General features: G+C 37.8%; 8 protein-coding genes across 15 annotated transcripts; 4 read left to right on the top strand and 4 right to left on the bottom strand.

Annotated features, from left to right (window-relative positions):
• Nucleotides 1-2,034: 2,034 nt before the first annotated feature.
• LOC135936633 (NFX1-type zinc finger-containing protein 1-like) lies at nt 2,035-7,901 on the top strand. Of its 2 annotated transcripts, none has more exons than XM_065479514.1 (8): nt 2,035-2,172; nt 3,904-3,984; nt 4,247-4,792; nt 4,856-5,447; nt 5,630-5,713; nt 5,783-6,240; nt 6,304-6,634; nt 6,705-6,899. In XM_065479514.1, exons 2-8 carry the CDS (start codon nt 3,982-3,984, stop codon nt 6,752-6,754), a joined length of 2,064 nt encoding a protein of 687 aa, XP_065335586.1. In that variant the 5' UTR covers nt 2,035-2,172; nt 3,904-3,981; the 3' UTR covers nt 6,755-6,899. The 2 variants fall into 2 exon arrangements, with proteins under 2 accessions (XP_065335586.1, XP_065335585.1); XM_065479513.1 differs by having other exon boundaries at nt 2,039-2,172; nt 6,304-6,608; nt 6,705-7,901.
• Nucleotides 7,902-9,392: 1,491 nt separating this feature from the next.
• Nucleotides 9,393-13,314, bottom strand: LOC135937712 (uncharacterized). 4 transcript variants are annotated; one of them, XM_065480898.1, is made up of 10 exons: nt 12,817-13,314; nt 12,640-12,740; nt 12,449-12,520; nt 12,008-12,151; nt 11,671-11,814; nt 10,742-11,477; nt 10,544-10,686; nt 10,259-10,416; nt 10,065-10,199; nt 9,865-10,007 (listed from the first exon to the last, which is right to left on the bottom strand). In XM_065480898.1, exons 2-9 carry the CDS (start codon nt 12,728-12,730, stop codon nt 10,065-10,067), a joined length of 1,623 nt encoding a protein of 540 aa, XP_065336970.1. In that variant the 5' UTR covers nt 12,731-12,740; nt 12,817-13,314; the 3' UTR covers nt 9,865-10,007. The 4 variants fall into 4 exon arrangements, with proteins under 4 accessions (XP_065336968.1, XP_065336967.1, XP_065336969.1 ...); XM_065480896.1 differs by having other exon boundaries at nt 9,393-10,007; nt 10,065-10,416; XM_065480897.1 differs by adding an exon at nt 9,461-9,713 and having other exon boundaries at nt 9,779-10,416.
• A 2,167-nt stretch (nt 13,315-15,481) lies between these two features.
• Nucleotides 15,482-18,268, top strand: LOC135937219 (NFX1-type zinc finger-containing protein 1-like). The gene is made up of 7 exons (XM_065480331.1): nt 15,482-15,499; nt 15,618-16,160; nt 16,223-16,814; nt 16,974-17,057; nt 17,120-17,580; nt 17,641-17,939; nt 18,038-18,268. The coding sequence occupies exons 1-5, from the start codon at nt 15,497-15,499 to the stop codon at nt 17,233-17,235; spliced, it is 1,338 nt and encodes a 445-aa protein (XP_065336403.1). The 5' UTR covers nt 15,482-15,496; the 3' UTR covers nt 17,236-17,580; nt 17,641-17,939; nt 18,038-18,268.
• A 2,565-nt stretch (nt 18,269-20,833) lies between these two features.
• On the top strand, nt 20,834-23,838 carry LOC135937211 (NFX1-type zinc finger-containing protein 1-like). Its single transcript, XM_065480313.1, has 6 exons — nt 20,834-21,391; nt 21,453-22,044; nt 22,168-22,251; nt 22,307-22,761; nt 22,825-23,123; nt 23,211-23,838. The coding sequence occupies exons 1-6, from the start codon at nt 20,993-20,995 to the stop codon at nt 23,758-23,760; spliced, it is 2,379 nt and encodes a 792-aa protein (XP_065336385.1). The 5' UTR covers nt 20,834-20,992; the 3' UTR covers nt 23,761-23,838.
• A 958-nt stretch (nt 23,839-24,796) lies between these two features.
• On the top strand, nt 24,797-31,101 carry LOC135936462 (probable ATP-dependent DNA helicase HFM1). 2 transcript variants are annotated; one of them, XM_065479277.1, is made up of 22 exons: nt 24,797-25,038; nt 25,236-25,558; nt 25,613-25,716; nt 25,768-25,851; nt 25,909-26,037; nt 26,100-26,332; nt 26,467-26,681; nt 26,733-26,883; nt 26,942-27,077; nt 27,148-27,267; nt 27,719-27,894; nt 27,945-28,164; nt 28,224-28,363; nt 28,419-28,689; nt 28,959-29,179; nt 29,229-29,470; nt 29,524-29,633; nt 29,685-29,768; nt 29,821-29,864; nt 29,923-30,054; nt 30,285-30,547; nt 30,596-31,101. In XM_065479277.1, the coding sequence occupies exons 1-22, from the start codon at nt 25,036-25,038 to the stop codon at nt 30,855-30,857; spliced, it is 3,663 nt and encodes a 1,220-aa protein (XP_065335349.1). In that variant the 5' UTR covers nt 24,797-25,035; the 3' UTR covers nt 30,858-31,101. The 2 variants fall into 2 exon arrangements, with proteins under 2 accessions (XP_065335349.1, XP_065335350.1); XM_065479278.1 differs by having other exon boundaries at nt 24,798-25,038; nt 29,685-29,761; nt 29,820-29,864.
• LOC135936463 (solute carrier family 35 member G1-like) lies at nt 30,986-38,949 on the bottom strand. Its single transcript, XM_065479279.1, has 6 exons — nt 38,622-38,949; nt 35,213-35,626; nt 32,626-32,862; nt 32,360-32,578; nt 31,772-32,128; nt 30,986-31,264 (listed from the first exon to the last, which is right to left on the bottom strand). The coding sequence occupies exons 2-6, from the start codon at nt 35,420-35,422 to the stop codon at nt 31,142-31,144; spliced, it is 1,146 nt and encodes a 381-aa protein (XP_065335351.1). The 5' UTR covers nt 35,423-35,626; nt 38,622-38,949; the 3' UTR covers nt 30,986-31,141.
• Nucleotides 38,950-39,050: 101 nt separating this feature from the next.
• Nucleotides 39,051-44,855, bottom strand: LOC135937125 (solute carrier family 35 member G1-like). 2 transcript variants are annotated; one of them, XM_065480214.1, is made up of 6 exons: nt 44,704-44,855; nt 43,147-43,265; nt 42,853-43,089; nt 42,017-42,235; nt 41,099-41,467; nt 39,051-39,381 (listed from the first exon to the last, which is right to left on the bottom strand). In XM_065480214.1, the coding sequence occupies exons 1-6, from the start codon at nt 44,717-44,719 to the stop codon at nt 39,238-39,240; spliced, it is 1,104 nt and encodes a 367-aa protein (XP_065336286.1). In that variant the 5' UTR covers nt 44,720-44,855; the 3' UTR covers nt 39,051-39,237. The 2 variants fall into 2 exon arrangements, with proteins under 2 accessions (XP_065336286.1, XP_065336285.1); XM_065480213.1 differs by lacking the exon at nt 44,704-44,855 and adding an exon at nt 43,776-43,903.
• A 621-nt stretch (nt 44,856-45,476) lies between these two features.
• LOC135937037 (solute carrier family 35 member G1-like) lies at nt 45,477-50,032 on the bottom strand. Of its 2 annotated transcripts, none has more exons than XM_065480100.1 (6): nt 49,714-50,032; nt 49,303-49,430; nt 48,604-48,846; nt 48,335-48,553; nt 46,657-47,010; nt 45,477-45,692 (listed from the first exon to the last, which is right to left on the bottom strand). In XM_065480100.1, the coding sequence occupies exons 2-6, from the start codon at nt 49,414-49,416 to the stop codon at nt 45,570-45,572; spliced, it is 1,053 nt and encodes a 350-aa protein (XP_065336172.1). In that variant the 5' UTR covers nt 49,417-49,430; nt 49,714-50,032; the 3' UTR covers nt 45,477-45,569. The 2 variants fall into 2 exon arrangements, with proteins under 2 accessions (XP_065336172.1, XP_065336171.1); XM_065480099.1 differs by having other exon boundaries at nt 49,688-50,024.
• Between the last annotated feature and the right edge of the window lie 6,350 nt (nt 50,033-56,382).

Here is a 56,382-nt window from a genome sequence, read left to right on the forward strand (position 1 = left end):
CGAGTGTCGAGTTGAGTCACTAAAGCAGGAACAGAGCGCGATGCGCGATTGTGTAGTGAAAAATTACAGTTTTCGCCGACAAGACCGACAAGTTACAGCTTTCGCCACCCCTACTTTTATCATTATAAGAACTGGCGAGATGTGTAACCCTGTAGAAACTGTAACTTTACCATAGCATTCAAACTCTTAGCCAGCGAATGCCGATTTGCCGAATGATTGAGGCGGATGCTTAGGTAGGCTATATTATGTTATGCTGCGTTATGCAGATGAAAATTTTGCGACTTACAATTATTGTATGACCACGACGGAGAACAGAGCTTCGAAAAGCTAGGAAACAGGAAAAGGTAGATAATATATTATATAATATATATGTATACAAAAATCTCATAATGTAATACGACAATAAATAATCGTTCACTCACACTTATTCCGTTCTTCCCGTTTTCCTCCATAAGATTAACAAGGCGGAGCATGGCCTCTCCTTTGGTGCGCCCTTTTCCTTATCGGCCGACACCGAGAAGCGTGTGTGTGTCGTGTGAACTTGAGTTGTGATTTGTCCTTTTTCCTGATTTTCTAAACCCTGACTCTACCCTTACCAATCTAATATAAACCTACCTACTGTTACAATATTACTATCCTCGCCCCCATGAACAATTTTCGGCATTTTTTAGACATAAAGAGAATCTGAATATTTATCTGTTTATTTGAGGCCCAATTTTTTTTTTCTGCAAAACGGCCAAAGGTTTTCAAATAAATTCACAAAGAAACCCCGTGGTCCTTGTGCTCCTAAAATTTTGCTTCAAACTTGTATAATGTATAAACTTTAGTGTTGGTGACATGAATAATTTCTGAACCGCCAAAATTTTTCTATCTAGCAATTTATTGCTTTTAAGTTACGGAGTGGAGAAAGGTTTTTGGAAATCCAATTTTAGTTCAATCACGATGGTGTTTTGTTTCATAGTTTCTATTTGACAAGACAAATTAATTGAATGGTAGGTATTTGAAATTCTATAAAAAAAAAACACTTATATTTTTAAATTATTGAGGTTTGAGGTCACTTTGGGACAGTGAAACGTCAAAAATATCAATAATTATAATTATGCTAGAGACATTCAAAATATATTCCGAGCTGGTAAAAGTTGCTCTAATTTTTAAATCTCAATATTTTTCAACTTTTATACACCATATTGAATTTTAAATCTAGGAAAATAAAAAAAAATTTGAAATAAGAAATTTAAATATTTTGATTATTTTAACTATTAAAACATTTTAATCCGTTGGCAAGACACAAGCTTTTTACTGCGCAAACGAAATAATATATCGTTAAAAATAAAAATAAAAAAGCCACAATTACATTTCGATTTACCAGCCCTTTGGCTCGCATTGAAGGCAATCTCATTGTCAGCGTGGTCAAAGCAATGGAAGATATTTGAGGCATTTGAGCAATTCGAAGATCTAATACAAGCAGCTATCCATTGTCAGAGATGGCAAAAAGGGGTTAGTTTAATAATTGTGACTCAAAATACTCGATTCGCCTAACGGGCCGGGAGGCGCCGACTCGCCACTTGCTGGTTTTCGCACATTTCCAGCGGCTTTTAGGGACAATGAAAGACACGGGGAGGCGAAAAGATGGCCACCAGCAATTTTTTAATGATTAGAAAAAATGGAAAAAATAACCAATTTTTCACAAATTGACATGTAAATCCCTATTAGACCCCATAGCACAACTTAGTTGCTAGATATAAACTTTTCATAAGTAATTTTCTGTTAATTTCATGAAGGGACGTCTCACAAAATAATACTTTTAATTTTGGCAGGTATGCGGGGCCTCCTTGTCAGTTCAGAGTTAGTCAGTAATGTCAGTAAGATGAGTAAGATGAGGAAAACGTTTTTATATTATCACTCGTCATGCAAGGCCTTGAGAGCGGCGCGCGCAGCTTTATTCGCACACATATGTACATCATTGTGGGTGCGTAATGAGAGAGCCGCGCTAAAGCAACTGACTGGGAGCTGGGAGCAGTGGGAGCAGTGGGGTGGGAGCAGCCAGCTCTGCAGCTCACACGCTCACAGTCAGTTCGTCAGTTGAATGTCTATGTTATTGTCATTGGTGCTATATCAGCACCGTCTGCATAACACCCGTCGTCTGCAGTCGCAAAAATATTTTTAACAGTGGTAAGATGACGACAACCTTATTTTTATCGCAAGCACTAATTTTTTGCTAGAGATCTAACCGCAATTAAATTTAATTTAAAATTTGTACCGTTCTGTAAGTTCTGTTTCCCTTTTTTGGTCGATTGTATTTTCAAAAAACAATAGTACCGCTAAGCGCTAATGCATGTTTTCATGTTCATTGTTACGATTATTACTCTTCCAACCAAGGGAAAATCATGAAGCACATGGTGTGCTCGTGCTGTTGAGAGACTGAGTTTGGGGAAGCACCAAATTTTACTTCGCATTAAGTTACATACTTTTTATTAGTGCATGATTTAAACCCAGTTATGTTTATTTTTCGTAAAGAGTGGAAAAGTACTAGACCTACGGTATATCATGAACAATTAATTTTTACACAGGTTAAAGATACGGGCTACCCTGCAAAGAACAAGGAACTGAGGCTAATTTGGATTTTACGGATTTTACCATGCGATATTTTGGCATCATTACAAAACAAAAATTACTTCAAAATCTGAATTGATTGAAATGATCATTCATATATCGATAATTGTGAATGAGAAATATTAAAATTCATGATCGGAAAAGGTATCTGGCCTGATCCTGCGCATCTCGGTATTTTTCTTAGTACATTTTAGTTTTGATAATTCTAATGAATGAAAACAGCAGAAGTGCATTTATCGCATTTATAATTTTTATGTCATAGTTATGGGGTGATAATGTATTAATTTATTTGTTTATTATCTGCAACCTGCAAATTTAAAACATGCGATTCACTATTCATATAAAGTATTTTAATTAATAGCTTAATAAATATTTAAATTAAAAATCTTAAGAAAGATACATCGTCTCAACTGAATGACAGTAAGAATTAATTAATTTATAAAATAAAAAACTTAATTACAGAAATTTTGGAGCGAAACAATTACGAAATTAAATAAGAAGTGTCAATTCGTATGTAATTTATTTGTTTTATAGCGTATTGTTGATTTGATTGTTGTATTTGGTCTGTATTATTTCATTGTTGCCGTGTAAGAATTGCAAAGTGTCATTGTTGTTTTCTAATTGTTAACGCGAATATTCAAATTGTATCATTCTTCATTTGGCAGTTCAGTGTAACGGACGTTTAGTAATTCGCGGACCCAAGATTTTGGGGTAAGTGCCGTTAGTGATAAAATATTATTGTAATTGTAATTGATTGAATGTATTACAGTCCTGTTAATGATTAAACAAGTCTTGTGTTTAAAAGAAGAATTATTATGGTCACGTCGGGGTCACCAAATTTGGTCGCAAGGAAGAGTTGACCAAATAATAATTCTTCTTTTAAACACAGACTTGTTTAATCACCAACAGGACTGTAATACATTCAATCAATTACAATTACAATAATATTTTATCACTAACAGCACTTACCCCAAAATCTTGGGTCCGCGAATTACTAAACGTCCGTTACACTGAACTGCCAAATGAAGAATGATACAATTTGAATATTCGCGTTAACAGTTAGAAAACAACAATGACACTTTGCAATTCTTACACGGCAACAATGAAATAATACAGACCAAATACAACAATCAAATCAACAATACGCTATAGTTTCATAACATAACTTACGAGTCTAATTTATTATTTTACTAAATTAACTTATATGCTATCAAAAACGTAAGTTTCATCTGCCTTAAATAATTCCTGGAAATGTGTGGTTAGAAAATAAAATTTATTTTTATGTTCCAGCTGGCATGTGCAGCATATCAATGAAATAGATGCAGACCGCAGACTGACAGCTCTACCTCATCACATATAATTGAAACCATGGTAGGTTAAAAAATTGTAATTCATATTTACTTCAAGCAATCTGATCTTGCTGGTCTCAGATAGCAATTTTTAATTTTCTTCGATATTTTATTACTATTCAGACAAGTGCGATTTTTTGAATCTATTAAAATCATTTCTGTCATGTTTTTTACTTGAAATTTTTCAAGTCTGATAATATGCAACCTTTGGTGCATTTTGGAGGTCAATGACCTGAATAATAACTTAGAAATTAAGAAATTATTAAGCTGTAATGCTTTTGCAGGAGCCGAATTGGGACTTCCGAACTTGGAGCATTTACCCGACCTATGATGAAGTTGTCGGTGACGTTAAAGCACCTATAAAAGCGAACATCGTTGACGGACCATTTAAGAGCGTCGAACAATACTTGGAAACTCACTTCTGGCTGATGCGAGAGGAGGTCGTTGGTCCATTGCGCCAAAAAGTGGACCAAATAAAACGCAACAGGGGAAACGTGGAATGTCCTCCCTACATGACTGCGCAATTCCTGCGGTCGAACGGTGGACATGAAAAATCAAAGGGCTATAAACTCAAGTTCACTAATGTCCAAGCAAGTTCTGACAAAGACACTGCTGAGCTGCAATCGCAAAGCCTGATGCATGGCTCACTGGTTTGCTTCACGTGCAACTCATTTGAAACGCTTCTTTTCGCCACGATTAGCTACCAAGATAAAAATTTCATGGAAAAGTCGCAGGTTTTTGTGAAATTCCACTCAGAATTCAAGGAAGACATTTTTAGAAAAGAATATATTATGATTGAGAGCGAAACCTTCTTTTGGCCATATGCACAAGTGAGCAAATACAATTTATGAAAGAAAATCTATTCTATTAATGAAAGTGTTCTGCACTTTAAGGTTCTTCAAGTCATTCAACGCACCGAAGAAAACGACTTCCCCTTCCCTCAATATTTCATTGAAGTGTCAAAAAGCGATGCACTCCCTAAATACATGAGGAACAGCAGTACAACCATTTCCATCGAAGGAGTAGATCAAGATTTCACTTCAGTGCGGCTTTTGGAACCAAATTCGTGGCCTACAGCCGCTGAAATCGGACTGGACGAGTCGCAGCTGATTAGCCTACAGGCCGCCCTGACGAGGGAACTGACATTCATCCTGGGGCCACCTGGAACGGGAAAAACCTACGTTGGCCTCACAGTGGCGCAAATCTTGATCGAAAACAAGGCAGCTCTGAACCTGAAAAAGCCTATTCTGGTCGTCAGCGACACCAATCATTCGCTCGATCGCTTCCTTATTGAATTATTAAATTTAACCAACAATTTTGTGCGGATCGGCCAGCAGTCCAAGTTTCCAAAGCTGAACACCTACAACTACAATAAACTGGAAGGAACATGGTCTGAGCGCCTCGCATGCCAGGATGTAATTGGGATGACTGTTTCAAAAGCATCTGAGTGGCGACCAAAGCTCACCGCGCTTGGCTGTGAAGTTGGTTAGTTTCTTTTCAATATTATTATTTATTGATTAAAAATTAAAAATCAACAAACGAGGAAGGCCAAACATTCAAACATTGCCAAGCTTCACAAAGTTTAAATTGACCATCTAATTTTTTGATTTTTTAATATTTTGTCTATTTGCTTAAATTTAAAAAAAAATTCTTCACCCATTTTTTAGTCATCGTCGAAGATGCTTCTGTCATATTTGATGCTCAGCTGTTCGCATGCTTGCCCAAGAACTGCCAGCACCTCGTTATGATCGGTAATTATTTTTTGAATGGAAATAGTTTACAAATATGACAGAACCATAAATAATTCATTTAAATTTTAGGTGGAGAAAAGCTGCTGCAACCAAAATTGAAAAATCCTGATTTAGCATCATTTCAATTAAACGTCTCATTTTTCAAGAGGATGATTGACAACAGAGAGAGCCAGAAACCGCTTCGATTTCAGTACAGGATGCCACCTGAGATGACAAAGCTAATTTCGCCATTGATTTACCCTGAGATGAAGCACAACGCAAAAGTGCTGAGCTTACCTGTACTTGAATTACTCCCTAACCGAGTTTCTTTCGTCACTCACAATTATCCTGAGAGTGGGGAAGAAATTGAAGTGCGCACTCCAGAGCAAATTATGAAAAAACAGTGGAAGACTGGAAACAGCAAGAAGAATGACCAGGAGGCGTCTTTTGCGGTTGCTCTCTGCAAGTATTTGCTCTTGCAAAAAGTGGCACCGCTCGACGTAACTATTTTGACCACTTACTCGTGTCAGTCGGAACTGATTAAAAAGGTACAATAAAACTTTTTGTTTCAAAACTCAAGTAGTTAAATTATAAATGCACATTTTTTATAGCTTATAAAGGGAGAAAAGTCAAAGGTCGGAGGATTGGCAAGCGTCCATATCGCAACAGTAGACAATTTCCAAGGCGGCGAAAACAAATTCATCATTCTGTCTCTTGTGAGGAGCAACTCCTGTGGGGCTTTGGGATATCTAGAGGAGGAGCACAGAATCGGCGTGGCTTTAAGTAAAGCCCAAAACGCCCTCATCATCGTTGGAAACATGGCAACCCTAACCCTCTCGTCCAAAAGCAGCATTTGGCGGTCAATTAGACAAACGCTTGATGAACAAGATTGCTTTGGCAGTAGACTGGAACTTAGGTTGGAATTCATCTTTTATATTTTATGTTCGTATACTCAAAAGTGGCCTTATGTGAAAATGATAATGACCTTACGAAAATATTTTCTTTATTTTAGATGCACGGCCAACCCATCAGGGAAGCACCTGGTCTCTTTGGAGGAGCTGAACAAATTTGAACGGGTTTGCAGTGAGAATGGCTGCAGAGGTGGCTCACATCAAAATGCAATACAGTCACAGTACTTCTTCAAAAAGGAAGCTCCTAAATATACTGGCCTGCTTTCGTCTAAGGAGAGCGAAATTATACTTGAACGCCGTGCCATGTACAGTCCATTCAGTGTAAAGGATTTTTCAGCTCTAGGCTCCACCTTCCCAGAGGCTGCCTCAGGAAATGGCCAGGTTTCCAGAACAGTCAAGCAAACACCGCAAGATGCGACTGCAAACCCGGTTCCCTCTGTTAAAAACAAAAATTTGTATGTTTTGACCAGAAAACGCTGCTTGGTGCTGAAAAGCTGCGGCCACAAATGCAGCTTTGTTTGCACTACTGGCGAGGCTCACAGTTCAATGCATGAAAGAAGGGATATATGCAATGAGCCGTGCCCTCGAAGGTGTAAGGCCGGTCTTCACCGGTGCAAACAGCTGTGCCACATGTATTGCGGGCCTTGCTTGGAAACACGCACTGTGACCAATACCTGCGGCAGGCACCACAAAGATGTGCTCTGCAAAGACTGGAAACCCGCCAGTGGCGTTTGCGAGGCTGTCTGCAACAGGACTATGCGTTGCGGACATAAATGTACAAAGACTTGTCACCTCAACAACTGTAGCAAGTCGTGCTGGAGGTGCATATTTACCCGCGTATTTCTCTTTGGTTGTGTTTCAAGAAGGAGAGCTAACAGAAGATGATTCCTAAATTGTTCTGCAGTAGTTGTTATTTGAATCAGATCTGCTTTTAGCTAAAGATAGGTCCTTATCATGGCTTGAATCCTGAATCAGTAGATCTATTTCAGTGTTAAGTTCTGTTATTATTGCATATGCTCACTTTATTTAAGGTCACAGCTGCAAATGGTTATACATAAGGAAATCCATTGGATCTGTCGCAAATAATATTTTAATTTGTAATCGAGATTACAAAGGTGCTGATTGTAAAATTGCTTGTAATTTGAAATAAGTTATTATTGTGGAGAGGTGACAGCACGGTCAAAGTTGCGACGGATTAATTTAACGACAGTTAAAAATAAGACAATTTCTTCTGTGTGCCTGCCCTTTTGTCAGATCTGGACTAAGACAACAATATAAATAAAAAAATGTTAATTTGATGTATTCTGTTTTAATTGCTACTTAAACCCACAACCAACCTAAAAATAAATTAGCTGACAGGTCAATTAGAACAAGCCATTGCTGAAATAGGCATGATGATCACCTGGCCAATATTATTAAAAGATGTAGTTGTTAAATGTTAAGCGACGGGCTTACTTACAAGTGGATTGCGATTTAATGGCGGTTTACGCAACCTAGTGCGTGATACAGCAAATTTAATAGAGTCCCTATTAAAGAGAATCGTAATAAATGAGCGATTGACGTAGTATCAAATGATAAGTTTAAGTACAATAATTTTAGCATGGATATTAACGATATTAAGGACTTGTTAAAATACCATTATTCTTTTAGAATAATATATTTATGAGTTTTCCAAGGTGCAAAAAGGGGATGAATGAGAAAACGACTTCTGAAATTCTAGAACTTGATCAAAATCTTAAGCAGAGATATTTCACATGAATTTAGCAAAATATGAAAATAAATGCCAACAATCTACTATACAAGCTAAATGCAAACTTTTCAAACAATTTTAGCTACAAGCACTCTGAAAAGAATACGCAAATAATAAAGAACAATTCAAGAGGCGCGTATATGCGGCGGCGACCCGTTGCTGCCGCCGGCGTGCGTAGCGTACGCTTTGACATTCTCTTTTATTGTTCCCTGCGAGAGTGCGGTGTGATGCCACCCGCACTGAATGACTGTTTGGCGGCACAGCTTACCTTCCTCTTCAAGGCGTATGCGACAGCTATAGTATTAAGTTGACGTGATATATCGTTCGTGCCGCGGCGAATTGGCCCAACTATCATTGTTGCTGTTGTAGCGAATGGCCCAAAACATTTTTTACCAACAGTAAAATTGGCCCATCTTCAGATAACTCTATTTTTCAGGAGGAACAAATAACTGATTTTCTCTACTTGTATTGAAGGAATTTGTTCAAAAAGTGTTTTTTATGAATCCAAAACATAAATGAATCATAAAATTTGGTGCATGCATGCCATATAAGTTACCCATGTAATTTAAATAATTAACAACTAGGCTGTATTCAAAAGATTTGGATTAAAAAAATTGTCAAAATGCAATAAGGAAAGTTTCAACGTATCCTTAAGACCTGCCAAACTATGAGTCTTAAAAATGAAAAATCGCAGTGCCTATTGTAAAAAGGTTACACTGAAATTACATTTTGCTAATTTTACAAAAATTTAGATAAACCATAAAATTTGGGTGCATGTGAAAAATGTTATAAACCACTAAAAGTTTAATTTATTGATTTATAGAAGGCCCCAATTATTAATTTATTGGTACTTGTTCATGAATTGCCATTATTAATTTAAATCTCACGTGTTCCCAATTATTAGATTTTCTATAAATATTAGCTATCTAGTTCTTACTTGATTACAGTCCTGAAAATAAAAGCATGATGCAAAAACTGTCAATTGACATTTTATTAAAATTTTGGAATTTGAGGGAAACTAGAAGAAAAATGTATTATATCTATATTTTTATTTAAACTGGTGTTTGTCTCGTACAGTAAACATTTAACAATACGTTAATCATGGGGCAAATTTGCATAGAAGCGCCAAAATCTCTGAGGCATGATCACCTTTTTGATGTCTTGAAGATGATTGTATTTGGCGCGCTTAATGGGAATTCTGTCTTGGTAAAGGTTTCCTAACTGCTGGTCATTGATCGTGAAAGCTTTCCGCTTTCTACGCAACTCTTTCCACTCTTCGTTGAGGGTTTTTTTGTATAACACCTGTCCATTGGGTGCATATCGCAGGGCTCGGATGTCCGTTACAACACCATCTGAAGGTCTGATGGTTGTGAAGTGTTTGAGCTTGGTGAAATCCTTAAAGAAACAATACTTCAATCTATGTACCACAAAGGCGTCGTTTGGATTCTTCTTAGCCAAAACGATGCCCTTGACCAAGTCACGTGGAACAAACAATGAATGTTGCCTTCGTAGGCGCCTCTCGATCATGCTGTGAGCAGAGTCCACGCTCATCTGTGTGTGCCCTGGCTCTAGATAGTAATGTTGAATCTCAATTTTGTTCAACACAGCCCATTCGAGGAGCATGTTTGAGAGCACAAAATTTCGATTTTGGGCGCTGCAACCATCAGAGAAAATTACTACAAGTTCTAGTGATGGGTACTTCTCCTTCAACTTATTGAGGTATTCTTGCAAGATTGACGCAAACACGCTTGCCGTCAGGCCCCCATCCGTTTCCGACCAAAAGAAGCAGTCCACGCTTCCATCGACCAAATTTTTTGCCGTGTAGTTGTGATTGGCGAGTCTTGTCCTGTAGTAAAGGATGTTTGCGTTGTGCTTTGGCAGCGTCATGCAAGCCTCTAAATCTACCTGCACAACAATCAGCTTGCCTTGTCTCTCATCTGTCTTGGCCTCACTCAGGAGGCGCTTCAAATTTTCTCTGGCGGCACTCTTCCTTTCCAGATGTTCTTCAAACAGTTTGTCTTCTTCAATGGGTAGTTCCTTTCCCTGAGTCTTAGCAGCTTGAACTAAAAAGACATATTATTGTAAAATTAATAAATTCTTCAAAAAATTAATACTGAAGAATACACAAATATCTGAGATTGCCTAATAAATTGACTGATTTGAAAATATAATAATAAATGTGCATTTCACCTCTTGACTTGTGCTTTTCACAGGTGTTGCAAAGATCCTTTTTGGGCCTCCACAATTTGACCTTCTTTCGGTCCATCTCTTCTGTAAATGCAGTACGACCAAACGGTGTAAAGCCATTCTCCTGGCAAAATTTGAGGTAGACCCTTAAAGTTAAAACAGAATTTACTTGCTATTAATGTTTAAATGAATTTTATGTACTTATGCAACTGATATTTGGTATCAATCCAAGCATCCAAGGTGATGTAGCCATTCACACCATTGTCATTCAAATCCTCTGAGTTGCAGATATAAGTGTTTCCCTCGTGTGCGGCGCGGGCGTAGTGGCTTTCCATTCTTGGAAGCTTCTCAAAAAAGGAATCCAAGCCTTCCTTGTCCGGTTTCTTCCTTGACACAGCTTGTTGTGGCACTTGCACACTTGGCTTTTCATTGGTCAAGGTCCATCTCCTCACTGTTCTAACGGGCACCCCAACGCAGGATGAAAAAAGATCCTTGCAAATTCTCAAAGTTTTGTTTGTTTGTGGGTGGCGTAAATAATAAGCTCGCTCTTGACCCCGTTCAGACTTTGTGATGTGGATAGAAGACTTCACAAAAATTTGTTGAGCTTCTTTGGTAGGGTGATTTTGTCTGTGATCTGCATGGAACTGTGTGATGTAGAGGTCGTTGAACTCCGAACATTTCATGATTTGTGGATGCTTCTGAAAGTTGCACATCTTGCCTGCAGAGATTTTCTTCACAATAGTTTGCTTCCTTCCATCTGGGGTTTTCGTTGTGGTTCCTTCATAGGCTTTTCCAGCATGCCTATTAGCTTTGTTGAGCGTCTTCTTAAAAGACTGCTTCCATGCACGTCTTTTTACTTCACAAAACGTGATTTTCTCACATTCTAAGTTATCTTGCGCACTGGTGTCCAGGCCAGCATCATTCTCCTCGCCAACAACTGGAATTTGAAAAATTGTATTTTAGTTTTTACCACAGGAAAATCACAACGTAAGAGAGATGAGTAAAAATTCATTTCTAAATCTAGTGCTAGCAACCGACAGTAAAAACGTCTTGCTGCCAACAAGATACATAAAATTTCAAGGAATTTAATAATATTTGCAGCCATAATCTATAAAAATATTTTTGCAAACCTTGCTCGTGGAGTGCGTGGGCTTCGGTAAAAGCAACATTTTGATTTTCAAACAGAGGGGTGCCTGGGCCAAGGTAATTTGAGAGCATGCTGCTGTCCTGGCCACCATCATTGTCGCTCCTTGAACTTGACTCGCTAACTTGCACTGCAATTTGAAAAATTGTATTTTAGTTTTTACCACAGGAAAATCACAACGTAAGAGAGATGAGTAAAAATTCATTTCTAAATCTAGTGCTAGCAACCGACAGTAAAAACGTCTTGCTGCCAACAAGATACATAAAATTTCAAGGAATTTAATAATATTTGCAGCCATAATCTATAAAAATATTTTTGCAAACCTTGCTCGTGGAGTGCGTGGGCTTCGGTAAAAGCAACATTTTGATTTTCAAACAGAGGGGTGCCTGGGCCAAGGTAATTTGAGAGCATGCTGCTGTCCTGGCCACCATCATTGTCGCTCCTTGAACTTGACTCGCTAACTTGCACTGCAATTTGAAAAATTGTATTTTAGTTTTTACCACAGGAAAATCACAACGTAAGAGAGATGAGTAAAAATTCATTTCTAAATCTAGTGCTAGCAACCGACAGTAAAAACGTCTTGCTACCAAAAAGATACATTAAATTGCAAGGAATTTAATTATATTTGCAGCCATAATCTATAAAAATATTTGCACACAACTCTGTATTATATATTATAGCTGTGAAAACTAGGTAAATTCAATGTTCTAACACTGCGGTAATTAAGATATTATTACAGTATTTATGTATTGTTATTATTATACCTGATAATGATTCCTTGGCACTAGAACTGATGCTGGCGGCCAGAAGGAGCAGTTCAAAGTTTCCGTTCAGTGCTACAAATTAAATATTTAAACATCCCATAATTATAGAATTCTGGCTTTCACAGTTAAATAATAAGTCATTTTAACAAAAAGTATGCATTGTCACATAATATATTGTTAAGCGTGCTTACCGGTGTCCTCAGAGTCTCCAAACAATAACTGCATGGTATTTTCCGCGTATTGTTGTTCCTCTAGGGACACCGCCTCATCTACGTTCGTCATTTTTTCCTAGCTGCAATACAGGTACAATGACAAGTCAATTATTAGATAAAAAAGCTTAAAACGATCTAGCGTGTCATGATTTTTACCTTTTGGATCCAGGACGACGCATTCTGGGATACACTTTTGATGCCTCCAGCTAGGCTTCTGCTGCAAAGGCGCCAAAATGATGTAGTTTTGGAAGGCGTGGGCGCGCTTTTCTGGTATTATCAAACCCATTCTAATCGATTTGTGTTTTAACCTGTTTAAAAACACATCGGTGTGGTGCACAGTCCTTAACTTCATGACTTGGTAGACAAATAAACAATGAAGCGTGCGCATCTGGTGCGCATTGTTTGACGGAACAGTATCCTTACAGGGGGCAGAGCTGGCGCGTTATTTTCTTACTTTTGATTGGCCTACCGGGTCAACTTTAGACCAATTGTAATGTGTCAAATGATAGATAGGCGTGTCGGGAGCAATATTTTACAACAAAAAAATTTCTGTCGGAAACGAAGTTGGGCCAATTTTACTGTTGGTAAAAAATGTTTTGGGCCATTCGCTACAACAGCAACAATGATAGTTGGGCCAATTCGCCGCGGCACGAACGATATTATGAAATTGTAATAGTTTTTTCCTCACTTTAGATTTGTCTTTGGGAGGGTATTTCAATTGGAAAATTACTAGTATATATAGTATATTTCGTGACGCCCTTACTCACGTGCTTTGCTTTTTTGACTAATCATTTATTAGTGAATTTTGTTTCATTTTGAGACTAAAAATGTTTGAAAATACGGACACGTAAAGCGTAAAACACGTTCAAAATTAAAGACTTCTTGTGGTCACTGTCATCAATTTTTTTTCGTGAGAGCAAAAATTGTAGTAAAAGGAAAATCAATTATTTCTAAAGAGATATTTAAAAGAAAATAATAACAACCCTTTGTGAATTCCTTAAAACCTTGAATAAATTGGAAAGGAGCCAAATGTAAAATATGAAAAGATTATTGTTAAAATTGAGAAATGAGACGACAAAATTAAATAACTTTACTATTGTAATTGTAGTTCTCCTTGCTTGGAAGTAATGGATAAAATTTGAAAAGATCTTTGAAAAAATTTATCTAACAATAAGTTGTTCCAAACATTATTATACAAATAAAAAAAATGAATGCGTCAAAGATTCAAACTTTATGTAGCATCTACGTTTCATGCGTAATTTAAACTTAATGAACAGGATAACAGTAAAGCAATAAAAATGGCTCCAATCAAAGGACAACAATATAAAAATAATTTGTCACGCTATTTCTGCGGAAGAGTCTTCATGATAAAGTAGTGTACTTTAATTGTTGTAATTTTAAGTCACATCTTTTCATAATTAAATTTAAAAATGCTGCTAGCTTGTTACCCTATAATTTCATGATTATTGGTTCCGTTCTAAAATAAAAATAACAAATGTCTTAGACACGATGAGTTACACGTATTTCTCACTCTTGTGACATTATCTGCTGGTTCAATTATCCTCAAGTGAGGTGCGCATGTCGCGCGTTGGATCCTCTGATTCACACGGAAACGCTAAACGGCTGCGAGGAGTAATTGCAAGTACAACAATTCAGCGCGACCTCATCGGTGAGTCTTGTCTAAAAAAAGCTCTGTGGCGTCATTGATTCAGTTCGTTTCACTTGCCAAATTCTTTAAAAAAGCTTGCTGCTTTAAATTAATCATGCGCTTTTATCAATATAAAAAGCTCTTGAGTGTTATTAGTTATAATATGAATATTTAAAATGGCGAGCACATTCTACGATAACAAATTAATAAAATTATTAAATTTAATGCTGCCGCAAAACATAATTTACTGTTTCACGTATTAAATATAAAGTTTTGAATTTAACAGTACTTTTTAATTTTATATTCTTTTACTGTGCTCTGGTTAGTGAGTGGTTTTTTTTAAAAAAATTGGTTCATTACAATATTCGTCGAAGTGAGTACGGATAAGACTAAGACTTTTCGTATTTAGAGAGAGCGTAATGCGGCGCGCGCAGCTGTATTCGCACACAAAGCACTGACTATAAGAGGGATTCACGCCAAAGTAAGTCTATCAGTTGAATGCTTTTCATGTACTTACAGCACCATTTGCATAGCATCCGTTATCTGTCCTTGAGTCATTGCAGTTCACATCAGAGATCTCAATTGCGGTAAGCTGTCAAAATTATTTTCTTCATTCGCAAAAACTTATTTTTTCAAGATAATCCAAGCAGGATTTTTTTATTTTAATGAGTTAAGAGTGACAAGAATTGCTGGTTTTATTTTCTCAATCAAATATACTAAGGAATATTTATTTAAACACTTCAACCTTAACGATAAAAAAAACTTCAGTGGTTTACTCGGGCTGCTGTACGTGATCTATTGTTAGAGCGGGGAAGCACTACTCTATTTTTCTCACACACGGTGTCTTACTGGGGGCTTTAAACCTAGACGATTATAATGTATTATTTTTCATTGGTGTGGGGATGTACCAGAGACCTACGCCAGATTATCAAGATTTCTTTTATTAAATACAGACGCCAAAACTTTTGAGGAGCTGTTCTTAATCTGATTTTATCACGCGCGCTATCAATTGCATTCAACAAATAACAGTTACAACTATTGACGGTAATTTCCTTTTTTTAAACCCGTAAAATAAAAAATATGATTTTTTGATTGAATGTAATGATGGTTTCATTTTACCTTTAATGTTTCAGGAGACGCAGAAATCAAAGATAAAAACTGACGGACAAATTTTTACAAATTTAAATTATGGTAAGTTTCTAACTTTTATTTTCAAACGTTGACGAAAATATTGAGGCGCATCGTCGCCCAGCCATTATTGAAGCTCGCTCTCAAGTCAAGATCAAATTTGTTTATTTTTTAATTTCAGCAGCCAAATGAGAACTTCAGAGCTTGCAGCATTTACCCGACGTACGCTGAAATTATCGGGAATGTTAGAGCACCGTTAAAAGAAAACGTCGTCGACGGACCTTTTGAGAGTGTCGAACAATACTTGGAAACGCACTTTTGGCTGATGCGAGAGGAAGTCGTTGGTCCACTGCGGAAAAAAGTGAACCAAATAAAATACAACAGAGGAAACGTGGAATGTCCTCCATACATGAAAGCTAAATTCCTGAGGCCGAAAGAAGAAAGAAAAAATGTAAAAGGAGTAAGGGTTTGCTTCACTGAAAATGGAGTTTCAAACAAAGACACCGACGAGGAAAAATCGAAAATTCTGAAACTTGGATCACTGGTCTGCTTCACGTGCAACTCTTTTAAAACGCTTCTCTTCGCCAAAATTAGCTACAGAGACGAAAAGCATATCAAGAAGTCGCAGGTGTTTGTTGAGTTCACCAAAAAACTCAAGGAAGACATTTTTAAAAAAGAATATATAATGATTGAAAGCGAAACCTTCTTTTGGCCTTATGAACATGTAAGCAAAAAAATTATTGCGATAATATCTAATAAAATTAATTAATTGTAAATTACTTTCAGGTGCTTAAAGCCCTTCAACGCACCGAAGACTGCGACTTTCCTTTTCCTCAATATTTCATTGGAGTGTCAAAAAGCGATGAACTTCCAAAATACATGAGGGACAGCAGCAAAACCATTTCCATCGAAGGAGTAGATCAAGATTTTAATTCAGTGCGGCTTTTGGAACCGAATTCGTGGCCTACGGCCGCTGAAATCGGACTGGACGAGTCGCAGCTGATTAGCCTACAGGCCGCCCTGACGAGGGAACTGACATTCATCCTGGGGCCACCTGGAACGGGAAAAACCTACGTTGGCCTGACAGTGGCGCAAATCTTGATCGAAAACAAGGCAGCTCTGAACCTGAAAAAGCCTATTCTGGTCATCAGCAGCACCAATCACTCGCTCGATCGCTTCCTTATTGAATTATTAAATTTAACCGACAATTTTGTGCGGATCGGCCAGCAGTCCAAGTTTCCGCAGCTGAACCCTTACAACTACAGCAAACTGAAAGGAACATGGTCTGAGCGCCTCGCATGCCAGGATGTAATTGGAATGACTGTTTCAAAAGCTTCCGAGTGGCGACCAAAGCTCAACGCGCTTGGCTGTGAAGTTGGTTAGTTTTTTTGTATATATTTGAAATAAAATAAAAAAGAGTAAGGCCAACTGTGAAATATAGCCAAGCTTTTTAAAGCGTAAATTAACCATCTCTTTTATATTTTAATATTTTGCTACTTTGCTTAAATTTAAATAAAATTCTCTACCCCATTTTTAGTCATCGTCGAAGATGCCTCTGTCTTATTTGATGCTCAGCTGTTCGCATGCTTGCCCAAGAACTGCCAGCACCTTGTTATGATCGGTAATAATTATTTTTTGAATGGAAATAGTTTACAAATATGACAGAATCCATTTAAATTTTAGGTGGAGAAAAGCTTCTGCAACCAAAATTGAAAAATCCTGATTTAGCATCGTTTAATTTAAACGTCTCATTTTTCAAGAGGATGTTGGACAACAGGGAGAGCCAGAAGCCGCTTTGATTTCAGTACAGGATGCCACCTGAGATGACAAAGTTAATTGCGCCATTGATTTACCCCAAGATGGAGCACGATGCGAGTGCGATGAGCTTGCCCGCGCTGAAATTGCTTACAAAGCGAGTTTCTTTCGTCACTCACAATCATCTAGAGAGTCCAGAGGAAATTGAGGAGCGCACTGCACCAGAGCAAAATATGAAAAAACAGTGGAAGACTGGAAAGAGCAAGAAGAATGACCAGGAGGCGTCTTTTACGGTTGCTCTCTGCAAGTATTTGCTCTTGCAAAAAGTGGCACCGCTCGACGTAACTATTTTGACCACTTACTCGTGTCAGTCGGAACTGATTAAAAAGGTACAACAATTTTTTGGAAACCCTTTTTCAGTTTTAATTATGAATGCGTATTTTTTATAGCTTATAAAGGAAGACAAATCAAAGGCCGCCGGGTTGGCGAGCGTCCAAATCGCAACAGTAGACAATTTCCAAGGCGGCGAAAATAAATTCATCATTTTGTCTCTTGTGAGGAGCAACTCCAGTGGATCTTTGGGATTTCTGGAGGAAGAGCACAGAATCGGTGTGGCTTTGAGCAAAGCTCAAAACGCCCTCATCATCGTTGGAAACATGGCAACCCTATCGTCCAGAAGCAGTATTTGGCGGTCAATTAGACAAATGCTCGATGACCAAGATTCCTTTGGCAGTAGACTGGAACTCAGGTTGGAATATTTTTTTTTTGTATTTTTAAAGTTCATGCTTTAATAGACCCATTTATGTAAAAATGATATGACCTGATGAAAATATTTTCTTTTTTTAGATGCACGGCCTACCCAACGGGCAAGCACTTAGTCACTTTGGAGGAGCTGGACAAATTTGAGCGGATTTGCAGTGAGAGTAGCTGCACAAATCCACGTCAACCTGAACAGCCGAGTGTGCTTCATAATTCCCCCGCACCCACCGGGGACAAGTAATGCAGAAGCACCTGTGTAGCAAGAAGTACCACAGACCTAATATACGACTTTATGTGGCCAGAATGGCTGGATTTGTACAGCTATATATTGTAGTCGAATCTTTTTTATTGTGATTATTTTTAAATACTCTTTTTTGTTAGATTAAGCAGATAAAAATACATGGTTATACGTTCAAATCAAATGTTTAATTATCAAAGTTCCAATTGAGAGTACACTGAATTTAAAATAGCATATATAGCGAGATACAATTTTTAAGCAGAAAAGTAAGGGGTAGCATACGGCTGAAGTTATGAGGGTTAAATGCAATCACATTTATTATTAATAAGTACATTTATTATTTAACTATATATGCTTAATACACCTCCAACCTCCAACAGGGAAGATTTTCGTGGTAGTGTAAAGTAGGCTCTCGCGAGATTTTTTAATTAAAGCTCTCCAACTAGGTAACGATTTCGGAAGAAAACACGGCGTTATGACTAGGTGCGTGGGTCAATTTTTGAATTCCCAGCCTAAAAATCCTCCCCAAGCTTCCCTTTCAGGCCTGAACTTTGATGACAGTAAAAATGAAAAATAAGATATAACAATTATTACATCTCCCGTTTTAATCACTACTAACACCCGCATATAATGTATAATTAAAAATTGTGCTGAAAGGCCGGTTACGAAAAGATGAAAAGAGTCAGAAACGCAATACTGCATGGGTGCGGAGGGGGAGGAACAGAATAGAGATATTAGAGCTGCACCCGGCGCTCGCGTGTCAAATTATGTTTCGTCCAGCAAGCCAAACGAATAGCCCATTTGACCTGCGAAAGTGAAATATGTGAGGAAGAGAAAGAATACGAGTAGATTTTGTGGATAAAATTCATTTTGAGTCGAGTCACGCAGACCAGGCAGTTAAGGATCATTTTAGATTAACTCGCAAGTACGATTCCGTTTAAGTCAATCAGTATATCAGCGTGAGAAAAATATATGCAAACTCTTAAAACTGAGTGAAAAAGGCAGTAAAACAGTGCAACCCAAAGTCAGTGAAAGCTAGCATAGCCCGTGAAAGATTTCATCGTCCCATTCAATTGATTTGTGCTTAAAATTGTGGGAAAAAAGAAGTCATTCCATGACTAAACAATTAAGAAATAAGCAGCTTCACTTGTATTATTGTTTAATTTGTCAAGTTTTATTGGTAAAAATATAAAATAATCTACCTCAAATTTTATGTTCAAATACTTTATTCATTTTTGGGTTTTGGAGGCAGGGAGGTTTCTGAAAAATTAGGTTCATTACAAAATTTGCAGTAAAGAGTACGTATGGCCAATGATTTTTTATATTTAATTTAGAGTAGGCGTCACACGGCGCGCGCAGCTGTACTCGCTCTCGCTCAGACTATAAGATAGATCCACGCCAACACAGCTCAATCAGTTCCTTGCAATTATTTGTACTTGCAGCACCCATCTGCGAAGCATCCGCGACTGTCCATCATTGTGTCGTTGCATTTCACGTAAGAGTTTAATCTCAATTTTTCTTATTCATTATATTACCCTATTATTTTTTGCAAGATAGTCAAAAAGCAGCTAATTTTAATTTAATCTGCAGACACTTTTGGGTTAAAACTGATCAGAATTGCTGGTATTATTTCCACAGCAAAGTTTTGGACGGCAGATGTGTACGATTATTTTAGCACTTTAAACAAATCAAGAGAACTTGAAAACTTGAAAAGTGCGCGTCAGAGACTGCTCTGTTTTTGTTCGAATGCGAGAGTGGGGAAACACCAGTTTTACCTCAAGGTCTTAGACTCTACTTACTACGTGCTTTAAACCTCCGCATAGACGATTCTTTGGGTTATTTTTCATCAGAGTGGAAAAGTACCAGATTTACGCCTTATTATCTTAATGTCTTTTATTAGATAAAGAGACCCACTTATAAGGAACTGTTTTTAATTTAATTTTTATCGCGCGCTATCTATTACTTTCAACAAACCCTTGAAAATCAGATATGATTATTCAGACTATTGATGTTTCAGAAATTTTCAAGTGATGAAGGCGTCACTGTCTCGATCCGTATCTGTGCATTTATATTTTTAATGTTTTCCCAGCACAGCAGGATTGATGTTTATTGATGTTAAAGTGCGCTTATCTAATCGCATCAATGAGGTGAACGACTGATAGATTATAGCGAATTATATTCACGAATCAAATACAAACAATAATTATTATAGCTTTTTGGCAGCTCAATATGGCTTTGTGTCTTCTTGCACACCGGCTCTTATTTGCTACTGCCATGGAGTGCACCAGCAAATTAAGCGCATTGTGTAAATATAAAATATTTAAAGATAATAGGATTTCGAAAATATATTCATTTATTACTTATTAATTCCAATCTAAAACTTTTTAAATAACTGGATTTCCTTTTATTTACCCGTAGAATATAAAATTTCCCTGTCTCGTTTTCTGTTGAATTGATTATAAAGTATTTTAAATATCCCTCGTGTTTCAGCTATCATAGCAGGCTAACATAGATATCAACGACATTAACTGACTGACAGCAGATTTTCATAAAAAAACATGGCAAGTTTATTTTATTTACTTGAATTATTTGGTGTTTTTTCAAGGCCGAAGTATTACTTGAAGCTTATACAAAATTCATTCTTTTTTGCTTAATTATAGGAGCCAAATCAGGACTTCGGAGCTTGTAGCATTTACCCGACGTACGCAGAAGTTGTCGGTGACGTTAAAGCACCATTAAAAGCAAACGTCGTTGACGGACCTTTCGAGAATGTCGAACAATTCTTGGAAACGCACTTTTGGCTGATGAGAGAGGAGGTCGTTGGTCCACTGCGGAAAAAAGTGAACCAAATAAAACGCAACAGGGGAAACGTGGAATGTCCTCCCTACATGAAAGCCAAATTCCTCAGGCCGAATGCAAAAAATGAAAAATTAAAAGGAGTGAAGGTTTCCTTTACTGAAAACGGAGTATCGAACGAAGATTCCACAGGGGAAAAATCGCAAAGTCTAAAACATGGCTCACTAGTCTGCTTCACTTGCAACTCTTTTGAAACACTGCTTTTTGCCACAATCAGCAATAGAGACGAAAAGTACATCAAGAAGTCGCAGGTGTTTGTCGAGTTCACCAAAAAGTCCAAGGAAGACATTTTTAATAATGAATATATCATGATTGAAAGCGAAACCTTCTTTGGTCCATATGAACATGTAAGCAGAAAAATTATTGAGATAATAAAATAAATATTCAATGAATTTAAATTACTTTCAGGTACTTAAAGCCCTTCAACATACCGAAAACTGCGACTTTCCTTTTCCTCAATATTTCATTGAAGTGTCAAAAAGCGATGCACTCCCTAAATACATGAGGAACAGCATCAAAACCATTTCCATCGAAGGAGTAGATCAAGATTTTAATTCAGTGCGGCTTTTGGAACCGAATTCGTGGCCTACGGCCGCTGAAATCGGACTGGACGAGTCGCAGCTGATTAGCCTACAGGCCGCCCTGACGAGGGAACTGGCATTCATCCTTGGGCCACCTGGAACGGGAAAAACCTACGTAGGCCTCACAGTGGCGCAAATCTTGATCGAAAACAAGGCAGCTCTGAACCTGAAAAAGCCTATTCTGGTCATCAGCAGCACCAATCACTCGCTCGATCGCTTCCTTATTGAATTATTAAATTTAACCGACAATTTTGTGCGGATCGGCCAGCAGTCCAAGTTTCCACAGCTGAACCCCTACAATTACAATAAACTGGAAGGAACATGGTTTGAGCGCCTCGCATACCAGGACGTAATTGGGATGACTGCTACTAAAGCGTCCGAGTGGCGTCCAAAGCTCAACGCGCTTGGCTGTGAAGTCGGTTAGTAATCAATTTGTATAATTATAATAATTCACAAAAACATTTTGCGACATTAAAAAAAATTCGACATCCTCAAAATTTTGTCTTTGTGCCTAAATTAAAACATCTTTCAACCTTTTGCAGTTATTGTCGAAGATTCGACCGTCTTATTTGATGCTCAGCTAGTTGCATGCTTGTCAAAGAACTGTCAGCACCTCATTATGATCGGTAATTATTTTGAAACACAAAAAGATTCAAAAATTAGTACATATATTTTTTTAAGGTGGAGAAAAGCAGCTGCAACCAAAACTGGAGGACCCTGATTTAGCATCATTAAATCTGAACGTTTCGTTTTTCAAGAGGATGTTGGACAACAGGGAGAGCCAGAAGCCGCTTCGATTTCAGTACAGGATGCCACCTGAGATGACAAAGCTAATTTCTCCATTGATTTATCCTGAAATGAAGCATGACTCGAGCATGTTGAGCTTGCATGCGCCAGAATTACTCACCAAGCGAGTATCTTTCGTCACCCACAATTATCCTGAGAGTCCGGAGGAAATTGAAGTGCGCACACCAGAGCAAAATATAAAACAGTGGAAGACGGGAAACAGCAAGAAGAATGACCAGGAGGCGTCTTTCGTGGTGGCTCTCTGCAAGTATTTGCTCTTACAGAAAGTGGCACCGCTCGACATTACTATTTTGACTACTTACTCGTGTCAGTCGGCCACGATTAAAAAGGTAAAGTAAAGCTATTTTTTGGAAACCCTTTTCAGTTAAATTATGAACGCACATTTTTTACAGCTTATAAAGGAAGAAAAGTCAAAGGCCGCAGGTTTGGCGACCGTCGAAGTCGCAACAGTGGACAATTTCCAAGGAGGCGAAAATAAATTCATCATTCTGTCTCTTGTGAGGAGCAACTCCTGTGGGGCTTTGGGATTTCTGGATGAGGAGCACAGAATCGGCGTGGCTTTAAGTAAAGCCCAAAACACCCTTATTATCGTTGGAAACATGGCAACCCTATCGTCCAAAAGCAGCATTTGGCGGTCAATTAGACAAACGCTTGATGAACAAGATGCCCTTAACAGTTGGCTGGAAATCAGGTTGGAATTCATTTAGATTTTTTTATCACGGGCAATTTATCTAGAAATAATATGACCTTGATAAAACAATTACCTTTTTTATTTTAGATGCACGACCTACCCAACGGGCAAGCACCTGGTCTTTTTGGAGGAGCTGGACAAATTTGAGCGGATTTGCAGTGAGAGTGGCTGCACAGATCCTCATCGACCTCCGCAACCTAGCGTGCTTCCTAATTTGCCTGCAGCCACTGTGGACAATTATTCATATGCAAGACGATTGATCAGCACGCACTGCGGAAAGCGTAAAAGCTGTGGGCACATCTGCAGAGTCGTTTGCCCTCCTGATGATGATCACACCTTGCATAGAGAAATATGTTTTGAGCAGTGCCTACGATTGTGCAGGGCTGGTCTTCATCAGTGTCAACGTCAGTGCAACGTGCCATGCAATCCTTGCCTTAAAACACGACAGGTGACATTTTCCTGCAGAAGACACAGCAAAACAGTTGTCTGCAAAGACTGGAATCCTCAATCTCTTTGTGAGGCGCCTTGTAACAGGCGGATGCAATGCGGACACCAATGCAGCAAGAAGTGCCACGAACCATGTGACGCTGTGTGCCAAGCTTGGTTTATTTGTATAATCAGAAAATTGTTCACCTGAATATCGTTTTAAACGTCAGTAGAAAAAACTTTTTATGAAAAAATGTGTAGAAAAAATGTGTATAATATTATGGCTATATAGGCGTTTTAATGTAAATGTTTAACATTAAATTTGTTGGTTTTATTTCTCTAATTTCCATTTCAGAAATTTTTAATGATTCACCACAAGAGACATTGTTGCTTTTGCAAGAAGGCAGTGACAAATAAGAAGTGTTATTTCCAATCAGACTGGAAAGCTTGACAAAAGCATATCAAAAGTTTACCATATTTGCAAAATCCCTTTGTGTTCGAAGCTGACAGCATATAGTTACCATTCAAAGACACTCACGCTGCGATTCAAGACTCAATCTTGCCGCTGTTCATTCTTAGCTTAAATTGATTTCTCAGACTAAAGAAGCAGGAAACAAAAATTAGCTCAGGCAATAGCCGCAGATACATGAAAAACAATTTTTATGAAAGAAAAAACAATCTTTAAATTTGGTGGTGTTTCTAGGCTGGACTGATATTATTTGTTTTCAGTACACCGAAAGAAATAATATTAAGAGCTGACTAGCAGGGTTAAGTCTTTAATCGCAGTAGAAAAAGCGTCTTTAAAATGAAAGAATGTACTGCTATGGCGCAATCTATTGGGGGCTTTGAACGACTGAATTGCTGTCGATTGCCGAAATTGAAAAGGGTAGAAACTGTGTAACATATGTACATCATTTATTCGATTTTTAATGAAGAGGAAAAAAATGAAAATTGGGAAAAAACTAACTATGGAGATGAACTCACGTGAAGATACACGTCAAGCGGATGCTGCGACAGCTGCGTGTTTGTTTTGTGTTTTGCTAAAATACAAAATATGATACTGGCATTGTTACTGACTGCGGTTTTACCCCTTACCTTCTGGTTTTCTCCTGCACCTGCATGTGTGTGATGATATTGGGACAACATTAACATTGTTACATCAAACTCGCCGCTCCGCTTCGCATGTACTGGCATGTACCAACTTGTTAGCTTTCAGCTTCCACTATTACTCAACTCACCCCTCCCTCAACCCACATACCCACAATCAGCAATCAGAATTCGGTTGCGTTCAAGGTCAATGACCGAAGACCGAGTTAGGATGTAGGCAACAATATAAAGGGGAGTTTATTGTTATTGCGAAATAACGAAACATTATCTTATGTAGCAACCTACTGGTGTGAGAGTGCAAAATACATTTTTTAGGAATTGTGGTCTCGCAAAATATAATACATTTCTATGATTGGTCATCAGTCAGTCGGATTATGAAATGGTTTGTTGAATCAAATATTTTATCTATTTTAAAATTGAATTATTATGTTAATTCATAATAATTACACAATATGTATATATTATGAACGTATCTACATTTTCTCGCAATCCATATTGAATCGGATGAAATTTTTCCTATCGCTGCTGAATTATGTATGATATATCATAATGTATACATTATGATTTTTTTCTCCGCAGGAGAATTTTCGCGAATTCTTATCAAGCTTAGGAATCTTTGTTGAGGACGAGCTTGAAACCGATTACTCTGAAGATTACGATCACCCCGATCCCCCTAAAAACTATCTCAGCTCTTTTGATTTTCAAGAGGAAGCACTCCGTCAACTACAGTCCAGTCCCCTGAATGAGCCTGATGACTTCGAAGACGATTCTGGGGGCGACGAGGGACTTTTATTCAATGGAACTGGTTTGGCGCTGTTCCAAAGCCAACCTCAGCAGCATCAAGAGGTCGAGCAAAACTTTTCTCAGGGTTCTGCTGGAAGCTTCTTTGATGTGCAACCAGAGTATGCAGTATTTAAAGGGAATTAACAAAAATTCTGAACTTCTTTTAATTTCAGTGAGCTTTTAGGCGTTGAAAATGAGAGAGTCAATAATGCCAGTCTACAAAGTGTTCCTAATTCGATGTATCCCGTTGACAATCTTTGCAGAATTAGCATTATTGGTATTTTTATTTTAATTTTATCAAATTGAGTTTTATTATTCAAATTTCCAGCTCCAAAGTACAGATCAATCTTCAAAAATATTCCATTCTTCAATGTGATCCAATCTAAAGTTTTGGATCCTGTTCTGAATTCTGGTAATTAGATTATTCACCATTATTATTTAATAACTAAATATGTGGGAAATACAACAGATCGGCCTGTGGTGGTTGCTGCGCCAACTGGATCAGGAAAAACGGTCATTTTTGAGCTTGCCATTGTTTGGCTGCTCATGCAAATTGAAAGAGAAAGTCCAGGCTGGACCGACTTTAAAATCATCTACAGTAAGTTAAGTCTTCACTGTCTTCGGTTATTTAATCATAAAATACGTCTCATGCTTTTTAAGTTGCTCCAGTGAAAGCACTGTGCTCAGAACGCCTGGCTGATTGGAACGAGAAATTTGGGTCAGTCGGACTCTCTTGCAGTGAAGTTACAGGTGATATGGAGAACACGTATAATTCGGCCCTGCGCAAACACCAGATCATTCTGACCACTCCAGAAAAGTGGGACTCAATGACTCGACGTTGGAAGGACAACAGAGGCCTGGTCCAGCATGTCAGGCTTATTTTGATTGACGAGGCAAGTGACCTGAAGTGTAATATTAGTTACTATATTTTTTCAAAATAAGGGAATTTTCCTGATTATCTTATGAAAAAAATTATCAAAAAAATCATGTCATTTAATTTTTTAAATAATGATTTCTGCTGAACTAGGTGCATTTGCTTAATGAGGAGCGCAGGGGTCCCATTCTGGAAGCTGTGGTCAGCAGGATGAAAACTGTCCAGCTGAGTCTTGAGCTTGAAGGCCACGTTCAGGGAGTGGGGCCAAAAGGCATCAGGTTCCTTGCCGTGTCTGCCACCATTCCAAACATTGAAGACATTGCTCAGTGGCTTGGCTGCAGAAGCCCTCAGCTTCCTCTACACTTCAGGTGGGTAAATGAATATAAAATAATGCAGCGTCTCATTGGATTTCCATGCAGCGTGTCAGAAGACGAGCGGCCAGTGAAGCTGAAAAAAATTGTGTACGGCTATGATAGCCGTCCAGGCTGGTCGTCGTTCAGATTCGACATGCAGCTCAACTACAGACTGAAAGAAATTTTGCTCAAACACTCAGATGGGAAACCCAGTCTTGTAATAACTGGTCATATGCGTTTGCTAATGAATTTAATTTAATATCTCGTTTTCTTAGATTTTCTGCAGCACAAGAAAGAGCGTGACGCAGTGTAGTGACATTCTGATCAAAGAACTAGTGTTCATGCCTTCTCCAAAGCAAAAGGAGGATATCAAATCTATGGTTGGAAAGTTGATGGACAAGAAAATCGGCGGTAGGATTGATTACTTTGACTCAGGAAGAGAGCCTGCATATTTAAAAAATGTTGAAATTTAATATTTCAGAGGCATTGAACAGAGGTGTTGGAGCTCACCACGCAGGAATGCACAAAAACGATAGACAAATCGTGGAGAACCTCTTCAAAAATGGATCTCTTCCTGTTCTTGTGTCAACCTCAACCCTAGGTAAATATTTATTTTTGTCTACAAGGGGAAATGACAGTACTACTCATTGAGATTCAATTCTCCTTTGATTAGTTTAACACGGGTTGCTGATTGCACAATGCGTTTTGCTTTAAAACTATTTGTGAAATACCACCAATGGGGATTATAGCCGTTCTTCTTGTATATTGTTCTTTGTTAGGAATGTGGTAATTTTTGCACTACACAGAACTGCAAACAAGGAAACTCACGGTCAGTACACAAACAACGTCAAATATTTTGAAAAAACTAATGCATAAAATTTTAGGGAAAATACATATTCAGTTAATTATTTACAAAAATACTTCAATTGCTGGAAAACCTTGCAATCAAGAACCGATTATGTTTAAAAATGTGGGTCTTTGTAATTTTCCTTAACAGAAAGAAATCGGCTCCAAATTTGTTAAACTTTTAGATATTATATTTCAAATTTTAGCGATGGGGGTAAACCTGCCTGCGCACTTGGTGGTGATCAAGTCGACTGAGCAATACATTGGCGGCACCTACGCGGAGTACGGCGAGAATGCAGTTTTGCAGATGATGGGAAGGGCTGGCAGGCCGCAGTATGACACCTCCGCCACCGCAGTCATCATGACCAAGATGAGCCAGAAGGTATTTTTTTCTGTGTTACTTTTTTAATATAATTGCAATTTTGACAAAAGGCCAAGTACGAAAGACTTGTTGGGGGTAAGCAGGCCATTGAAAGCACCCTACACAGACACCTGGCTGAGCACCTGAACGCTGAGGTTGTGCTGCAGACCATCACAAACCTCAACTTGGCCATGACATGGCTCAGGTCGACCTACTTGTACGTCAGGGCCTGCAAGAACCCCCGCGCGTACAACTTGCCCAATGACAACAGGGTGGAAACTCATTTGAATAGTGAGATATTCAATAGTAATTTGGGGTGTAAATAAAATATAATTAATATTCAATATCAGATTTGTGCATGAAGGAGATGACCGCATTGGCCAAGTGTGGTGTGGTGATCATGGATGGTTGCAACATTACTTCCACCGATGCAGGCAAAATCATGGCAAAGTACTGCCTCAGTCTGCAGAGCATGAATAAGTTTTTCGAGGTGAAATTCATATCGGCCTTCAAATTAATCAATTAAAGCTTATGTGTTTTTCTAGAATGTAAAAAATGCAATGACTATGGATAATTTGCTGCACGTCGTTTCAAAGTGCTCTGAATTCGAAGAGTACCAGCTCAGAGTGATTGAAAAACGCACCCTCAATGAACTGAATAAGAAGATCAGGTACAAGGTGGCTGGAAAGGTGCAGAGCATCCATTCAAAGGTGTTTGTGCTGATCCAAGCCAACCTGGATGGCCTACAGTGCCAAGACGTCGCCTTACAGCAGGAGTCTTTCAAGATCATGAAAGTGGCTCAGCGAGTGTCTAAATGTAAGGAGGGAAAGCAACTCACCATGTTTATAATATTCTTATTTTATTAACGATGAAACCTAATTTCTTGGAAACCAGCCAGTGTGGGGCAGTGTGCGTTAGAAAATAGTCACAAACAATCCCTCACCTTCAATTGATTCAAATCTAAGAAATAAATCGCTTGTTTGCCTGATCTTTCGCGGTGTTACAAACAAAGAGATAATTATCCTTTCTGCCTTCATTTATTTTGATTTTGGCGTAATATAATAGATTGAAAATTTCCTCTTCAGGCCTGGACGAGTTCATCAGGAGTAAGTTCCCCGCGGACTTTTCCTCGGTGCTGAATGCCCTGCTGCTTTCAAAATCAATTGGGAAGTCAATGTGGCACGACTCAAACCTGGTGGCCAAGCAACTGAACGGTATTGGCCCGAAATATGCAGAAAACCTAGTCGCCGCGGGAAAATCCTCCTTCAGGTCTATCAAGGAGTCCAACCCGCGAGACCTGGAGAGGGTAAACTCAAGTGTAGTATTGTTTTGGCTTGCACTGGCTTATTTATCAGATCATGGGAATTGGAACTGCAAAGGGCAACGGCTTCGTCAGCCAGGCAACCTGCTTGCCCGACTACGAGCTGAAGCTGGATAGCTCGAAAGATGGACTGGAAACTGTTGATTTGAGAGTGTCTTGCGTGCTTGGTAACGCTGCTGATTTGCGCCAGGGGAAGACTGCTGGTGCCAGACACACGTCCCTCTTCATCTTGGCAGACAAGACCAACAACCAAGTCATTTACTCTGAGAAAATCTCGTAAATTGTTGTCTCATCTCTTTGTGTAATTAATTTCAAATATATGCACACAGGGATTTGTATCTGATGAGGAACACATACACTTTTTCGACTAGCTATGTGTTGCCAGCAGCAGAGGACTGCATAACTGAAATTGTCGCCAGCATTTGCAGTGAAACCTGGGGTATCTTGATCCTTTCCATGTAAATCGCTAATCAGTGAAGGTTTTGTACAGTTGGCATCGACAAGACTGAACTGATCAAAGTTGACTGCCCTAGAAAAATCTCTGAGCAGATGGAAACCAGGGTTGAGGGAAAAAGTAATAAAATAAAAAATACACTTAAACAAATTTTTATTTTAAAAAGTTTCAGATGCTCCCACACTTGCTGTCAAATCTAAATCACAACCAAAAAAGGTATCATGTGTTGCTCTTAAACTCGCGCAGGAATGAAATTATTTAAATTTCTATTTAGGCAAAAGCGCCGGCTGCAAAAACAAAAGGGGACGCTGCTGCCAAAAAGAAGCCATCTATTTGCACTCAGACTCTAGAAAAATACAAAATGCTGCTAAAGAAACCATCTAGAATAATCAGGCCGCAAATCCAGGTATTTATTAGAAGCACACCAGGTTGCATACCTCTCGCTATTTAAGTTAACCATCTCATTGGGTTATGCAACCTGCACGACTTGAATGCCGTTCATATTGCCTAAACCTGAATAAAAAACGCTTAATAGACGCCCATAAAGTCAGTTCAAGTTAATGTTCTGTTTTGTATAATTTTCAAGTTCCTCATTTTCACCAGTGAAATTTAAGTTCAGTTTTTTTTAAATTTCAGATTCAACCTCCTTGCGTGGCCTCTTGCGAGCCAGAAATCAGGCCTGAGATTGAGCCTATGCAATTAACTGCTCCCTTGGATGTGGAGATGACGCCTGCTCCAGAATGTGTTGAAAATAGCCCGCCAGCGTCGCTTCATTCCGGCTCCTCCAGTCCTTCGTACAGCCCTTTGTACTCTCCTTCCATCAGTGCGGCCTCCTCGCCGCAAGTTAAGAAAACATACATCCTTGACTATCCCTTGCCAAAGCTGAACTTTCATCTTGAGTATGTGTGCATTCAAACATAAATTAAATCTAATTCAAGAAAATCTAGGTTTGAAAGTGACGATGATGAGTTTGAGAGCGGCCCCTTCAAAGGCGAATGTTTGCCTAAGTTGAGCGATAAGAGGCCAACGCATACTGTTGTCAACAAGTTTAAAAGGACCCTGAGCCCTGCTAGAGACGCAGATACCTTCATGGACACCGTGTTTGAAGCTCTTGGGTCTGCAGTCACGCCTATCATCAGTACCTACCTCAAGAGCAGTGCTTTTGATGTCACTGAGAATTCCATCCATAAGAATTGCACTGGTAATTGACATAATTAATCTTTGAAACGATTAGTTTTGAAGATTTATTTCAAGTTTCAACTTCGCGCTTCAAGAAGCCATGCGTTCTAGTCCGAGAATGTGATGTTTCCTTAGTTCAGATTCAAAACACAACCAAAGTGTGTGAACGTTGATTTTACTTTTGCTTTCAATTACACAAGGTCTTATGTTTAATTTAAATGGCGGTGCCAACAGTTGAACTATTGCAAATAAATATGATACAAATATGGAGAAATGAACTTTATGAGTACAAACACATGCGTTGTTGATCGGAATCAAGGTATCGTAGCAGCAACCTGCGTCAATTGCGCTTCAGCGCCCATTGCTGCCACACAGATGCACACTAAACAGGCTCCAAGAGCGCCCATCCAGTCGGGAACTTCATCCCAAAATGCAATCTGAAACGTGAAAGTTAAATTGTCTTAATTTTAGGCAAAAACGAAAAAATGGGTGTTGGAGAAGAAAATTTCGTTTTAAAATAATAGCAAGAAATGTGTATTTGCAATTCCCTAACTTTCAATTAACGTCCCAGGGTTTTAGGGAAAAATCATATCATTTGCATCAGTTCCAGTGGATTTCCCTTTGTTTAAACGGAGAAACATATTCAAAATCTGTAAACCAAGTTGATATTTTGAAACTGTTTTTTTAATACAAATAGTGCAATAAATTGTTACTTGAAGCCAATAGGATTTCAAATTATAAATGAGTCTACTTTTTTATGAAACTCCCAGACTTATTTAATTAGATTTCAAAAATCATGCCTAATGTTTTAATTTGCTTGTCATGTTTGTAAAAAGGGGAAAACCTAAACTAAGACGTCACCAAAACCTTAAAAAAAATGGCAACACAAGCATGCAAATTAATCCTCTCATCGAACCGATCAGTTAAGGAATGAGAAATCATACCTGCAAAACGAAAGCGAGCACTATATCAAGTGATCTCGTGACTGCCACTTTGCCGGCGCCCTCCATGCTGAGAGCGCGCGCGAGGAGAACTTGACCCAGCAGTCCCGTGACTCCGACCAGGCTGGCGAGGCCCCAGTGCATGAGCGATGCGTGTCGCAATGGCCCTCCCGTCGTCCAGGGACCGTGGATTTGCGTGAGAATCGTGGCCACCACGAGGGACCAGGCGCTAAAGTGCAGCACGAGGATCGAGTAGTGCACCTCCTTACACCGGCGCATCACAACAATGTTGATCGCGGTGAAGAGGGCACCCAAAATCGCCGCTGAGTATCCTAAGCCGTCGTAATTCTCCACCTCGCCCTAGTTAAATTTAAAAAGTCTACATGGTTAGTTTTTAAAAGCCGTATTTTCAGGGCGTTTTGTGGGGGGAAATATCCTTAAAATCGATTTTTATTTATATTTATGGACAGCAATTAATTTAATTTACTTAATTAAAATCAGTCTCATTGTAGTAAAAATCTTAATTTCAGCTGAAGCTACTGCTTGAATGTGGCATTTCGGCTTAATGAAATAGAGACTAATGCGAGTTACCTGGTGGAAGATCAAAGGCGGCTTGGAAATGAGCACGACGCCGGTGACCAGTAGGAACACGATCAGGGTGCGGAAAAAACCGCAAGGTTCTCTGAGGCATAAAAACGATAGCAGCAGCACAAACACCGGCGAGCTGAAAATGATGGAGGTTGCATCTCCCAGGGGAAGTCTCCGGAAAGAGAAGAACAGCAGCACCAGCGTCACTCCGCCGACGATGCCCTGGGTGCGGATCAGATTTTGTGCCGCAAAAAAGCCTTCAGACTCACCTGCAAAACGAGGAGGAGCCTCAGCCCTGGGGGTCCGAAGGGGTTGCGGCCTCTGTAGGCTACGATGGGCAGCATCGCGGCCACCTGGATGGACGACCTCAGGACCAGGAGCTCCATCGGATCTATTGACTCAAGCCCCTTCACCAAAGCCGAGCACAGGGTGAAGAACACGCCTGAGAGAAACGCCAGCAGAATGGCGCACCAGTTCGTCTTTGTCGGTTTCGGCGGGCCTAAGTCCTGTTTTTTTAAATAAAATATGAAAAAAATCTCTGTTAGATATATTCTAATCAATGATTTTAAGAAATTGTATCCTAGTTTGCCTTCATTCTTCTGAATTGAATGGAAATATTGCGCAGTTTGTATTTAATAAGATAAAAAATTAGACACTTTTCAGCCAAAAAAATAAAATAAGGAAGATGATGGAGGACAAAATAACAAATTGCTTACAAAGAGTAGTAATGAGGCAAATTTATAAACTTTCTCTCCACTCGCGTGCGTGACCTAAAACTTTTCCTTCCATTTTCCTAACCACCCTATAATAAATTAAAAAAATCAATTCTATATATATGTCATATATGTGTAGTGCCACAAAATGGATTGCCTAGAGGAACCTTTGTATTGTTTGGCACAAAATATGATCCCATATTGGGGGTAAATCGGAAAAAAAGGTTTTTCACCTGTTTTTTGCTAAAAAAAAACGTGCATTATTTTTGCGCATCGCAAAAATTGGCGAACGCAGGATATCACGTCCGTAAAATAATACGGAAGGAAAAATATTTATATTTAAAATGAACATGCAGAATCTGCGCGCAAAAATTGTATTGAATCTGATGGGAAAACGGGACGAAAATCCGTTTGTGATATATTACAAAATCTCGTACAACTCCATTCAGCTTTGTTAATGCAATTAATGTCATATTTAATTTATGCTGTCGAGTTGGGGTCGAGACATCACTACCAATGCATAATATAAATTTATGAATAACAGTTAATTGAATGAAGTCGACACTCTATAGTAACCCGATCTAATAATGAAAGGCGTGAAACAGAAGCTGAGAATGTGCATTTAAATAAAATCCTAATCGCATGAAGCGAAATTTAATCTTGCCGTAAAAGAAACGATTTTCAAACAGCCAAACCATGAAAGCGTATTATATTAAGTTCTTTTTCGCAAAAGGGCTGAAATGCTGTTCGACCAGTTGGACGAGAATTGCGTACGACCTCGCAGAGAACTGCAGTTGTTGTAGCAAAAGTAAATAATGAGAATGATATTTTTAATATAAATCTTCCTAAGATACGGCTATAGCCAGCAAATAAAATACATTCTTGTATTTACAATTGCAATCACAAGTTTTATAAGCATTTACCTTCATGCCGAACAACTCGGCCAAGACATATTTCATTTTCCATTCTGTTCTGCAACACTTTGACAGCTCAAGCTAGATCAACGCTCGCGCACGTGATTCTGGTCTCATTACCTGAATAACGATACGGTATTTTTTTTTGCAAGGACGACCTTTCTTCTATGGAGGATATCCCGTGACTTGAATCCTCCATTTTGAACTAAAGAGATGAATCTTTTTTATGGAATATATATAGTTTTATTGAAAAAATAAATAATAATTTTTTCAAAATTATCGTGTTATAAATTTTGCTTGGGTGGAAAAGGATATAATTTTTGTAACTGTAGCTGATTTGTCTTATTAGGCTTTGTTAGGAGTTTTTCTGGAAAAAAATCAGCTCTGCAACAATCTGCAGTGGATTTTGCCTCTCTTACCGAGGAAAAACTTTTGCTTATATTTAATTTAAATGTGTGATGAATGTCACAAAAGTCTCCTTGCGATATTAAATCGCACAAAAATCTGAATATCAGAAGTCTATTTTCAACAAGCGATTTCTAGGAGTTAAATCCTTCTTCCAAATTTCATTACCTAATCGGAGAGGAATATGGTAGCAAAGTAAAATTATTTAATTTTTCCCTGTCTGAAGAATATTAAAAAAACATTATAGCATATAGCTTAATCAAATTAATTTATTGGCTCATTTTATATATTTTTCTATTGGTTAATATTTTGTTCATTGATCAGCTTCAAATATTAGAAATTTTCGTTTGGTCTGAAATATTACCACAACCCGGAAGCAGGGTTACGAATTTTCCCCACCCGGATAAAACCCACCCGGGTTTTATTGGGTTTAACCAGGCTAAAAAACCCAATAAAACCCACTATTTTACCCAAGGCTCCAATATTTTTATGGGTCAAAAATAAAAAAATGCTAGAAAATAAAAAAAATTGTTTTTTGGCTGTTTTTTTAACGCTGAAAAGGTAGTGCTGCATTTTTGCACATTGAAAAATTGGCAAGTCCCGGGCCATGAGGATTAAATTTCTTCGTTTCTTGAAAAAAAGCAGTGAATAGCAAATTTTAAAAAACCCAGAAAAACCCAAAAAAAACCCAAAAAACCCATATTACCCCCCAATAAAACCCAGGTGGGTCGGGCAAAATGTAAAAAACCCGGGTTTTTCGGAACCCTGCCCGGAAGTAAATTTATAGAGAACGAGAGGACAAATTATTTGAGCTGTTGACTCACCCTGAGTATTTTTTTGCGGACCTCGGTCCTGATCTCGCACTCTGACGAACTTCCCTTCCTGATGGCGTCATAGCTGGGCAGGAAGGTGGACGTGACGAGCACCTCGATCTCGTCCTTGTCGGTGGTGTACGGGGGCGGCGGCCGGGGCATGATCAGTGGGCCCCCGGGAACGTCCATGGTGGTGCGAGAAAAGCGACTGTCGTTCCGCATAATGGTAACACTCGAGGCGTGCGGCACCGAATGGATCTTCTAGTAATTAATCCGTCGCACCTGCGGCCTCTCCGCGCCACACTCGTTTTAATATCCATCCACCCGATGCATATACTCACTATCCTGTGGCATTCCCACTCCGCATTGGAATCAATGTTTGTTTATTGTCGTGCGGTAGTGCTGTGAAAATCTCTTGCGTCTTATCTGAAGTGAGAATGAATGTGGTGCGCAGTGGGAGTGAGTGTATTAGCACAATTAAAACTGAATTTCAATCAGAGCTTTTGTGTTAACAGATTTTTTTTGTATGTACAAAAAGGGAAAGTCTTGAGTTACGTAATATTTAATATTTGGCCACGAATATCATCACAAAGGTCCAAGAAGACAAGGAAGAGTTTTCGGATAATATACATAAAAATTAAATAGGATTTTTATTTTCGAACAGAATAGCAAAATTTAGATTTTAAATTAAAATTAAATTCATATTGGATTTAGAATTTGTTTACTCTTGATCACGTGGAAATTTCGCTTACCTTGGCACGATTGGGCATCGAATTTCCAATAAGATCATATTCCATTTTAATATTTTACAGTCATGATATATTTTCTTTGATAAATTATTGATATATATATTGTAATTTCTCTTCTCTTAAACCCTCTTGCTTGGCACAGAAATTTTTATCTCAGCCATTCTCTTTTGTTTTTACTATAGTCATGGTCAGAAATGTTTCAATGAAAAAAATATCATTTTAATATGAGAGGATTTAATGTGGCCCAATGAGGACCACGTTTTTTCAATGAGAGATTTTCGTTTTAATTAATTGAAAAAAAATCATACAGTGCTCTGTAGATCAGCCCTGGTTGTAAGGTCGGATTTTTGAATGTAAGAAAGCCAGAGTGGTATTGAGAAACAAAATCAGGTTTTAAATATTGGGTCAGGTCAGTGCTGCTGAACAGAAGGACACTTTTTAATGTTTAAAAAAGTGCAGCCAGATACTGACTTGATTTTTTTCCTCCAGGCCTTATTATTTTTGTGACGCAATTTTTAAAAATGAGTAATATCAATTTTAAAAAGATCTAGCACTGGTGCAGGCGAAAGAATATTCCTAATCATTTTCGCACTTCAAATATTCTAAAAAATTATTATTATTATTTATTATATTAGACACCAACGGTGTACAACACAGAGTACATTATATAACGATATTATTTAACTGCAATTTCTTATATTTAGCAGCTTGAAATAAGGTAGTTGTATTATTTTTACAATTGAGGAAATGATACATGTCTATACCGCTTTCATCGCAGAATTGGCAAACACAATTAGCAGAAACATCTAGATGGAAACGTTTGTCTTTACATAACAGAAAATGATAACCATGGAAAGAGTATCTCGTAAAAACACTTCGATCTTTACAATAGGGTAGCCACCAGTTCTTGTTTGTCATAGCTGGGGTACTGTAAAAATTAGGGTGAATATTTTGTTTTTTATGCATCATATTATCCAAGAATTTAATATAAACAGGTGTGTCCGGCAGGGAGAATTTTGTCTTTAAGTCATTTACAAAATAATCAGTCTCAACTAGATCATATACAAATCTTGATTTCATTCTCTTATCGACACATAAGGCTTTCTTAAAAAATCTAGACTTAGCACATTCAAGATTATTTAAGTCTTTTAAAGTCAAGTATTTCCAGACAGCTTCAATACCATATGAGGCAACAGGAGAAATAGCTAAATCAAATAATTTTTTGGCTGTAACAATAGAACTTTTTGACAAATTTTTAATTTTGCCTGTAGCAAATATTGAGGCTTTAACTCTCTTATCAATATGTTTACTAAAACATACACCTGCAGTTTGGAAAGTGACTCCTAGATAATTAATTGAAGAGCAGAAGGTAATTTTATTCTGTTTTTCCCAGTTCAAATCTACTTTGCTATAACGACCATGACCACCGGCTCTAAATTTCATGACTTGGCATTTCTTTTCGTTTAATTTTAAACATCTTATAGCTAGGTAGTCTGTAATTCTGGGCAGTAAAATGGAAAAATCATTTAAATTTTCACTTAAAAGTACAATATCATCTGCATACAAAATGCATTTAACGCCAGGGAAATCTTTCATAATATCGTTAATATCACTGATAGCAAAAATGAACAGGAAGGGTGACATGCACCCTCCTTGTTTAACCCCGTTTGACTGTAAAATTTCTTCAGAAACGGAAATACCATCATTAATTAATAGAAAATTTACGTCAAGAATTTCTGCAAGCAAGTTTAGCTCTTCAAAAGAAAAGATTTTTGTATCTACGACTTTCTTAAAGATAAATGTTCTACTAATAGAATCGAATGCTTTTTGTAAATCTAAAAATAAAGCGTACAGGGGTCTCTTATTTACAATTACTGTTGAGTGAATATGTTGAATAAGTAAATTTACAGCTTGTACAGTAGATTTCCCTTTAATAAAGCCGAATTGATTTAATGGAATATAGCTGATTAGAGAGGAATACAAACGTTTGTTAAGCATTTTGTCCAAAAGATTAAACATAGAGGAGGATAAATTGATCCCTCTATAATTGTTTACATCCTCCGGACTACCTTTGTTTTTAAATAAAAGCTTCAAATTAGAGAGTTTCCAGGAATCGGGAAAAATACCATTCTGAAGGCATATATTATAAAATTTCGTTAGTTCACTATTTAAAACTACGTTTAACTCTTTCAAACATTTATTTGTTACCAAGTCAAGCCCTGGTGCTTTCTTAATTTTTAGTTCCTTAATAGATAAATTTACTTCATCTTCTAGGAACCATTTAACAGTAGGATTTTTAGTGTAATTTATTAAAAGGTCTTTTAGATTTAGAGAATCTGATGCGCTTAATTTGGCATTGTTGTAAATCGCTCCAAAATGAGCCTCCCAAAAAATTATAGTTATTCCAGACTTTAATATATAAGACATATTTTAACTTTTAGAATTTTAAAAACGATTTTAATTTGAGTGATTTGATTTTCTTCTATTTAGAATTCATGGATTTTAATTAAATTTTTTACGGGCGATTTAAAACAAGAATTTCAATCCACCTATGACTTTTTTTTATCAAAATCACGCATTTTTACCTCAAAACAAAAAAAATCGTTCCCTCGTCATGCAAGATGCGAAACGCAGAATGAAATTTGCAGTAAGCTGAGAGCCTCGGTACTCACTTGCACGCGATGCGATTGACCCTGTCTCAGCGCATTATGCAGATTCGCCTTTGTAAACAACAGCAGCAGTAGTGGCAGGGGCAAAAATAAATGTTAATCCGCGCACACACGCTCTCGACTCTCGCCCGGCGACCACACTCACTCTCAATCCGCGGCTGAAGCGGCCGGCCACTCACTCGCTCGCTCTCTCGCGAGTCTCAGTCTCACGTGACGCCTGCTCTTTATGCTGGCGTCTTATGTTGCAGTCGTGGTGTCAGTGTCGGCGCCAACAACCCACTCGCATCGACCGCACGCACGCTCCAATTATGAAAATGCACTCACTCGAAAGCGAAATTATCGAAAAGTAATCATCGGCGCATCGCCGGCGCGGAGAGATAAGGGGAAACGTGCCGGAATTAACGGGGAAATGTTTCTTAATCAAAAGCGGTGTTTGTTCAAGTTTTCATAGCTTTTATTTGCATTGCGAATAATCATCAGTTATCAGTTTCACAAGCCCAAGGTATACTCGGCCATTTATGCATCTAATAATTACTGGTATATGATCTTTCTCAATTAAATCTTTTCTGACAGTTTACAAAAAGGCCGCATAATCACAACCTATATTAGTCTTGTCGGATTACCAGCTGTACACACAGCATGGCCATTGTTGTGGAAACAATTGGGCGATTTGCTCCTCAATGCCGATAGCTATGACGCACATGCAAATCAGAACAGATCCGACAGCTCCCATGATGTCTGGCACGTCGCTCCAGTAGCAAATCTGAAAATGAAAATGAGAGTTTTTTATTCAAAAAATGTGAAATATTGAACCGAATATTCAGTTATCTCACTGTCAGTCACAGAAATGGTTTATTATTCTCTAAATTTAAGGCCGCGTTGTTTAGATGGTTTTCTTTAAATCTGTGAAGCTTCTCAACTTTCAAATACAGCTTTTGACACACTTTGTGATTTGTGATATTTGGAATAACATTCATAAAAATGAAATCAATAGATTAGAGCAACACAGAAATTTCAGACTTAAAGCGGTTGCAATTATCTCGTGTAGAGTATAACTTGCGCGGTTGGATCATTTTATTTATATCCTCTCATTGGGATCTGGTTAGTGGAATTAACATTAAATTCACAATTTTTTTGCGGCTCTGCAAGACTCATGCGGCTTAAGAACCGGTTTGGGATGCACGTCATTAAAAACGAATAACCTCAGAGAGGAGTATCTCGGCGCATTTGCATTACCGCTGACCTAGGATAAATTTTAAACCTCACCTTTTAATGAAAATTTCCTATTCAATTCAAATTTGTTAGCAGCTTGAGGCTCTCCTCGGTTTATAAGGTTTTGGAATTGAGCTGGTCAGTTATTTTTTCTGAGCTTCCAGTTGTTATGGAAACTTGAAATAAGCTCAAAATATAAGCCATTATAGGTGTTTTTTTTTTTTAAATAATTTTGTACGACATCTATCACAAAAAAACACATGCAAATTAGCAAATCCGACTTTTCAGATAAGTAATTATGTAAAATTTCCCAACTTCACGGGCTACTCGTGCATTTTATTTCCCTCTAACCTGTTAACTATTATCTTAAACAAAAGTAACCAGGTTGGAGGTAAATCGTTGGCCTCCCTTGACAAAGCTCAACTCATTGTAGACCTCTGTTATTTATTTGGCCGAAAGGCCTGTCCTGTTTTTCTCTCTCCCTCTTTTCAACCCAACGTTGAGTCATGTTTCAGAATATTTTTCTATTCTCCCAGCTAGTTCAAGCTATCAGACTTTCATTCCCCAGTGACTCGCTTCCGGTCCTTGTTCATTCACGCCACACCTGTCATAAAATGTAGGATATTTTGTCACACGATACGGTATCGTCATTGCAATTTACAGACATTTTTTATACTTTTAATTTCTTAGGGAAAACCATCAGAGAAAATATGTATTATAATTGACACCTATTTTAACATATAATTTTCTCTCGACTTCGTAAATGAAAAAATTTAAACGCCCAATTCAAAAATAAAATAATTCCTAGTAAGAAAATTTACAATATTCTTAGTGGTAAAATAAAAATTTGACGAGGAAATCAATATTTTTGTTCCATATTTTAATAGCATTTTACTCTAAATTAAAAATAAAATCAGAAAATCTGACCGCTAAAACAAATTTTGTAGAAAATGTTAAGATTCCAATTTTACACATACGGAAATTTATTAAAATATATATAAGCTGGTTGCATATTTTTTTAAATTATTAAAAACAATTGTGGAGGTTTCTGTGTCAGTTCCTGCACAGCGCGCAAATCATTAAATTTTTGTTTAGTTTGGCTGTCAATTATCAATTACACACTAAAAATCATCTTAATTTACTAAAAAACCTCTAAAGTAAACAAAAGAGAAAAATCTAATTTTCCTGTCCTGCTAATTAAAAATAATTGAAAAACAAGTTCAAATTAATTCATCGCATGATGCACCTGTAATTATATGCAAAGCTACCTGAAGGATAAACGCCAAGACAATGTCTAGCGAGCGGGTGACGGCGACCTTGCCGGCGCTCTCGAGGTTGAGCGCGATGACGAGCAGTACCTGTCCGAGCAGCCCGGTGACACCGACCAGACTTGCGTAGGCCCACTCGACGAGCGGCGCGCTCCACAAGGAGCCACCCATGCCCGCGGCCCAGGGCCCCTCGGCGGCGAACGACAAGCTTAGCGAAATGACGAGGCTGCCGACGCTCAAGTAGAGCACCATCACGGAGAAGTGCACCTCCTTGCATTTCCGCATCACCACGATGTTCACCGCCGAGAGAAATGCGCCCAGCACGGCGGCAGAGTAGCCCAGCACGTCGTACGTCATGCTTGGATCGCCCTATTCAATTAGAAAAGAAATTCAGCTGAAAAATGGATCGGAAAAACTGGAAATTTATTTTTTACGAACCATAATTTTACAAGCCCCAAAACAAAAACTACATTGCAGACCAAAAAGGTGATGAATTTACGCTTAATCATTTATTATTTAAATAATACTCAATATTGCAGCTCATTACCAAACATTTTGAACCAGGAAATTATTCATAATCCTTCTCGTAATAGCTTTTGGCCTCCAGAGGCGGTTCACACAGTTGTAAATATTTATTGAGACAGGGTAATTAAAGAAATAGACTTTTGGCCATTAAGATCCAAATACCTGCTAATTTTTTCTCACCTTGGAAACTGTATGAATATAATATATAATTATTCGTGTTAATTTTACTAAACTCAAATAAAAACATTTTTACTGTGATCATACAAACCAGCAGATTCGATCTACGGCGGAAAAAACCGCACATTTTTTTAAATTGTGCGTTGCCAACAATTCACAATTTAATAAAACTCTTTCTAAGTAAATATATCATGCAATTATTAATTCATAACTTACTAAATTGAAAATAAACGGTGGTCTGGTGATAAGGACCAGCCCTGTGACGAGGGTGATGGCTATGACGACGCGAAAGGTGCCGCACAGCTCGCGTAGGAAGGCGAAAGACATGATCAGTACAAAAACTGGTGAGCTGAAAATAATGGACGTTGCATCTCCCAGTGGCAGCCTCCTGAACGCGATAAACAGTGCCACCAGCAACCAACCACCAATAAATCCCTAGAACAAAGTAAATATTGGAAGAATTCACGATCAATTTTTAAAAGTTTAAAAATCAAATAGCTTGTAAAAGATTTAAATTTTTAATCATTCAAATGAAAAACATCAACATTTTCAAATTTTTATGAAAAAGTGATGAAATGCGGTCGAATTGCCTTATAGAAGAGCCATTATTTATTTATTTGACGAAAGGGGATCCAAAGCACACTTTTTTAACCATGGAAAAGATGAAATAAATTTCCAAAACATCCTGTATGTGTAAACCCTGCAGAAACACAAATTTTGACGAATCTTTTCACAGATTCTCATTATTTAGACTGATAAACGCTGTGATTATCGTTGATTTTGTTTGAAATGAGCCAAAGTTATCTAAATCACGTGCTTCTTGCTCATTCTTTTTTATTGAATTTTCCTTTATATTCAAAAAACGATTTCTAAAAAGACAATTGTCAAGTTGTATCAAGAGAAGCAAAATATTTCCCCCGAGAAATACTTTAAAATAGAAAATTAAATTATCTATCGAATTTATTAATGTAATTTTAAGGCCCTCTTAGATAATGAATCTTTAGGTGTTTCCTTTTTCCCCACATTTATTTGGTTTGAAACTTTATACTCACCTGGACCATCATTAGGATTCTGTATCCAGGCGGGCCGAAAGGGTTAATCAGCTTCCACGCAATAAGCGGCGCGACGGCCGTGATTTGGATGGCGGCGCGCAAAGCGAGCAACTCCATTGGGTTGATCAGCTCAATACCCTTCACGAGACCGGATGACAGGGTAAAACACACCCCTGACAAGAAGGTCAGCAGGATGGCCCACCAGTTTGTTCTGCGCGCTGCCGTAGGGCCCAAATCCTGACGAGTCAAAATGCATTAAGAAACAGCAGACTTAAAAAAGTTAACATTTTTTACCTCTTTAATTTTGCGGTGGAGCTCATTGTGATCAACGATTGAGCTGTAGTTGGACTGGCTCGAGTCTCTGAGCGAGTCCTGCTCACTTGATGTGCTGGACGGGGAAACGCCATCAATTGCTACAAAAAGAAGTAATTTTTTACTGTAAATATAAATTCTTATAAGCCGAAAAAAGAGTTTTATTAGATATTTGTTGTTTTCTTTAGAGAAAATTAAGAGTAAGACTTCGTTGATTGGTTGGTGAGTGAAATTATTATTATATTTTTATTTTAATGAAATAGAGGGTGCACTGTTTACGCCGAAACAGGTTGAATTATATAAGAAATTTTACAATCTTGTAACTTTTTACTGTTTAAGTTTAGTTGTTCGCCAGGAGGAGTACAAGAAATTAAAAATTAAAATTGAAAATTTGCATTCGGCATTGCTAAATATGAGAAAAATATTTACTGACCGCATGTCACAAAGCAGAAACTACACAGATTTCAAATTTGACGTAATATCTAAAACAATCCACCGCTGTTGTGAAAAGTAAAATATGTGTGGTGGAAAACAAATCAAATTTCTTGATTTCAATGATCTCAGCAGATGTGAAAAGGAGTGGAAAACACGAAATACAATCGGGGCTTTACGTGTTTTCAATGTTCTATGAAGTTGCGGTGGTCTCCAGTGTACGGCCGGGTAAAACATGACTTCTAAACCAACTGGTAATTGAAACTGAACTTGCATATTGTATGAACCACCACAAGGTGTGAGCCCAGAGGATATCTCAAAGCGGCTTGGATTGGTTGCCTGCGCAATGCCCAATGCGCGAGATATTTGTACTTATTTTCAAATGGATAAAAAAAACAAGCAGCCGGTTGCAAGCCTTTTATGTTCAAATTGTTCAAAAGTAAGAATATTCTGCTCTTATATAACTATAACAACCTTGGTGATTGAAACTGATTTATCACATGATTTTTTTATCGTCTGGGCCTTGCAACTGAGCCGCGAAAAACTCGTTAAGGTTTTTTTTTTTATTTGCTTAACTCGAACCCGTGACTACCTGTGAGTGTAAGCGTGCATAAAAAAATTGATGATTAGTTTCGTCACGGGTCTGCTTCCTGTCGCGTGATTAATCTGCAAATTATCGTCTGCCTTTTGGAGATTTTTTATGTACATATAAAGCACAAAAAACGTCTCTCCGAATGATCGTATTGTTAAAAAATTCAAATCTGTTACGTAATCATTACAAGTCTAAAATTGATTTTCAAATTAAATTCTAATAAAATTCAACCAATAAAAGGTTATTTTAAAATTGTGCCAGTAATTTGATTCACTTCGCAATTTGCGAATTCTGTTCCGGAAATGCACCAGCAGAAAATAGACAAAATCTTTAATTTCCCTTTTTTTAACTTAAAATTTCATGGCAAGTTATTTTTTAAACTAAATACTAAGAAACATTATTTTAAATTGAAACACGATATGTCTGGAATCTTAGGAATAAAAAATACTTAAATTAAAATAGCTGCATTAAAACTACACAACGAATTCCAACTCAAGAAATTACTGAATTCTAACCTTTCTGCACTCCCATGTTTACGTGAAGAGCAGTCACTTGTGCAAGCGTCTTTCTGCCCTCTCGGATCCAGTCTGACCCATTGGGTGTTTTCTTGCAGGTGCCAGAGTGTACAGCCGCAAAATCAGAGAGTGGTTGCTCAGCATCCCGCTCGAAAAATCACGTGGACCGCTACCATACCATACCATACCGCTCATTTCACATTTATTCGGGCATGCGTGTGCGATTTTTTCACATATTGTAATCGCTTTCGCGGTCACTCGTTTAACGAAGCTGGTTTTAATGTGCGTGAAAAGCGAAAAATGGGCTGAGAGTATTGAGTTTCGCACCAGAAACTCGTTCAATTTAATAAATAAATGAGTTAATGCCATTAAATTCTTATTTCTACCACTCTTGAGATTTAATGAATTGATTCTATTTATATTTTGACATGAAATTTTATTTCATTTAGCCTACTTGTCACTGAAGTTTGCCTTCTAACCTCATTTTCTTTCAGTAAGTCAGTCGTGCATGTATACACGTTTCTCTTAAAGAACTTGACGGCGGCCAAGGATTTCAAATCTCAAAACGCTTTCAGGACAGGTTTACGGAGTGACAAATACTCATTTATGCACGTTCAGTCTGCATGTTTCCCCCTATGACATTCAATTTATATCTGCATTGAAATGCTGTTGGACTGCAACTCTGTAGCAAAAGCTATGCATTTTAACTGTTCATTTAAATGGAAACGCGTCGTTGCCTCAACAGATAGATGATTAAAACGTTCTCGAGTGTGTGTGTGTGTGCATGTATAATTTTATTTTACAATCTGACACGAAGGAAAAATACAAATAAGACATTTCTACGAGTATAATTACTTTGATTGCGCTCAAGGAATTACTGCGGCGAATCGGCCGATCTGCTCCTCTGTTCCAATCGCGGCGACGCTGATGCACACCAAAAACGCCCCTAAAATCGACATCCAGCCAGGAACTTGCTCCCACCAAAAGACCTGCAATCATACCGTGCATAGTAAATTAAAAAATTAAAAATCGATCGTAAAATGACATTAACATGTCTCTCATCAAAGTAGCTGAGGGAACGCGAAACTGGATTTTCTTCAAGTGCGGTAAACCAAATGATGATTTGATGTCATCAGTTAAGATGATCGGATCATAAATCTTGATCAACGACATCGCAACCCGATATTCTTTATTCGCTTTAATTAATTTCTTTACTTATTTTACTGCTCATTTCAACATTTTCTCATCACGTTATTATGACATTTCAAGTGCTGTTTTCCCCCAACGTGCAGTTCATCGACTTATGTTAATAATAAGCTCAAATTCGATTAATTTTTCAATTTTACTAGCTTTGTTTTTACGGATCTCCCAGCATTTAAAGAAAAACAATGAAAACTTGCTACACAATTGAAACTCAAATTTTGCCAATTTTATCCAAGATTTACATGTTTTGACCTATTTTATTCGTAAATTTCGATTCCTATCGTCGAGATCTATTCCCCGGTGCTAGACGTTTTTTAGGGAAACTATTAGTTGGGAATTTAAAAAAGATTTCAAGTAGGGAGACAGTCCTCACCATTTGAAAGGCTTGCCAACTTTGCAGCCACTTTTTCTCAAAAAGTGCTATCTAGATCAATTTTGGCATTAACTGAATTCTGTTTATGCCTTGGAAAAAAGGATATATCGGGGTTTTGCAGCATCAATCCTATTTACACAGCAACTAGCGTCAATTTTGATCCCCAATTTTATAGTGTGTTTTAAGGAAAAAGTTATGTGTTAATTCATGTCATGTGCAAACTAAGTTCAAATTTCAGTGTCATTTTTCTATTAATTTTTCTTTGTTGAATTCTCTTGACAAATTCCTGCTTTTTTGTTCCCTTAAAAACTTATTACTTTTGAAGGGAAATGGATTTTTAGTATTTGATCCTTTGACCACACTCTACCAATTCCCACCTGAACGACAAACGCAAGGACGATGTCGAGCGTCCTGGTGACGGACACTTTTCCGGCGCCTTCCATGCTGAGCGCCCTAGTGAGCAAAACCTGTCCGACGAGTCCGAGGATTCCGACCAGCACGGCGAACACCCACTGAACTAGGGTTGCGTCGATCAGGTTGCCACCAGACTCCCAGGGTCCAGGCACGAAATTCAGAATCAGGGCCATGACGGTGCACCAGACGCTGAAGTGGAACACGAGCAGCGAGTAGTGCACCTCCTTGCACTTTCGCATCAGCACGATGTTGATCGCCGTGAAGAAGGCGCACAGGATGGCCGCAGTGTAGCCCCAGACGTCCCAGTTCTCCGCATTCTGCAAAAATCAACTCGGTTTAAAAAAATTGATTAAAACACGTAGAGCACGTAGCTGTTTCAAGAGCAGGAGAAACTAGTTAAGATGAAATTTCGTCATTCAGAAAAAAATCTTTCACTTTCATTTGTTCAGAGCTAAAATTTAGCAGAGCTAAAATTAAGAGACGAGCTTTTTTTCTGTCAACCCTACAAAAATTGTAATTTATTGCACTGAAAGGAGATTATCCCTCTCAAATTATACATTACGACGGGAATAATTTATATTAAACAGATAACCAAGTAATTGCTGGCTCGCATTTTTTAGCGCATGCTTAGCATTTGCATGTAATTAGGACTCTGAGCGACGTTTGAAGGTCGAGTGCTGGCTGACTTGCACCTACATTTGATACTGTTGCATTCGGATTTGGCACGATTGCTTTCGGCAGTTCAACTCGCTACTTGCTGGTTTTGCACTTTTCCATAGAATGCGTGACACGGGCGCAGGTTCGAAACTGGGTCGTTTAGTATGTCTTTCAGAAATAATTCCATTTTCTGCCCTTAACGAGAGGAGCAGTTGAGTTGCAGAAAAATCTGCTTTGCGCATGCAGTCTCAGGTCTCAAGCATATCAGAAAAACCCTCAATGTAGATTCCTATTTATATTCAAATGTTTGTGCCACAGCCACCTAAAACCACAACCAGTCATCCCTGATCAAAGACCGGAACTAGCGGCTCCCCTAAATAATTTCAACAAAACTACCTAATGTCGTGAACAAAAGGTTCGTTCGCGATGTTACTGGGAAGCGGAGTTTTTGCATATTGTTCGCTATCAGGGAGCAAATTGCTGCCTTTAAAGTTTATAGGTGTAAGTGTTGCTAATTTTTGGAGTGAGCTTTGGATATATTTGTAGCAGTGAGAGATCACGAAAGATGTATTTTTTATTTTTTAATTTAGCATGGGAATGAAAGGAGTGAAAGTGAATATACCATTTTATAAGTTCATATAAACCCATGGACAACATTTTGAAGGGGTTTCCAGATTTTTGAAGAATAACGAATGTTTTAAAAGCGACAGCAGACAAGCAAAAGATTCAGAAAAATAGACCGCAAATGGCCTTTGAGATTAAATTTCGTGTTCATTCGGTTGAACTTGACGAGAGAAATCCAAATCGTACCTGATTTTTTTTAAACTATGGAAAAGATGAGAAATTTCCAAAATGTTCTGTGAGCCCTACAGAAATAAAAATTTTGACTGCTGCACTTTCCCTTAAATTTTAAGATTTTAAAAAAACTTTGATATCCTTAATATCAACTGTAGGAATACTTTTAGAAGCCAGGAAAAATTTTACCTCTTGGAAAAATATCGGTGGTTGCAGGACAAATATTGCTCCCGTCATGAGCACAAAAATGACCAAGGTGCGAAAAAATCCGCAGGCCTCCTTGAGGAAAACGTAGGACATGAGCACGACGAAAATTGGCGAACTGTATATAACGGTGGTTGAGTCTCCGAGGGGCAGGCGTCTGGTGGCGAAGAATAGCGCCACCAGTGTCAAACCGCCGATGACGCCCTGAAAATTAAGATTGAATTGAGAAATTCCCTTAACTCTCCAGTTCATACCTGCAAAAGGAGGTAGAGTCTGACGCTGGGCGGACCGAACGGATTTTTCCGCTCGTAAATGACGAACGGCGTAATTGCTACAAACTGGATCAGTCCCCTTAGCAGCAGCAGGTCCATCGGGTCGATGGTGTTCAACCCTTTTATCAACGCTGTGGAGGCTGTGAAGCACACTCCCGAGATGAATGTGAGCAGAATCGCCCACCAGTTGGTTTTCAACATTTGCGGTTGCCGTTTTTCCAGATCCTGTTGAATATAGAATAAAAATAATAACTATAATCCTCTCATTTTGTGACTGGCTTTTAAACCTGATTAGTTTACATCGGACTAAAATGTTCCTTTTTTTAAAAAAAAATGTACTACGCATGCAGGCAGAAAAAATTTGCGTTGAATTTTCTATTCGATTTAATTATTTTGCGTGCATTTTGTTGAAAATTTAGTATGTTACTTTTTACATTTTAGATTTTAAATCTATGATTGTAAATTTCTAGATGGAATGAGAAATTTTCAACATTTCAATAAATGGAAATTAATAGTTTTAATTTAAATTTAACAAAGTACCTTGTTGGAAACTTTCAGTGAAATTAAATTTTTGTAAAATTTTTAAAATGTTTCACCTAAAGTTGCAATAATTAAAAAAGTTTATATGAGTTATTTTATAAATTTATACGTTTTTTAATGAATTAAATTAAAAATTCATACCTCAAGAATCTGCTTCTCCAGTTCGGCTCCAGATTTGATCGCTTCATAATTAGCCGGGCTGCTGGTGACCAGATCCGAACTCTCACTGCTATCTGAACTTCCATTCTTAGGCATTATTTCCAATAAGACTGCAAAAACATTAAGATGATTATTATCATACAGCAAAGTTTCCAGTCACACACAAAAGGCATACACCACCAGTTTTACAGTTAAATTATCAAAATGGATATCCAATATTTATAAATATTATTTTTATAAATATTAATAATTTAAAAGTTAAAAGACCATGTTTACCTGTATAAATGTGGCCTTAATTTTCGACAATTTCTCTCACAAAGTTATAACATAGCTTTTCGTGCTTGAAAATGAGCTAAAAATAGCTTACCTAGAATGCAAGTTGCAAAGTTTCACCTAAAATTTCTCCGGCGGCGCATTTGGCACGTGTGTGACCAGCGACATTGGTGCTCTTGGTGGGACTAAAAGATGTAAAAGGTTAGCTGGACCAGAAGCAAGATGAAACAACTACGTAGCTTCGCTACTTTCGAGGGGGGCACTCCTTGCTGCCTCGTGAGCGTCACGCAGAACTGCTTTGCTATCCTGGTACCTTGGGCCTCAAAATAATGCGGTAGCGGAAAACAGGTTTTTGCTGTTTTTGGTCCAGCGCCGGGTCTTGTGACTAACATTTCATTACTTTGCAACAATCTCTAGGCCTCACCTGTTCATTCGCGATACAGGAAAAACGTTCAGGTCTCTTTTTAAGGATTTAAAGTTGTCTCTACAAGCCTGAAAAACTTCTAGTGGCACATATAAATGTCTAAATCGCATATTTCTGTTTTAGAATTATTAATTCTGGCTCAAAACAATCTGTTATAAAATTATTTTTTGCAATCCATCTTTTTATATTTACTTACAACATTGCTAGTAAAATCACGTTGACGTCAGAATATATGAAATATTTTTTGTTGCCGCTCTTTACCGCAACGAAAACAAAAAATATGCCACCCGCTTTTACTGACTGTTGGGCGGTACAGTTTCCTATCACGTGCTAAGCGAATGTGATTTTAAACAAAAAACTGGCTTATTTTTTATATAAGATATAAGAGACATTAAATTAGTTGTAACCGGGTTGAACCAAGAGGTTTTTTGTCTACTCACTGGCAAATTTGGGGCACTTGTTAGCTCAGCGTAAGTGACTTGAACTCTGTTATATATAATAGCTGATTTATTCGTTTGTTTTTAGAGATTAAAGAGATTCAATATGTTTATTACTGACATATTTATCCCAATGTCTATTACAGGACTATATAAAAAATCAAAATCAAAATGTTTACACATCAATATACGTCTTATTCTTATTTATCATAGATTAAAAAATTAAAATATATAAAGTTGTTCTACCGATAATTTGGTCTGCTGGAAGAAAAGGTAATTTAACTTTTGTTTTGTTCCTTTAATGGTTTATGGTTATGCTTGCGGAGCATCGATAGAAATCATTATGCAAAGCACAAAAATTAAATTATACACTGAAATGCAAAATTTAAAATCTAACTGTTGGCCGAATAATTACCCAGTGAAAAACATGCTAAGTGAACTTAATTTCTACGACATAAACGAGTACCTGTGCAAAAAACTATGACTTATTGGTGCAAGTCACTGCAGTGAAGAAAACTTTATACTGAGTGTTTTTTTTTGTGACATAAATTATAATATTTCGACGTATTCCAAAATCGCACCTGTAAATATCTCGGATTAATGGGAGGAAAATTATTTTGAATTGAATTGAATAACCATCAAGATCACGTGCGAGAATTTGTGTTATAAAAACGCGATATAAAAAGAATTATCAAATTACCAGTAAAGGTGCTTGCGAGAAGGCTGAGAAAAAAAACATTCAATATTCCTAGTCAAGGTCAATTAACGATGAGATATTGTAACCAGAGCACAGAGGAACAGACCATAAGTGTAGCACAGAGAGCGTGTTTTATTACGTCCGTGTTCATTGCTAAATTAATGAATTAAAAAAAATCAGGTTATCCCATTATTTATAAATTTCAGATACTATATAATTAAATCCTTCCATTCCCTCCAACTCATTTGCCTAAAAAAGAACAGAACGAGTTGATGTTCTTATGATTAGATGGAGCCAGCATCTGTGCCAGGGCGTCTGCCGTCTGCGGCGAGCTCAGGTTCAGGTCGGCGTTAACTCGCGTGTTTGACTGTAGATTGAGACGTCGGGAGTGTTTAGGCACGCAACACCTGCCGTGAATTCGTGATTGTGAAAATAAATTGAAGGCCGTAAGCGCGTATGCGCCGCGCAAACTCAATTCACGGGCCACATCTCTGTCGTGATTAGAGGCGCGCGAGAGGGATAGAATTCAGAACTGTATAAAATTAAAAAAGGCGATAGATTACACGACTTTTACGGTGAAAGATCATAAAAGTAGCAGCGTGAAGGAACGCCGTCAGGCAGTCAATTCAGCATCGACAAAGGATAATATTTATGTTTTCCTGTCGTAAAAAAGCCGTGTTTCGCCGCGCGCGGGCTGACAAATGCATTTTTACAGCAGATAACGCCGCGGTCGAAATTGGCCCGGCGGCGGCATAAATTTCTGTTTGTCGGAACGAGCAGAAAAAGCCATTTGGGTGAGCGGCGTCTAATGAGGGGTTCTCCCTCTAATAACGCCTTATCAAAAACACGAACCCCGTCAGGGAAATGTGGGCGCGTTGCCCGACAGGAAGCGAACCTTCGCCATCCATCGCCGATTACTACAAATGATTTATCGCGCGCCGTTACTGCCACTGATTTCTCGCAACAACAGCCGGGGAGGAAAATTTGTTATCCTTCTGCCGCGTCTTACGCAAGAAGCGTCATTAATGAGTCAGGGCGGCTTTTTTAAAAAAGGTCCAAATTATAGCACTCAGGCAGAGATAATTGATCAATATTTTTTTATTTTGTAAATAAAGGATTGATTGCCTTTTCTTTAGGAAAACGCCCGGAGTTCGGTTTTGTTAATCAATGGAACATATTATTTTTAATTCAAACTCTGTATCAAATTACATTAGATTCGGCCGATTTGTTGCCCCCTTAAAGGGGATTGATAATGCAAAATCCTGGAAAATACACGAACGATTGACCTGACAAGAGTATTAGCACTGCACATTTTTTAGAAAAGTGGCTACAAAGTAAGCATGCTTTTCAAATGGTGAGGACTGTTTCCTTACTTGAAATCCTATTTTATTTAATAACAGAGAGTTTCCCGAAAAGGTGTCATACGCTGTTTGATAGACGAGAAGAGTCAAAATCTGTCAAGAAAATGTGGTCAATAAGTGCTGTAAATTTTGGGAGAAAAATTGGAAAAATTAGAATTTTTTACTGTAGCAAGGTCCTTTTTTGGTTATTGCAAATTGTAGAACAAATTGCTTATTGCATCCAAAACAATTCAAATAATTTTCAATTGTCACCCTGTATCGATATCGATCCACTTTAATTAGCATTGAGTTTGTAGCTTTTGATCTTCTAATTTTGATAATTTAAAGCAAGTGGCGTTGTTTTAAAAGCCGTAACTTCGTGCCCCTGCAACTTACGCAATTTTTTAGTTAGAAAAAATGAAATAGTTTTGATTTATCACCATTCTAGAGACAAGCAACCAACAATCTATTGACCCTTAAATCCCCAATTTTTGTCACCTTCAAATGGAAAGAGCTGCATATTTTACATAAATAATTATTGCTCCTAACTAAAATAGCTTCTATTGTTATGTAAAGTATACATTGGCATATGAGAGGTTAAAGGGAAAAGGTCCCAAAACTAACTGAGAAATTTCCTCCCCTAAAAGTTACCCGTTTTATCTGAAGATGTTTTACATATCGAATTAAATAAAAATTTACATAAATAATTTTTAAAGCTCTATACATTGATAAAGTGCTTGAAAACTAATTCATTTTGGCACGTTAGAGAAGTGGAGGAACAAGGTGCAAAATTATGGAAATGAGGCGACAGCGGAAAATTGATGAGAGGCAGAATATTACAGCAGCCGCGGCGGCGAAGGGTGTTTTTGTCAGCTACGCCGCTTAACGACTCTGCTCTCTCACTCAAACTCAAATACAGAACGCCTCAGGTAATATAGAAAGGAGGAAAAAAGATGATGATGATGATGATGTTCGGGCAGCAGCATCTGTTGCTGATGGCCAGGTATACCAATTAACATTGCTGATGCACCAATCATTGTGATTACGTGCCTCTGGCTGCGCCTCGGCTTGTTGTTTTCACTTTTCAACTGTGTGATATTTCTCTCGCTAACGTTATTACCGCACGGAGAGAGAAAAAAAATGGTTGTTGGATTATCCGTCTGCATCTAGGAAAATAAATTGAAGAAATCAAGCTCGAAAGGGAATTCCATTAGGACTACGGAGATTTAAAAACATCAGCAGCAATTGTTTCTTATGATTGGATTTATCCTAAAATTTTAGGCAAATGGAGAACAGAAACTGAAACTAAATGTAGTTAATAAGCGATGGATTTTCCCCTCGCCATTCTCGTTTTCACACACAAAAAGGCAGACCGCAACGAGCAGCGTGCATCATTCGATTTTTCTTCCCTTTTTCAAGGAAAAACGTTCAAAGCAGCAGTTCCTCCGGTGATTATCACCTGAAAAAGAATGCAGCTGCCGCCTGAAGCAGGCGAGCGTTTTGTTCTCGCTCACACCGCACCGAGCATGCTAGTTTATTTTGGTTGTTTGGGCCCAATGATCTGTGAAAGCAGCTCTTTCATCGCGCCAAGGCCGTTGCGTCTAATTAATTAACTGCAGCTCTTTGCTCACCAGCCAGCCGACCAGCACACCCACCAAATTGATTCGTTAAAAGCCAAACACGGGCAAAAATCACATCCTGGCGAAAAAAATCTTCAGAGAAACAGTGTGCTACTCGCGAAAAAAATAACCTCAAAGTGCAATGCTACAGACGATTGCTAAAAAGAAGAAACCAAATTATTGCACGATAAAAAGAACAGGACTAATTACCCTAAAAATATTTGGTTGAAGCATTTCCTTATAAAATATCTATCGGATGAATATATGGAAACTAAACCTTGATTATTAAAAAATACCATTAAAATAATTGTTATTTAAAAATAGATTTGATATAACTGCTGCTAATTGAAAATTGTTTGTTTCCTCGGGATCAAACTTTGAGATTAGTACATTTTTACTTTAAATTAGAGCTGTGATGTTCTGAATACTAAATTTTATTATTTGGGAATTTTCCGAGTCAGTAAAAAATATCTATCCATTTTTTATTCTACTTTTCCAAGGTCTCGCTTAACATAAAGTGAGAATCATGGCCTGGAACGGTTGATCTGAAAAATTACCCTTTTAAATATTTAATTTACTCAAAAGGAATAATAATTTATCCTGGAATTTCAATATTAGATGTACCGATAGGAAAATAATAGTAACCACCTGAGGACCACGTCTCAATTTGAAAAATAAAATAAGCAATCTTATTCTAGCAAAGAACACTTTAAAATTTTCATTGGTAAAGCAAATCGATATAATTTCTTTCCTCTTGATCATCCACTTACAATTATTATTATTTTTTTTTAATCTCTGGCAGTAAAAACTAAAAATGTTATAAAGTAATTAAAGTTTGGTTTGGGAAGCCATTTAATTTGGAACAGGAGCAAATTACGTGAGGTATAAAATTAAACGATTACGTTTACACCGTTCTCCTAAATTTTCTCGCATGCTGACTCACTCACTCTCTCTCTCTCTCTCGGCGCGGCGTTTGGAGCGCGTCAAGTTTGATTAAACGCCGTCAAGGATACACGTACGTACACGTAGGTTTGAGGCAAAAAAGTGCATCTCACGAGGGTTATAATTAAGAATTCAAGAGCCGAAAGGAGATGCTGAGATCGTGTGTGTTTTGATGAGCAGCTTCGGGAAAGCGTCCAGCTGGGAGCCCCTGCCCATGAGCCTGGCTGCCACGCCGCGAGAGCAGAGAATTCCTGGGAACCCCGTGGTACGAGCAGAGCAGCCCAACGAGAAAAGGAGATCGCGCCAGTCATTTGATGGGCACAAAAAAGAGGTCTAATATAGTTGTTATACAATCCTCGCTCCGCCCTCGAAATCATTTTCTCCTCGCGCGCCGCGCGCTCAATAGCAATCTCGGCCTGTTTTGTTTTCGTTCCGCAGCAGAAAAATCAAATTGGAGATTTCTCCAACAAGTGCAGGGTTTTTTAAACCTGAACAAAAGACATACTGAGAGAGAGAGAGAGAGTTTCCGTTTCCACCAATATTCTGTTTAGTGTCGGAAATTAAAGTTCTTTATTCCAGATGATTTTAGTGAAAATTAGCGTGATATGCATATGTATAAAAATAATAGTTTCACGGGTTTTTACTGTTCTGATGGTTTTACGAAGGAAAAATAGAATTTTCACTCGCGCTAGAATGATTGTGATTGACTAATTTTTCTGAATAAAAATTTCAAGAAAACGTAATTACAGTGTCTCGTGAACACAGGCTTTGGCGGACAATCAACTATAAATGACCATCCATTGTTTTTCAGAAATTTCTCTGGAAATAATCATCCATATTAATTATACTAGTGTTTTCGAGACGAGCAATAATCCACAGTTAGGCGATTGGAATTAAAAAAGATAAATGACTCCAGAATTTTCCATTGAAAACGTGATCCCTTCGTAAAAAATTCAGTATCTTTTCTAGATTTATTTTTATTTTTTCATCCTTTAACAAAATTTCAAATCAGAATAAATTTGTAACATTTTTAGCGATTTTTTTTATCTGGCACACAGTTATTTGTTTCAAATTACATACACTGTCACCTCAGTTGCAGTTGAAGATTTTATTTTTAATTAATTGCTGCTCATTTAAATTATTTAATTTGAATTTCCAATATTTTTTGCTGTTCTAAACGATTTCCAAATGCACAAAATGTAAACTACGCTTTTAAAAGTTGTCAAATGTTCAAAAATTAAATTAAATTTCAGGATTTCGCTAAAACAATCTTTTACCTGAGATATCAACGTTCTATTTTTAGTGATTTCCCATACACTTGGGTTTAAAA

The sequence above is a fragment of the Cloeon dipterum genome, chromosome 2 (genome assembly GCF_949628265.1).
Source record: "Cloeon dipterum chromosome 2, ieCloDipt1.1, whole genome shotgun sequence".
Lineage (NCBI taxonomy): Eukaryota > Metazoa > Arthropoda > Insecta > Ephemeroptera > Baetidae > Cloeon > Cloeon dipterum.

Excerpts from the sequence above, each read along its gene's own strand:
- LOC135936633 (XM_065479513.1), top strand. Across the intron at positions 5,448-5,629 it reads CGCGCTTGGCTGTGAAGTTG|TCATCGTCGAAGATGCTTCT; the intron begins GTTAGTTTCTTT and ends CCCATTTTTTAG. Across the intron at positions 5,714-5,782 it reads CCAGCACCTCGTTATGATCG|GTGGAGAAAAGCTGCTGCAA; the intron begins GTAATTATTTTT and ends TTTAAATTTTAG.
- LOC135937712 (XM_065480895.1), bottom strand. The coding sequence starts at position 12,730 with ATGACGAACGTAGATGAGGCGGTGTCCCTAGAGGAACAACAATACGCG. Across the intron at positions 11,815-12,007 it reads CCACGCACTCCACGAGCAAG|TGCAAGTTAGCGAGTCAAGT; the intron begins GTTTGCAAAAAT and ends TTCAAATTGCAG. Across the intron at positions 11,478-11,670 it reads CCACGCACTCCACGAGCAAG|TTGTTGGCGAGGAGAATGAT; the intron begins GTTTGCAAAAAT and ends TTCAAATTCCAG.
- LOC135937219 (XM_065480331.1), top strand. Across the intron at positions 16,161-16,222 it reads TCTTTTGGCCTTATGAACAT|GTGCTTAAAGCCCTTCAACG; the intron begins GTAAGCAAAAAA and ends AATTACTTTCAG. Across the intron at positions 17,058-17,119 it reads CCAGCACCTTGTTATGATCG|GTGGAGAAAAGCTTCTGCAA; the intron begins GTAATAATTATT and ends TTTAAATTTTAG.
- LOC135937211 (XM_065480313.1), top strand. The coding sequence starts at position 20,993 with ATGAGAGAGGAGGTCGTTGGTCCACTGCGGAAAAAAGTGAACCAAATA. Across the intron at positions 22,252-22,306 it reads TCAGCACCTCATTATGATCG|GTGGAGAAAAGCAGCTGCAA; the intron begins GTAATTATTTTG and ends TATTTTTTTAAG. Across the intron at positions 23,124-23,210 it reads AACAGTTGGCTGGAAATCAG|ATGCACGACCTACCCAACGG; the intron begins GTTGGAATTCAT and ends TTTTTATTTTAG.
- LOC135936462 (XM_065479277.1), top strand. Across the intron at positions 26,682-26,732 it reads CAGCTTCCTCTACACTTCAG|CGTGTCAGAAGACGAGCGGC; the intron begins GTGGGTAAATGA and ends ATTTCCATGCAG. Across the intron at positions 28,364-28,418 it reads GCATGAATAAGTTTTTCGAG|AATGTAAAAAATGCAATGAC; the intron begins GTGAAATTCATA and ends GTGTTTTTCTAG.
- LOC135936463 (XM_065479279.1), bottom strand. The coding sequence starts at position 35,422 with ATGCGGAACGACAGTCGCTTTTCTCGCACCACCATGGACGTTCCCGGG. Across the intron at positions 32,579-32,625 it reads GGCTCCTCCTCGTTTTGCAG|GGCATCGTCGGCGGAGTGAC; the intron begins GTGAGTCTGAAG and ends ATCCGCACCCAG. Across the intron at positions 31,265-31,771 it reads TGCTCGCTTTCGTTTTGCAG|ATTGCATTTTGGGATGAAGT; the intron begins GTATGATTTCTC and ends TTCACGTTTCAG.
- LOC135937125 (XM_065480213.1), bottom strand. The coding sequence starts at position 43,872 with ATGCAAGTTCAGTTTCAATTACCAGTTGGTTTAGAAGTCATGTTTTAC. Across the intron at positions 43,090-43,146 it reads TCCACCGCAAAATTAAAGAG|GATTTGGGCCCTACGGCAGC; the intron begins GTAAAAAATGTT and ends TTGACTCGTCAG. Across the intron at positions 42,236-42,852 it reads GAATCCTAATGATGGTCCAG|GGATTTATTGGTGGTTGGTT; the intron begins GTGAGTATAAAG and ends ACTTTGTTCTAG.
- LOC135937037 (XM_065480100.1), bottom strand. The coding sequence starts at position 49,416 with ATGCCTAAGAATGGAAGTTCAGATAGCAGTGAGAGTTCGGATCTGGTC. Across the intron at positions 47,011-48,334 it reads CACCGATATTTTTCCAAGAG|AATGCGGAGAACTGGGACGT; the intron begins GTAAAATTTTTC and ends TGATTTTTGCAG. Across the intron at positions 45,693-46,656 it reads TCCTTGCGTTTGTCGTTCAG|GTCTTTTGGTGGGAGCAAGT; the intron begins GTGGGAATTGGT and ends GTATGATTGCAG.